Below are 71771 nucleotides of genomic sequence, written 5' to 3' on the forward strand. Positions count from 1 at the left end.
GGGAGAGAAAACACAAATAACTGCTATTAGGGCCAAAAGATTAAATGAGTTCCTTTCTGAACACAGACTTCACCTGTCTTGGAGAGAGGCCAGTGGCCAGGAGCCCACGTTCCCTTCCTCTCTGTCCCTGTCACTCTCTTCTCTCTCTGCCCCCTCCTCACCTAGCAAGGTGACATGTGGTCTCAGACTTTCCAGGCCACTACTCAGGGTTCAAGCTGAAAAGAAGAAACAGCTAATAGGGCTGGGGGGTGGGGGATTCATGCCTGAGCAACTCCCACCCCAGATAGGAAGCACGACATGCGTCCGAGCTGGTCCTGGCAAGGAGACCCTGGATTCCCATCTCCTCAGGGCTTTGGATGACCTTCTCCAGGACCAGATGGGGAGCTGCCCCATTTCAGAAACGGTTCATCTCTGCAGTGAGCCTGTGCCGAGTTCACATGTGAAATAAAAGTAATACATTCTACGATGTCAGGGACACCGGAAGAACTGGACCCCAAGGAAGTGGTAACACTAACGCATGGACAAATATTCCCGTATACCTAAGGAGTGAGTGAGGATGAGAAACAGAAAAGAAGGGAGATAGAAAGTTGATATAAAATAAGCATGATCTTATAAAGAGGGGGAACCAGGGAAAGGTTCCTGACCTGGCAGGCCTTTCCATGCTAAATCTGCAGGCACTAACAATACAAAAGGATACATGATTCTCCGTATTCAATACAACCCTCATTTAGACATTAACTGGTTGACTCTGGACTTTGGTCACCTCTAAGCAGTATGCTCGCTTCAACACACACCCGTGCCTTTAGAACAGCAGGCAATGCTGGTGGTCCCAGAGCTGTGGACCTGCCCTGAGATACTCCTCTTCCATCTCCTGCCTTTCTCCAACAACTATGCATGGCCCTGCCTCACGCACCCCTCTCTCTCTTTCTCGCACGCGCGCGCGCCCGTGCTCCTTCACGTCTCTGATGCCTATCAAAGATCCCTAGGGCTAGGAGGAACTGGGGGGGTGGGCGGGGGGAGTGATACAAATCAGGATTAGAGCAGCTCAGGGCTCTTTCCTGCCAGGGATAAGGGGCAACGTGCCTTTCTCCCTTTTTTATTTTCCAATATTATCAGTCCTATACGGTCAGTGGCAGGAGTTCTCTCTGCAAGGAGAAACAATGCTCATGTGTCCGTCCCCCCCACCCCCCGACCCCGCCCCAGGCTCAGGCGTGCCTCAGAGGCAGAAAGGAAAGATGAAGCCTGCGCCGGATCCTGACACCCACACTCATGCTGTTCTGGGGTGGCCTCAGAGTTCACAGACTCAGGCCCAAAAGCCCCTGTCCAGGACCTCCAGTCTCCCCCTCTCAGATAAAGAAGCCTCATCTTTCCTTGGGAACCCTCAGCAAAGGGGATGCCACAGTCCTTCCCAAAGTCTAGCCTAAGCCACCCTCCCTGCTACAGGTTCAGCCATCCTCTTTCCCAACCTCCAGGCAAACAGGGTCTGATATGACAAATCTTCATAGGTAAAGTTACTGAAGCCTGCATCCACCGAAACAATCCCCCGGTAGCTTCACCCTCACGGGGTTTCTCTACAAGCCGAGGCTGCATTCGGGGGATACACATGGACAAACGTCCAATCCCAGTCCTTCTTCAGGGAACACCCCGGGATAAAGCCTAAGCCACCGTGGCTAAATGTGTTGTAAATTAACACTTCTTTCCCCTTCAGAGAGGTTGTGGCCTATTTGAAGGAAGATCACACAGAGGGGCCTCATGGCCAAGAAGACGCGCAGCTCTCCTTCTAAAGGGTGAGGGCTGTGCTCAATGTTCAGAAAACACTGACCCCAAGAATTCTCTGACCACCTTCTCCGTGGGAAAGGGCTACTTCTTCAAGTCAATAGTGATTCACACAATCCGAGCTGAAGCCAGCGTGTCCAGTATCTTACTTAACCATGGTACCTCAGCCAATTCTTCCAGCAGGTGCTGTACACTAAAAGTAGCTAACAAACAGGTAACGTACACGCAGTGTGCATCCTGGGCAAAGCTCCGTGTGTACCTTATAAATCCGATGGGAAAATCTCAAAGGCCCCACAGTGAGGCCTCATTTCTAAGAAAGCTACTTAGCAGAAGCATGACCACAGGGACACACAGCAAGTGCCCTTACAGACATGTCAGCACTGTCTGAAGCACTGCACATTCCAGAAGCTTCCAAATGTAAGAAGCCTCACCAGAAACACATGACGCATGGCTGGCTTCCCAGCCAAGGAGTGCAAGCCAGTCTTCACAAGAGCTCCAAGAAGTTGAAAGAACGGAGAACGGGAGAACCCAGATATTCTGAGGTTTCCTGCCCCTTCAATATATAGAGAAGCGACCCCAAACCTAGAGAGATCAAGTCAACTGCCCAAGACCCACCCCGACCCCTGCCCCGCTCCATGGGTCCCACAACTGGAACCCGAGGAAATGACAACCAGAGTCAGCGGGCCTGGGTGGGTGTCCCAAATTAAGCGGATACAAGCAGTTAGACCCTGGCAGGATTCTCTCTGGTTCAGTGTCATCAACTACAGGGCTAATACCACCCACTTGCCCTCACAGGGCTGTGTGAGGCCAAAAGAGCTCGCAAACGTGAAAAGAACTGTGAAACATCGCACGGCACATGTGAGACAATGGTTACTAGTCAATTCCTCTCCTGCCTGCATCCTAGCCCAAATCCCTCTTCACACCACCCTCCTGGGAGCTGGGGAGGCTGGGCTCAGAGTTACGAATCCCAGGTAAGTGTCCTGCAGAGTGGCAAGCAGACAGCATCTTGGAGAAATGCAGCTATTTTTAATGCTCTGCATTCTGTCTAGCGGGTTGCACAATGTGTGCCTCCGCCTCAGGGTTCCTACCCACGCAGCCCAGGAAACATGGTGGACGTCAGGGACTGAGGCTGCCATGGAGAAGAGAAGTGAGGCCAGGACCTGGCCACTCCTGGCCACAGCCTGGTTTTGCACAAAAGCCCGGAAGGGCCTGGGACCCTGGGCTTTGCTGTATGTGTTTCATTTTTGCTGTCTTTTAAAGAATGACTCAAGACTAAAAAGCCAAAATGGAGCTGGTAGCTCTGAGATATTTCTGTTTTTGTTTTCTTTTCTCTTGTCTTTTTATCGTTTTTTTTTTTTTTTTTTAAATAGAAGGGCTTAAACAACCACATGAGAAAAGAAGGCTAAATATAAAGGGAAACTTTCTGACAGCAAAGGGGCACAGACCCTGAGGATAAGTCTCAGGGAATGCACAGGACACAAGGGCCCTGCAGTCCTATTTTCTCTCCAGGATTTAGGGCCAGAAAGGATGGTACATCTTTCCTGGGGCACGGCATGTCAAGTCACCCCCTGCAGCACAGCAAGCCCCCAGCAGCTCCCACACGGCCCATCTCGACAAGCCTCTTGGTGGGAGCCAGAGTCCACGTCCTCGGTCACCTGGAGGGTCCTCATCAGCCACCTTCGTGCCATCTTCACCCTTCGCACTTGCTTTTGAAGGTCTTTCAAAAACTGTCTCCACCCACCTGCCCTAATTCATGCCGACAGTGTCCCTTCAGAAAACACGATTACAGCTGCTCTCAGACGGGTCTTCAAGGTCCCACCCCTCTCTTGTGATGCAGATCCTGAGTTTCCGGCTAAGAAATACCTCCATGAACATCCAGGGAGCCCCCATATGGGCGTTGGCAGGAATCTCCAAAAAGATTCTGATTTAACCCTCTCATTTTACAGATAATGAAACCGAGGCCCAAAGAGGTGAAGGGGGTGAGTGAGTTTTTACCAAGGGAGCCAGAACCCAGGCCTGGAGACTCATCTACAGGCTCCCCGGGCCCCCACAACCACACGCCACCAAGACCCACACGGCCCCCTGGCAGCAGGTGGCAGTCTCCACGGTCAGGGTGGGCCAGGCGGCAAGGACCACGGCACCAAAGAGGGAGAATCTCGTGGCCCGGCTCACCCTGGGCCCAGCAGCCACTGCACTCCTACTACGTAGACAAGTCCTGAGCCCAGAGGTTGCACACAGGAAATGTCCCCTCCCCCGTCCCCAGCCACCGACCTCTCAAGACACAGAGCTCGTCCAAGCATCTGATACAAGGGGACTCCCCTCCCTCAGCCTCTGCCTGTCCCTTCCCTACTGCGAAATCTCGCAACCATGTGTTCTGGCAGGAGAGGCTCAGCTGAAGTCTGCCTCCTGCAGACATATGTTTTACCAGTGACTCAGCAAAGATTGAACCCGAGTGGCCCCCCGTGCTGCGTGGACCAGAGGTGGCCACGGTGACCAGGCTGAGGTGGAGATGCCAGCTGGCGCCTGGTGACGGTGGGAGACGGAAGGTCAGGAGCAGCCATGGCTAATGGAGAAAATCCTAGTCTGCTGGTGACCAAACTACAGGCTACGGCCACCTTGATTCCTGACTCACGCCAAGTTCCTGTGAGCTCTGTGGACCTTGGATGGATTTTCCCAGCTGTTAGGAAAAGAGAGGGGTTAGTCTGTGTATCAGTTCTCTTTGGAGGCTCAATCAATATGGCTTCCCCAGGTGGCCGAGGTCCTTCCGTCTCTCAAATTCCCTCCTTGACCAACATCTGGATGCCTCTTCTTATGTAGGAGTGTCCTTCTTTTCCATATATGTCTACTTTATTTTTAAATTCTATTTATTATTATTAATGATCTCTCCCCACGTTAGAATATACACTCCATAAGAGCATAAACTTGGTTTTGTGGAATTCTGCATCCCTAGAACCTAGCACAATGCCTGGCATAGATACAGCAGAGACTGAAGACATATTTGTAGAAGGAATGTATTTGCCTGCCTATCCACGGATACCAAAGGGTATCTGCCCCTGCCCTGCCTCCCTCAAAAGGGATGTGATGCAGCCCTCCCTGTGACAGCAGAGTCCCCTGGGTATCTGGCCTTTCACTCTGGGTCACATCATTTGCCTATCCCCTGAAGGTCTTAGCTCCCAAAAATGTCTGGCTTCAGCCTAAGAGGATGAAGAAAAAGTACAGGCTTTGGACTCAGAAGTGCCTGAGTTTAAATCTCAGTAGTGCCACCTACCAAGTGTGTGACCTTGGTTAAGTCACTGAACAATCACAGTTCTTTAACCATAAAAGGGAAGTAGCACCTACTGCATATGGTTGTTCTGAGCATGAAATGAAATAAGCAAAAGGGGGCCCTGACAAAGGTCAGTTTCCCTTTCCTTGGCCTGCATGCTGAGACCAAGAACTCTGATGCCTGTCTCTGGGCTCCATGCACACACGTGTTCACTCAGGCCACAGCAGGCAGCCCTGGCTGAAGGCTGGACACCTCCTCCAACCCCCTCCTGGCCTTGATCCTGTGGTCAGACACTGTACAACCATCTCCCCGCATGGCTCTCTCCATCCTTGTCCCCCTGCTACTCCCCTGCCCAGGCTCCACACTATTGCATCAGGCTCTGCAAAGGCCCGGGGCCTGGAGGCGTTCTCTGGCCTTATCAGCCCACGAGCAGCTCCTGCGGAAGGAGCTACCAAGGAACCAAACCCAGTCTCTGCTTTCCTCACAGACACTCCAAGTCCCAGAAAAGCAATACAAGATGAGGGCCTCCCACAGACAGCCGGCTAGTGGAAAAGGCACTCTCTCTCGCATATTTCAGAGGGAGGCAACATGCCCAAAAAAGTGACCAGCATGAGGTACAGATCCTCTCTAAAGCTGCAGCTGCAGCCTCCGGGGCACTCGTGCCAGGGGATAGAGCTAAGATATGCATTAAACAATTCACAGCCCTGACCAGACCAGGATTCAATGGAATAGGAAGGTGCTGACCAATCGGGTCCCCTGGCAGGGCCCCTCCCCCATGCCTCCTGGCCAAGCCACACCACCACGGCTCCAGCGCCACCAGCTCTGTTAACCGCTGCCGGACCCCAGCTGGAAAGGCCCCACGCTGCCTCCTGGCTCCCAGACTGCAGGGGTTCAAAGGTCGAAAAGGAGTGCCAGCTGCGCCTGGCCCCCCTCTCAGCGGATGCCAGCTATTCTGCCAGCCTGGCTTCTGCCACTTAACGTTCCAGGTCTGGAGAAGCCAGGCTGGTGAACAGGAAGGTAAGAACCAGGTGAGGGACAGAAGTAGGAAAATCAGCCGGCGAGCACCAACCCCAATTCTGGGAACACCAGAGGCCACAGAGGCTACTACATCTCAAGGAGCAAAACCAACTTCCCCACCCTGCTGAGGGCAGGGCTGTGAATGGAGGCAGCGGTCACCCGGAGCCAGGCCCGGGGACGCACTGCACACAGGACAGCGAAGGCTCCCGAGCATGGCCAGCAGCTCCATCTGGCTCCAGCCTGACAGCCAGTGCTGGCCAGACTCTAGCTGACACATCTTGAGGGACTTGGCTAGCTCCTCTTCATCTCCCCAGCTGCACCAAGGCTGATCTGTCTGCTTTATTCATGTTCCAGGTCCAACACCCCTAGCCATCCCTCCCTTCGTTACTGCTGGAGGGGCTGAGACTTGTCAAATTCCTTGAAGGAAGAGACGTCGGACTCTTCCAAACGGCCCTGGATTCCTCACTCAGCGAGGATCTCAGGCTGCTCACAGCCAACTCAGAGACTCATCTCAGATGGGAAGAGGAGAAGATGAAATGCTGGGAGGCAGGGTACATCAGACTTCCCTGGGTAGGGGTGGGCGGGGGGAGTGGGGAGGAAACAACAGCCGCATCCACGAGGCAACGGCAGAGAGTTGGCATCCCACAGGTGCCCCCTGACATTAGCCGAGAGCGTCATAAAATTACCCAGCACCATCCCTTTTATCTTTAGACCCCAGACAATCTGCTGTCAGCTCATTCCAACCAGGCCTATTGGCCCAGAATGTGGCAGGAATCTACTTGATAGGAGAAAGATTTCCTGGTAACGTTTGCCACATTGCCTCCGGTCTGCCTTCTGAACCATCTCTGTAATGTGACGGACCTCCCCAGTTCTGCAGGCCCTCACCGTTTTTAATCACGATCGCTATTACTGTGACCAGCAACAGGTGACGCAGAGAAAGAAACATTTCTACGTCAAACTGCCTGGAGATCTTTGCGATGGTTTACTGAGCCAGGATTTTTTTTTTAAGTAAAGGTAATGAGGGCCTAGAGGAAAGTAGTTATTCACTCAAGAAAACAAACAAAAAAAAAAAAACAAAAAAAAGAAAAACCCAAAGGAGGCGGAAAGAGCCCCAAAGTCCACTGCCCAGCCCACAGTCTATAAGCTCCAGACCACAGCACTGCACTAAGCGAGGCTAAAGGTGTCTAGGCGACACAGGAAGAGAAGGCCCAGTTCCCAGGCAGGCTCGCAGCCCCTCTGAGGGATCAGCATTCAGAATCTCGTGCTATTCGTAGGGGGTCAGGGAGAGCGGCTGGTCAGTTACTGCGGGAGGCCCAACTGTTCTGCCAACGACCACACCCCGCCATCTCCCACATGGCCAGTGCCTGATCGCTTAGGCTGGCCGCCCTGCCCCCGAGCCTTCGCTGGTTACTAACCCCATTCACAGAAAAGCCAGGAAGAGGAGAATGGAAAGAAGGGAGCAATTGTCTGGGAGATTCTGAATGGAGAAGTTTGAGGCTTCTCCACTGAATAAGGAAAACGCCCTCGTGGGAAGAGCAGCGGGTAGGGGAGGGCCTGGAACGGGTGGCCCACACCTGACTTACCTGGGAGGCAGGGAAGGAGGGCGTTGAATCCTATCTTCCTTGCTGCGCCTGGTTTCCAATAAGCAGGCTGGTGATGGTTCACCGACGAGACTGGGATGGCGTCACATCCACCAGCACTTGTGGTCACAGAACCACAGAAACTGGGGGCTCAACAGCACCTCTGGAAGGGAGGAGGCAAAGACCCAGCCCACTCTGCCCTATACCTCCCAGCATGACATGCTCGTTCACCACCAGCTCCTCGGAGGACAGCTGGCCCCTTGTGCCGGTCAAGCCAGACTTCCGGAAGCCCCAAACGAGGGTGAGGGCGGGGAACAGACAAGCTCCCGGATGCCCATAGCTGGGTCTGCCTCACATATCCCAAAGAAAATCCAAGAAAGGACGAGGGAGGGCTGGAGGAAGGCAGGGAAGGCAGCAGGTTCAAAAGAAGGAAGAGAGAGGTCAAAAGACATCCTCGGGCAAAGCAGGGCAAACCGGAAACCAGGAAGACACACCGGAGGCCACACTGTGCTTTCAGCCACATCACGTGCCCAGCCTCTCCTCCAAACCCAGGATCCAGGAACCTTCGAGAAGCACCAGCCCCTCCTGGCCCTCAGCCTACATCAGCGCCCTCCTCCACAAGATTCTGAATCTACTAGCATGTGAAATAGGGGGAAGGAGAGAAAGCTTGGCAGCCCTGAACCAGACACAGACACATATACACAGATACACATATGCACGCGTGTGTGCACGCGCGCACACACACACACCCTCCCCAGTATAAAAGGCCCCATGGAGATGGCTCACACTTTCCAGGTTCTGGTTCTCTGATAGAAGCGCTCCTCTCCCGCAGGGGAGGGCAGACACGTCTGATAAGAACTGCTTAGCACAACGCTATATATAGTCTAGGTTCCTAGCGGCCTAGAGATCTGGAGCTAGAACTTGGCAGAGAACCATGCTAGATGCTGGCAAGGCCCACCCCCCTCCCCCAGCTCCTCCAGCCAGCCAACGGAGAGCCTCATCTCCCTGCTGGGGGCAATGAGCGCAGGCAGGGCCCTTCCATTCAGCCCGTGAACACTCTGCTCTGAGGGACCCGGACTTTTGGCTCTCTGTTTTAGGGAGAATCGACACCTCCTGAATGTGAGGGGGATGCGCGGGGGCTGAACACTGAGTTCTAGCCTCTCTGCAGCTCTCCAGCAGCATGAGGAAATCGATCCAGTTCTCTCTTCTGGAGGACCAAGGGCGGCAGTGTGCAGGAAAGAATGCAGAAGGCACAGCAGCTGGCTAGGTTCAATAAACATCTATCCACTTCCGACGTTTGAAGGGATAAAAGAATGCAAAAAAATACTTACTGCAGAGAGCCAGGCTGCCAGGCAGCTCCTTTTTTTGTTCCAAATAAATGCAAACGGGCACACACTTATCCCACAGGATGACAACTGTCTTCTGCACACCAGCACCATCGTCAGCTGAGTCTCCAGGAGTTTGTCACCTACCCATGGAGCTGAACTCCTCTGAGTTCTCTGTGGGGAAGAAGCGAAAGGTGGGCTCAGTTCCCAGGGCCAACCAAGCAATGCACATGCAGGCCCCAATCAGGGTCCCTTCTGGGCCCCCGGACATGGCCCTCCGCTGCGGCTCACCGTCCACTGACAGAAGAAACACCACGCCGGGCCCAGCATCCTGGAGGAAGGCCAGTCCCAGCGGGCACGCGGTCTCATCAAGGACGGCCCATCCGTCACATCTTTCTGAAAACAAACCTGAAGGACAACAGTTCTCTGAAGTACAGAACCTAGCCTCTCATCACATGCACAGCTTCTGGACAAAGACACACAAAGGATCCAACACCCACATATATACAATTTTTTTAGGTCAAGTTGCTCTCTCCTCAGGCTGAAAAAGACATGACGCAAAGGGGCCGGGGCTGCCTTTGCGCTTGGGTGGGGTCGGCAAGCTCCCACCCCTCGCCCGTCTCACAGTCTGCTGTGACCTGGGCCGGGTCCCCCGTCCCCTCTGGCTCCCAAGGCCCCAGAGCCACTCTTTCCAGACCCCAAAAGAGTCGCGCGGGGAAGTCCTCGGGGAGAGGAGGTGCTCGGCGACAAATGTCAGTGCTGGCATCATCCATCCACAGGAAGCGTGAGGCTGAAAAACGGCACCCGAGGAAGGGAGGCAGAGAGCTCCAGGCCAGGCTGGCCCTCCATCTCCTCCCACAAGTTGTTTGCTCCTCCACCCCAGACGCCGGCCGAAAGCGGGGGAGGAGAGGAGGGAGGCCAGATGCTGGGGATGACGGTTTGGCTGAGATTCAGTGGTGATGGAGGCCCATGTTCTCTCTTGCTCCGAAGAAGGCCTGGTGGGGCGGGGCCGGGTGGGCGGGGCGGAGCGGGGGGTGTCACGCGCACAAAGCGCAATGCTGCAGATTCAAGAAAAGTCTAGAACCCTGAGCCGCCATGATGACACACACACAGCCGCAAAGGTCAAGGGCTTCAGGCCCACTACTGCGCCTAAGAAGGAAATGAGGAAGATGAAGGGCAGAAGGTAAGACTTTGATTTGAGATAATAAGGAAAGGAGAGGCTGAAGTGGGCTGCCCAAGGGCTGGTCTTCAGCTCAAGGCCTGTGATGTGGATCCACCACCTTCACGTGATGCCAGCAGAGGAAACCTACGACTCCATATCCCCTAATGGGCACTAGGACTGCCAGGCCCACCCCTGCCCCCTAGAAGGGACCTGCCCTCCATCCAAGGCAACAAGCCACAACCGAGAAATCCCAAAGGGTTTTCTGAACCTGGGAAGATGTCTCTCGTTGGGGACCAGTGAGAGGAGTGAAGTGATCCTGTTTGCCAAGCTCATCTAATAAAACACAAACAGCTGATTTTCTTTTCAGATTCTAAAATTCAAGGGTCCATAGGGTCCTATTGAGTTATCCGACGTCACCCCCAATCCCGTGCCTGGCGGTGGTCTTTCTTGTGCCAAGCCCTTCCTGAAAATGACCCCAGACCAGGGTCAGCGCTGAGCCCCGACAAACTGTTTTTGCTGCTTTCATGTTGACAGAACGTCCTGGCCACTCGGCTGAGCGCTCCATCTCCAGGCTCCCGACACACTGAGTCATCATCCGAAGAGGAAAAAAACAACAAAGCAGCCGTCACCAGGGTCCCCGCTGCCGTCGGCTGACGACTCACGGGCTGTCGTCACTCTCTGCTCTGCAGCCCCGGAACTGGTGACAGGGGGCTTCAGGGTGCCCGACTCCCCTCCCATGGGATGCAACAGCATCAGGAAGCAGGCAGCCACTGCTGCGTTTGGAAAGAAGGGAAACTAACCTGGCATCAAAAGGATCCCAGGAAGGCTCACTGTTTAACCCTCACTCCGCCACCACCAATGCTCATGGCGTTTCCATGGTGTTTTCCTGATGCAAAAGTTCCTAATGCAAAAGAGGGTATTTACTCCAGGTGGGGGAAAGGCACTACCTCACAGGCTTCAGGTGCAGACTGCCGGGTTACCTCCTCCCCTGCCCCTGCTTATGATACCACTGAATGCACGTAAGCTTCCTTCTCCCCCAGTTCTTCTCGAGCCACCTGCTATGTTCCTTTCTTAAATCCCCACTAGACAACTGGGCAGGGGGAAGGGAGCTGCATCACTCTCTCTCGGGAACCTATCTGCTTGGCAATATATTAGGCATTTCTGTGTAGTAGGGATAGAGGCTCCATCTCACTGACCGAGAACACTGAGACTTAGAAAAATCAAGTAACTTGTCTAAAACCACCCAGCTAAGATGAGGCAGAGTCAAGATGCAAACCTAGGTCTGCCCAAGCGCCATGTCTCTGCTTCTACGGTCTCCACTGACCTCTGGATTCCGGAGCTTATCCTGCTCTGAAGAGGCTACAAGCTATCCCACCTCTGCCTCCTCTTTCGAGAGGAAGGAGACCAGGAAAACTGAGGTTTGTTAGTCCACCAATTTCAGCTACAAAAAATCCCGATTGTCTTGGGTGAACCTAGCCTCAAAGAAAGAGGAGAAAGTTAATGAGGCAGCAGGGAGGGTGGCATGGAAGAGCCAAGTGACCCAGACCTTGGGCGCAGGAGGATGAGCCACCCAAACTCTCACAGAACATCAGGGACTCACAAAACTCCTTAAATAGACACATTTTGGGGATCTACCTCGTATGCGGCATTCTGCAGACACTGAAGACTGAGAGAAGAAAAATGCAAAGGCTTTGACAGACCAGGGTTCTAATCACGATCAACACACTTACCGGCCATGGGACTCTCCTTGCAGGGTTGAGGTGAGAAATAAACGAAATAACCGCCGTGAACCAGACGGATGTGGTACCTGGCAAACAGAAAGCACCACACAGGTACATGTTTCCCTTCTTTTCCCTAGCTTCCTGGGGCTCACAATCTAATAGGTGACATAAGACTTATACACGAAAAACCACAGCACATCTACAGTAGCACAAAAGAAGCATGGAGCGTATGGGAGTCTGGCCGGATGGGAGGAGGGCTGCTTCTTGTGAAGGTAATCAGGAGAGGTCCACGGAAGACGGTGGGACTGCCGCAGGTGGGTGCAGTGGAGAGGAGGCGTGGAGAGTATCACTAGTGAGAACAGAGAGACAGAAAAAGCAAGAAAAAGTAACTCGTCTGGTTTCTCTGGAATACGTGGTCCACCTAGGGAAACTCAGGGAGGTGAGACTGAGTGTAGGAAAGCTAAGACGAGACTAGTTTCAGACAGCCTCCAGCATACTGCTAGAGGGAAGGAATCTCCTTCTGGAAACCGTGAGAAACCATTTTAAATTTCTGAGCAAGAAAGACAAGATGGCCACTGCACGCAGAAGGGCCTGGAGAGGAGAGGGACGGGCAGCAGGGAGCCTCACTGGAGGACTACAGCTGGATCCATGGCACTGGCAGGGGGCGTGCGAAGGAACAGAGAGGAAGAAACGGGAAAAAGGCAGGGCCATCCAAACAAATCCTCAGAGCTGCCATGGACCCCACCCCCAGTCTCCATGGGGAGACTGCCAGAGACAGAACCTATTTGGGGAACACAAACCACAGGTCCGACACGTCTGAGATGAGCTGCCGTATCTCTGCCTCCACCCTCCCGCCCCAAACAAGGCTTTTCCCCGGACTGCTCTAAGCCTCAGGCCGATGAAGGCATGGGAGACCCAGGCCTTCGGGGAGCAATGCCCACGCTCTGGTAAAGCCAGGGCTGTGTCCGAGGGTGGGACTGGGCGGTCCTGCCCCTGGGGCCACCTTCACTGCGGCAGCCACCGCTGTGCCCGCCTCTGCTGCGCTTCTGCCCCCCCGCACCCCCCTCGCCGCCGCCGCCTCCGTCATAGCCCCCGCCCCCCGCCCACTCTGCGGAACTGGCACAGCAGGACCAGAAAAACCAACGCCACCATGTCGGAGACGAGCAGAAATGCCTCCAAAATGGCAGCCTTATGATAAAAAGGAGTCCAAAAATATTATCAACCCACCCAGGGAAAGGGAAAGCCAGAGACAAGGGGAGGGAACTGTCAACCACCTCCCAACTGCCCCCCCCAAACCCTTACTCTCACAATTGTCACATCTTTCCCTTCAGAAACTTCCTCTCAAAACGCAGAAAGCATAAGAGGGAAAGAAGGGCATCATCCCATCCTCCTGAGAGGTCCTGGGGGCCATAGGTGACACAGGGCATTCAGAAGGACATTCTGCGTTTCATATCCCAAGATGGGGGTCAGCAGTCCATTTCTGTCTTCAAACCCAGCCCCTATCGCTGACTGGACAAGAGCTAGCCCTCCAAGGGAGTGGAGCCTTTCACCGCTCACCCACCAGACCCTCCCCAGCTCTGTGGGCCCTGGGGAGCCAGGAGATAGGGTTGCAGGAAAGGGCCGAGAAGGCACAGCCGTGCCCTCCGTTATGTAATAAGAAGGGCGGTGCTGTCCTAGGCCAGAGACCCAGGGCGCATTGCGCTCCCAGATGCGCAGTCATGGGCGGGGGCCACTGCGCAAGGTGCAGGGCTCCGAAACCCCCTCCCCACAGACACGGGGGCTGCAACAAGGACCAGACGGGGAGCTGGGACCCTGATTTTTCCAAGTCCTCCTCCCCCAACCAGAGGCGAGCAGCCTGCTGCCCTAGTTTTGCTCTTACTCTCCTCACTCCCCAGAATGACAAACCCTTCTAACCTGGGACCTCCAAGCCTCCTGCGGCCCCGTGGCTTTCCGGAAATCCCACCAAATACGCAGTTTCTGAGCAGCGTCCTGGGGTCGGTTCCCGTCCTCACCTTTCCAAGCACCGGGGAGCAGCAGCTTCCAGAAGGCAGGTCCTTCCCATAATGGGCTCAGCTCTGGACAGCCTGGGACGTCAATGCAAATCTCCTGTCCCTGGGGAGGAGCCCGGAGTCAGCAGGAAGCCCAGGGTGGCGGCAACAGCAGCAGTAGCAGCTCTGCCCTACCTTGCCCATGCGTTTCCAGGGGAGCCAAGATTTATTTTGCCGCAACGCTGAGGTGTGGCTGATCGGAAAATTCCCACTAAAGAACGAGTATTTTCTTCCAGTTTGGTCAACCCTCTGCGTGCCCATCTTCCCAACCCCTGCCCCTCCAAAACAAAAGTTTGGGGAGCCCTCAGCTCCTCTCCCTTACAGTGCATGAAGTTAAAAAGGCACAGGAAGAGGCTTCAACTGGTCAGTCAGAAGCAGGCACAGACACAGGAGCATACGCACACCCCTAAACAGATTTTAGAAAGCTGCTGGGCTTCCCCCCCCTCCCCTTTAAGCAAGTGAAATGCAAATTCAGATTTGATACCCTTCCCTCAGCCAATCAAAAAAAGGTTTTCACCTGCCATTGGTCCACCCACCAATCAGAGGAAGTGTCTGGAGTGAGAGCCCTCCCCTGGCCAATGGAAGGCCAGCTCAGTCACTTAGTTAATGATGCAGCAGTACAAGGAAGGCCATCACATGTGAACTGGAAGGGTGCCAACATGGAGACACAGAGAGCACAAGGTAAACAACTTTCCAACGCCAAAAGGATGACATTTAATCTCTAAATGCTAGCTTCCCTTCTCAGCTCATCCTCAACCCCTCTCAGCTGGCTCTACAGATCCTGGGACCCTCACTACCTGTCCCCCCAGAGCCCCTAACAAGATCCAACAGTGACTGCGTCACCATTCCCCACTTTCCCCAACTACGCAGTGACAAACCTACCAGCTTTACCCCACTTCTCGCAGCCCACGCCCCATCCTGCCCACCTGCTCCCCAACAGCCCCAGATTCCCAGGGCCGAATGTTTCAACAAGGCAACCCCTAGAAAGCTGCCCCTCTCGCCTTCCTCTCAACACTTCTCCTCCTCACTCCGTACCTTCTACCTGAGAACCATACGGACGGACAGACACTGATACCCAAACAACTTGGAAAACCAGCCTGTCTGTCTGTCTGTCTGCCCGATAGAAGGAAATGGGGGTAGAGGCTGGGAGGTCAGGTGGGACGCCAGGGACGGCCTGCTCCTCTTTCCTCTACCTCGGTCAGGCTTGAGCAGCTGACACTAAGGGAAAAGAAATTAAAGTGGAAAAAACCCCTCCCTCAGAAAAAAAAAAAAAATAGCAAAAAGCAAGAAAGAAGGTGAGAAAGACAGAGCACCCACATACGCAGAGACATCGCCCCCGATCCCAGCAAATACGTACGTGGGGGAAGACGGGGGTTACGCCATCAAGTCCTGAAGCCCATCGGACCACCCATCGTCGCCTGCGCAGACCCAAATCTCGGTCGGCCGTAAGGTGCCGCAGTCCCGAATGTTCCAGAAACTGGTCCCATTAAACCTTCCACCATCGCCCCGAAACCTCTTGCTCCCACCCCTGCCCCCCACGGCCACCCTACCTCCTCCCCGCGGGAACCGCCCGTGCCACCTTGCGTGTCATCTCCTTAGCCTAGGCTACCCAGAGGCCTCCGGCCCCTGACAGATTTCTGAACGCTTGGCAAGTGAGCTGGCAGAACCTGGTGCCCGGTGTTGCTATGACTTGTTTCTTGATTTCTCTCTCTCTCTCTGCTGCAGCACGGCTGTTGCTAGCAGACCTATCGACGGAGCGCTCGCGCTCTCTCTCTCTCTCCCTCTCTCTCTCCCCTCTCTCCTCTCTCTCTCTCTGAGCTCTGTGACGCAGATCTAAATTCTCCAGTCTGCTCCTTGTGTTGCAAGAGCAGAACTGCAGCTTTTCCCCTGGAGAGCCAGAGGGCAGTGCCAAGGCTGGTCAAACAAGGCAAAAAAAAAGTTGGGCCTACACTCGGCTTTCCTGGCCACACTTCTCAGCCCCTCTTTTACCCCAGACCTCACTGCTCTGGGGCATAGAGGGCCTGGTCCCTGCAGGCTCAGGCCTTCCCTGAGGGCTCCCCAGCCATAAGACTAGCTTAACTCTTTGAGTGACAGCGCCCAGAACCCAGACAGGGCTGTCCCACACTAAATGTGGCGTCATCTTTTCTTGAACCATGTGAGCTTCTCCTGGACCCGAGAATATAATGGCCCCCACCCTGAGACCACCGTCCTGTTAACTCTTTCTGCCACAGACAAGTCCAGAATTACAGCCGTAGCTGATTTTCGTTGTTTTCTGCTTTTTTGGCCACAAACCAGGATCTTTTTTCTTCCTGGAATTTTCTAAGGACAAAAAGCATAATTAAAACATTGCCTGCTTACCCCATGAGTGAGCTCCTTCTATTGGGGCAGGAATTGGAGAGACCAAATTGAGTGGCAGCCTGAAGAATCTAGAGTAAAACCAGTCCGGATCTCCACTCTTCCGGGGCTCAGAATTTTAGGGCCTGTGCAGATAGGTCCAATCACTTCTCAAAAGGCACTTAGGCTACTCAGTCCCAGAGATTCAGGTTGCTGAGTCATTTGTTCCCAAGAAGATCCTCTGACAACATGAAAAGCAGCAAAACAGCGCGGCAGCCAAGCCTGGACCTGCAGTGGCCAACGACTGGCTTCCTCTCTCCAGGGCAGGTGGCCAAATGAGATGAGCACCCGCCAGCCCACCCCGCACTGCCCCTGCCATGGTAATACATGGGCATTCACACCTGGAAACTCTCACAGGGAGGCGGGGGGGTTCCCACCGATGCTCTGGAGACTGACTGGGCTTGTTTTTGGATACTGACAGGTCTCCACTGCAGCAAAGCACGTATCTCCCAACATTTTCCTGCCCCCAGACCCAGAAATAGTTCCAGAACAACTCAGATGCTAAACTCACTGGACCCCATATACCTAGACAGACTCAGGAAGTCTTGGGTTCCCACAACGCCACATCCAAAGAACGCAGACCCGCGAAGGTTTCTGGCGACCAGTTGTACCACAAGAGCCTAGCCCTGATCGGAAGTGAGAGATGTGTTCAGGTCCTGGGGCAGCTGACTCAAAGCATATCACACATCGAGATCATTGCAACTTCAAGACGGCTTGAGAATGAGAGGCCAGGCAGCAACCTTATCCTGTACCCCAACTCCCAAGCAGCCTTCTTCAAGCAACTACTCTGGGCCAAGGTTTCGCCCAGCAGAAAGAAGACCACCTGGAAGACAACCATGGTACTCCATGGCTTTAAAAGAAGTCCAGAGCATCTGTGCCAAGCTCTCAGCAGGGGAGAAAGTGCTTCAAATTCACACCTTCTGGGCTCCAGGGTAGAGCATGCCAATAACGAAGTCACCTACTGGTCTGATGACCAAAGGAATGTGGCCTTGATGGTACCAACGCAAGTCCCCCGGAATGGTCCTCTGCCTACTTAAATACCATTTGCCGTAGTTTCCTTTTCCATGGAAGAAAAACATGCCTAAGTTCATGTCAGGACATTCCTGATTTATCCAAGACGCCCAGGATCAAATAAACAAAGGGCTTTGAGCTCTGCCAGGGAGCCTCCTGCTTCAGGAGGGAGAACGAGAAGGAAGTAGGGCTCAGCACAGAGTTGGCCCATCACCCCGTGAACTTGGTGAATGACGTGGCTGCTCAATGCCATGGCGATGGAGATGTCACGGGTGGGTGGAAGTGAGAGAGAAGAGGCAAATAAGTCACGAGAGACGGAGCAAGAGCAAGTTAGGGTCAGGAGGGTCAGACGCAGCCACAAAACCTACAGACGGAGGCTGACTGTGGTTCAACCACAGCACAACGGAGCTTGAGCCCATGCAAAGGAAGGTCCCCGTCTCAGGGCTCGGCAGGAACCAACTCTGACTCGCAAAGCATTATGGCAGCACTATGTTTGGGAGGCTCTGTTTCATTTCATTTTTCATCTAAGTCTTTTCTCTTTCTTCCCACGACGCTGTTACTCTCCTTACAATTTACTAAGGTTGAAACTGTCATTTTAGGTGCCCCTGCCCAACGCTAGGTCTGCCTTCTATTAACCTGATTCTGCATGGCACCCAGAACAGAAAAAACCCACATGGGATGACCAGGAAGCAGAAATGGATTCAGTTCCAAAAACATGGGAGGATGTTTACTCAGCAAGCACGCTCAAGCCTACAAGGAAGCAGATTTACAGGGTGCTGCATGCGATGTTTGATTTCGGGGGGTAAAGATAACTTCGGAGTGAGGGGAAGGTGCTGGCTCCTTCCGTCCACGCTGTGAGGTCTGGGGAGGCTGGGCCAGGGCACACTTGAAAAGGCAGGGCTTCAACTCAAGCCCAGCAGGTCACTGGCTCGCTCCGGCTTCTCTGCAGCTCCAGGCCTCGGGAACTAAACACACTCTCCAGACATTGCGAGCTCTCCGTGGCCTCTGATCTGGGTCAAAACCTCGAAATGTCAGAGAGGAAGAATTTTTTTCTTTAAAGGGGATGAGCTGGACTTTTACCCAGCCCTCGCCCTGGGTTTGGAATGCAAGCACTCTGGAATTGCCACGAACTCCAGTTCCGCGGGCATCAGCCAACAGCGCAGGCTTAGTGCAGCCTCTCTGTCCTCCCATTTCCTCATTAGGGCCTCCTGAACACGGGCTGGATCTTTCATCAGGAAAGAAGTCATTTCTCTCAAGACAGGGAGCTCTGTACAGGGGACTGATCTCAAACTCCACACGAGTATCAAGGGCTCGAGTGGGTGTTCTAGATAAATCAGGCAGCGGTCTGGTCTCAGGCAGCACTGACAGGTTCAGGTCCACAGGGAGAAGGTGTTTCTGTTTACCGCCTGGAAGGGAGCAGACAAAGGGCACTCGATAACCCCAGGAGGTAAATCACTGATTAAGTACCTACTAGATGCTAAGGCCACATTCAGCACAGAAGAAGTACAAGACACAGGCCATCACCTCAAGACATACAGGTTCTGTGAGAGGACCCTACAAGCATTCCCAAATTAGCATCTCTGATGTTTCCAAAGTCTGCTCTTTAAAAGCCGGAACTCATTTTCTCACTGAAACAATATTAAACGTACTGGTTGGGTTCCCAGGCCAGCCCACAAGAGCCTATTTTACCCACTTCAGGAAGAGACAAACCCCAATGCCTTGGGGGACTCGGCAGGTAGCAAAGGATGCAAGCCACGGGGAGGGAGTGTGTCAGGAGCAGGGACAAGCCCCTCCCCTGCTCTGCCCGCTTGGGGCCATATGGGAGTAGAGACCCAGATCGTCCAATTTTTCAGGAGAAGGCAAAAATCTACATTTACTACATTAAACTCTTGAATTTTAAACATTGTCCCCCAATTTTTGAAGTCCAAACATACCTGCAGAGTTTCCATTGTGTTTTCTTTGTGGTAATGTGTCCAAAATATGCTATAGGAACAAGCACTGCCCGAGTGAGGATTTAAATAAAATAAAGAAACAAAGAAGAAGATAACCGAAAGGATTCACCTCACAGATGCTGCTAATGGAGGAAAAGAATGGCACAGAAGGAAATAAGGGAAATCCTGCCCTTCAGGTCAGTGGTTGTCAACCAGCCCCATGTTGAGGGCTGCAGGTGGAGGGGCACCTCGGAATTATTTTTAACTATGAATGAAACCATTAGAGTGCTAGTATTTGTGCCCCATCCTGACCCACCAGAAGGACAAAAGAATCATTCCAATACACAGGCCCTCTCTCCCAGATGAGAGTTGCTGCTCTGGGCATCCTCAAAGGCTCTATTTGGGGCTTTGTTGATAAGATTGGAAAGGATTATCATAATCCAGCTGCCCATCCAAGGCATAGGGCCCTCCATAAACAACACTAAGACCAAGGCACTGCCCAGCCTCTACTTCATTGAGTAACCATCGCCCCCCCACCCCGGCCCACCTTTGGAGGACTCAAGACAATGGAACATAACTGAGATGACATCACTCTCAAGGTAGCTAATTACCCGGCTTAAGTCTTCGCTCTGCCTCTGGAGCCCACGGTACGAGCCTACCCCCCCAAAGGCTTCCAGATATTTTAGGATAACCATTGCAACGACAAGTCTTTAGGCTAAACAAGGAGGGACAAAAAGGGAAACGAAAAAGGGGTGGGGTGGAGGCAGGAGGGATGGTAAGGGAGAAGAAGCCAGAGAGAAAGAGTCTTAAAATAGATGGTCAAAAGTTAACAAGCCAAAGGAAAAGAGGAAGAGACCGATGTATTGGGTATTCATGAGAAAGGAGGCACTTGTGGCAGAAAAACAGCTGAGTGACACAGGACATGCAAAATGAAGGGTCCACAGTCCAGACATAAAAGAAAATGTCAAGATGAGCCAGGGGATTAGACAGTTCCCAAGGCCAGCCACCAGGCTGTGCCAATGACCCAGGACAAATTGGTTAAAACCTAGAATTGGGAGAAGAAAACTGTATACAACTCAGTTTATAAGTATGGAATATTCTTTTGCCCATTTTTGTGGGGGAGAGGGGCTCTTTTTCTTACGTGTCTGTTGGATTATTTACGTACTCTGGATACGAATCCACTTGCCGGTTGTAGGTATTACATGTATCCTTTCCACTCTGCTTGCGTTTTCTCTCTCTTATTGATGTCTTTTGATGATGAGAAGTTCCTCATTTTAATGTCATCCAACTTATCAATCTTTTCCTTTATTTTTGGTGCTCTTGGTGTCTTCTTTAAAAAAATGTATGGCTACCTCAAGGTTATGAAGATACTCTATGTGACCTTGTAAATGAAGTTTTATTTTGTCTTAACTTTCACATTGAGATTGATGATCTCTCTGGAATTTATTTTTGTGCATGACGTGAGGTAGTGGTCAAGATTATTTCTTTCCTTGTGGACATCCAACTGACCCAGCACTGTTTATTATTAAAATGACCGTTCATTTCCTACTGCCCAGCAGTGCCCCCTTTGTCATAAATCAGGTGTCCAGATACACACGGGTCTATAACTAGGCTCTCTGTTCCATTCCTTTGGTCAGAAATAAGATAGACAAATAGGTCTACTCTTACAGTATGGAGCACCAATCTTAAATCAGGTGATGTTTTAACGTGAGGATATGTCTACAAGTTTAAGAAAATATAAATTGCATAACTAATTTTGCAACGTTCAGACATAGTCTGAGCGCAGCCTGGGCCTCTCAGAAAGAGTAGGATGAAAAGAAACAGACACAGAAAAAGCATCCCAAGCTAAGGAAGGGGGCAGCAAGAAGAAAGGGACAGAGGGAGAAATTAATCTTTTTTTTTTTTTGTAGACAATAACATAGTGATCAAGAGAACAGACTCACACTGTTCAAGAGATAACTGGCAGCTAAATCCCAACATATATACTCTTTAGCTGTGTGATCTTGAGCAACTTAACTCAGCCTTTCTGAGCCTCGGTTTCCTAATCTGCAGAACGGGGGAAATCGTCCTCACTGAGCTCTGCAGATTACATAGATTAACCTGATGCGTGTCACTTACATCACATTATTACAGAGCCTAGCAATCTAAGTATTCAAAAATATTGGGTGCTATCCTCATCATGGTTAGTGATACCTCAGAGGCCAGCCAGACTGTGGGAACAATCTTGCCATTCAACAAACATTTCGTGAGGACATACGACTAAACGAGGATAATGCAGATAGTGGTGAAAAACTCAGACTCTAAAGTGAGACAGGTTTGAATGTGCATCCTAATACAGCCTCTACTAGTTATACAGACTTGAACCACTTATTTGACCTTCCTAAGTTCCTATTTTCAGCTGCATCCATACTTCCTAGGGGTTTTCTTGGTGAGGATGGTATGAGATACAGGAGCGTTCAGCACAATGCCCAACACAGAGTTAATGTTCAACTGGTACCAGTATCACTATGATGATGATGGTGATGATGGACCATGATGTTTTTGTGGTTGGTACCATACCAGGCACTGGAAGAAAAGGCCTAGTAACACCTCAAGAGACCTATAGTACCTGGCAATCTCAGTCTTTCAACCAAGTACTAATCAGGCACGACCACACCTCGCTTCATACTGACAAGACCAAGAAGACAAGGTGGAGTATGTTGAGGTGATAGGCTGAAGACACAGGAGGGGCTTCGAGGAAAAAGCTTGAGTGCCAAGTAAAAGCCGAATTGCTGGGACAGTTAACTACCTGGTAAGGAAATTCTAATCTCAGGGAACTTTAAGAAGAAACAAAAACACAGAATCTATAAATATATATAATTAGAAAAAGTCTGAAAATGTGCTGAGTCGGGGGGGGGGGTGTCAGAAACGGTACTTGTAGATTAGACGTCTGATGTTATCCATGGGGAAAAGGTTCCTGAAAGAACCGTGCCGTTAATAGCTTCGATCAACAATAACGACCATGATGTGGTCCGTCTAACAGCCTTAAAGACCGCATCTCGTCAGTCTCCAGAAACAACTACCCCAGAACCAGAGGAGTTTTTCCCATCAAATTCCCAACCCAGAGGACCACGGCACTTCTGCCCAGGTTGCTGAGCTGAAGTGAAACAAGGCCCCAGCAGTGAAAACAAACACTCCAAGGACACAATGCTGCACCACGTGCCAAGTGAAAATCCGAGAGACAAGGGCTAGGGACAGCCTGTGCTGGAGGGTAGGTCCTGGCAGAGGTGAGATGCAGATGCAGACACGGAATGCCGCCACAGGCGGGGAGCTGGAACCAGGCAGCAGACAGTAAGTGGCCTGCCAGACGCTGGCCCTGAGAACACAGGACTCCCCTGACTACAGGGTGAAAGAAGATGAGTGAGGGCCAAGTCAGCTCCTTAACAAACAGAAGTGAGCCCCAGCACCAACAGAGACTCCCGTGTGGAATACGCCAAGGGCAGCGTAGTGACGGGGCACGTTTGTTTAGGGGGAAGGTCAGGCCTAGGGTGGGAGATATTGTGACTGGTATGCTCTATTCATAAGTAGACGCTTTCTTCTGGGCAGACTGAGTCAGTCTGCCTCTCAGGCCAAAAATCCAGGCTCCAAACTGACCTGCCCAAGCTGGCTCCCACCACCTCCCGGGAAAATGGAAAAGGCCAAAATGTCTGCCTTACCCTAGGCCACTGAACGTTAAATCTAAGCTACTGCCCCAGAGGGCTCACGGCTCAGCCTCAGGCAAAACGCAGGCTGGCAATGAGACGGGCACCTACTATTCTGACAGTGGGCTGGGGCTCAGTAAACATGGTCATTCCACTAGCCAAAGCCCCTGAACGAGGAGCTCCTAGGGTTGCCTGAAATGCAGGGGGCAAAGTCTTCTTGGGACTCAGGGAGTAACCCAATGCAACTCTTGGCTGGCTGTTCTTGAAATCCTGGCCGTCAACGGATGGAAATAATTTCCAGAGAGACGGAGTGTGGCCGGGCCACATGAGTCGGACTGAAAGGAGCTCTACCCCATCCCTACACGGCGGACCCTGCCGTCTGTGCCACCGGCCAGATGCGGCTGGGGAAATGAGGGGTCTTGGCCAGATGCCCTCCAGGCACAGGCTAGGACCCTTAGATGTTACTGCTGCCCCTGGGGTTCTTGATCAAAGAGGGAAGTGCTGAGCAGGAGCAGACATATCTAGGGTACGGAGAACCAGGGCAACTGATGATTCACGGGGCTGTACTGACCTCTGCATGACCACATGAGTGCCACGTGTCTCAAAAATGGCGTTTCTTTCCTGCCCCGGTACCAACTATTGCTTCACTCAGCTGAGTCAGAACTAGAGAGCAGTTGTCACAAACACAAGTAGGATGGGGGTTCCCCAAACAACTCTGACTTGCACTTTAACTTCCATACTGCCTTCTCCCCCACCCAGGGGGCATGCCCATGCCCATGACCTTGCCCACAGCCTGAGAGGGACAGGAAAGACCTCGGAGCCATCGTGCACGCCAGGGCACAGGTCTGGACTTTCAGCAAAGCGCCGGCCTTGTCAGGAGCTGGAGTGGGGACAAGGCTCTCATCTGACGAGCCTTGGGTGGGCGAGGGGTTGGGGCAGTCTAAAACATAATATTTAAAGTCATATTTGGGGGCGATATTGGGGATGCACTGTACATTATTTTCATAATATTAAGCCTTAACAAAAGTAAGGTCCCACAAAATTTTTGATGATGTGAGTACCTCCTATGCATACAGAGAGCTCAAGAGTAGGGAGGGGATGATGACCAGAACTGTGGGATAAAGGGCAGTCCTGTGAGTGTTTCATTTACAGAGGGAAGGTGTTGGAACAACACATGAAGGTTCAGCTCTCTGAAGGCCTCTGGGACTGGCGGGCAGCCGTTATTCTCAGGTTAGGATCTGGTTCAGGCCTGGAAGGCCAGTGTTCTTGCCCCCGAAGCAGAGAAACAGTAACAGCCTTAAAACACAAAGGATGACGCTGAGAAGCTTCTCCCAGTGCCATTGAATGTGGAGTGACAGGCGCGGCCCACCCTCCAACGCCCTCCCTCTAAAACCTCCAGAGTCCTCAGGGCCTAGGGTGAGCACTGAGAAGGCAGGTGAGTCCTAAACATTTGTTATTCCAAAAAAACATGCCTGGGGCTGACTATGTGTCAGGCTTGGTGTTGGGCCCTCTTCGGGGAACTCTGCCCATGGAAGCAAGGGCTTTCCCGGTTGCCAGAGCCTGGAGAACTAGGACAGTAGGAGGACAGCTGGCTCCTTAATCCCACTCTGGCCCCCCAAAACAAGGTAGGTCTTGGCCCCTGGACATCACTCTGTGCCCTTCTGCAGTGACAGAGCTAAGGGGGTGGGGGGACACCTGCAGGCTGAGTGCGCTGACGACACAGTCAAGAAGCTTCTGACACAAAAAAGGACCACTGGTGCTTCCGAGACCCCAGAGTCACCAGAGGGTTAGAGGACACCGGATGCAAGGAGCTGGGACGCTCAGATAAGCCTGGGGGCTCCCCAGCCACTTCCCCGGCAAGGCCAGTTCCTAACAGCCAACGGAATACCCCTGCTGACTTCCCAGTCCCAGTGAGGTCACCGGGAGAGCAGTAACCGCCACTCCTGCCCTGGACCCAAGAGAGCTGCCCAACCCCATCCACATGGCTGGGATGACCCACCAGATAGAGACTTAGAAACCTGGTGTTGTAAGACACCCTACAGGTCATCCGGCCTCACCTTTCACCAATACAAGGAGACTGGCCTTGGGCTGGAGGCCAATGTATGGGACCTTGGGTGGGTTACTTCATTTCTCAGGCTAAGTTTTCTCATCTATAAAGTAGGGCTAAGAAGCTACTCATACCCCTGCCCAGTGTTGTAGGAGATTAGGTGAGTCCATACAAGTAAAGCCCTGGGTCACACTGCCTGCTACACGACAAGCATTCAGGAAGTGGCAACTATTATGACTTTTTATTATTAGCATCCCTGCGTCATGGCCATTCAGCTTACCTGTAAACACCAAGAGCACCGCTGAAGGGGCTCACTATCTCAGAGGGCCACCCATCTTTCCTCCCTCGAGTCCTTCGCAGCTCAAAGGGAGGGACAATGACCCAGCTCCCTGCACCAACAGCGGCCTCCCTGTCACTGCCGCAGAGTAAGCCCGACACCCACATCACGTCACAGTCCTTTCAATACACAAAACTCTGCCCAGCAAACTCGTTCTGCTGAAATCTTCCCCTCTCTGGGGTATATATACCCGTGCTTTAACCATTCCTCATATGCCAGCAGCCCTCCTCTGCACTCATTCTACTTTGACATTTTCCTTCTCATTGGGATCTGAACAACCCTCCAAAAGTGGCCTGAGGAGGAGGGACAGCAGACTGACCTCCAGCAGAACCTTCTTCCCACAGGAGCTCTCCCTCCCTCCCTCCTGCTTTCTCCACCAGTGCAGCTGCCCCGCCCCTCCACTCCCACCCTCACCCCCTACACTGTTTTTAAACCTTGCTGTGATATCTTCCTTGGGACTCTCTCAGTCGTGATCTTAGGAATATATCAACAAACCTCTGCTGAATTATTTCTACACGAAAAACACTCAGCCAGATGCTTTCACGTATATTATGTCCACTCATCTGCGCAACTTTCCTTAGCTGGGAACAGAACCCTGTTCTCTGACCCCAGAGCTCCCTGCCCCGTCCTGACTGCTCCCTGTGTGCTGACACTGCTGATGTTGTCATTCTCCAGTCTTTCCCAGGCAGGATAGATGGCCATGATGGTCCTCCCTTCTCCAAATGCCAACAGCATGTGTAACCCTGTGTTACAGTCCGGGGCCTCATAATACACTGTCATGCCTTGTCACGTGTGCTCATCTATGCCTCCCACTAGAGTCTGAACTTTTCAAAGGCCTGTGCCAGGTTTAGAATTCTCTGTCATTCTCTCCAATGTGAAACTCCCAGAGGCACCCAATCTATGCTTGTTGATTGGCTGATCATGCTCCCTGTCAACATTACCACCCTAAGTCCCTGACAAACACACCGGAAACGCGTTCACTTGGTCCGAGTCCCTTCCCTGCACACACTGGTCCTGCGAGGCTCCTGCTTCTCTGTCCTTCCCTTGATCTAGACTTGTCAAACATGAATCTACTCCTCTTCCTCCAGCTTCTGGAAAGGATCCCCAAGCAAATGTCAAAGGGACACCCGACCTGTGCTTTCACAAACACCCTCTGGCCGGAAGATGCTAACGGTGGCTTGCCCTGGGCTGAAATCAGTGCAGTGTCAACTCTGGACCTTGGGATCAGTCATGAGGTTTTCTTTTCGGTGTGGCCCCACGCGATGCTGAGGACGGAGGAGACAGAATCCAGCTGTCCTCATCTCAGAGGTGGGAAGGCACTGTCAAACCCACCCTCTCCCAGAGAATCAAAGACCAGAGACTCTAACAGCTCCCCATGGCTACTCACTGTAGATCTGAGCAGAACGCCATCCTCACCAGATACAGGAACAAATGAAGAGAAAGAAGCAAAGGAGCGCCATCGCAGCCCTCAGAGGTAGGCAGAAAGATCTCAAGAGCCTCACCTACCTTCAGGCGCCCCCTGGGGTGGGCTGGAATTCCTACTATTATTATGAACACTCACCAACCAAAGAAAAGGGGAGCAATGCCCTCTGCCTTGATGCCCAGCTCCAGGCATCTCACAGATACTGGTGGGCTCCAGGGTCCTCTGCGACATGGAAGTGGTGACTGCACAGAGAAGGCCTAAAGTCCTTGGGAGGCCGTTCTAGGCAGCAGCTCTCGTTAGTTAACGCGTTCCTACCAAGTATCTCTGATTCTTCTAAATACTTCCAATACCTATGGTAACGCCAGGCACACAGTGTTTGTGGATGAGGCTACTGAATCCAGGACAGGAGGAGAAAGAGAATCAAAATTAAATATAAGATATGGTTCATAACCAAAGGAGTTCCTAAAATAGATTCCAGAGCTAACATGATTTGGGAACAGTTATAAAACAGCCTGACTGCAAGGAAGCTTCTTGTGGACCTGGACTGCCTCTCACAGCTCTTCACGCCACCACGGATGGCACACCCACTTCCAGTAACCGTCTGCTGGCCGAACAAACAAGTGAGCACAAGAGTGGAAACACAGTACAACTTCTTTGGGGCCTACTTCTAAATACCTGAAATATCCGTGTTTACCTCTCATTTTCTAAATCATAAAATGCCCAGATACTGACTGACCACTACGTACCTTTAGGCTATACCCAAAGTTACTACACCACCTTCATGCAAGAAAGAGATAAAGGGGCCTCAGCGGGTCACTTCCAACGTTAACCGCCCTCTCACCCCGACCCCAACTCTTACCCTCCCGTCTCCTTTCACTCTCTCACACACAGAACCAAGTAACAAGTTTAAAAATGGCAGGAACCCTTTGTGAATAAACTTTGTTCCTCGGCCAAGATGACAAAGCCAAGCTACACCGCGGAAGGCATCCCTCCTCCCTCTGATTTGTAACCTGCTCAGACCCAAGCTGGAACCCGGCCAGCGGACCTCTAGGACATGGCCATCTCCCCACCACCTGCAGGAGGACCGTGACCTCCTCCCCCACAGCTCTGACCCCCACTGACCCCAGCTTTGGGACATGAAGGGTAGGAGAAGTAGAGCCTCCATTTGCCTTAGAGCCCTTATCAAGGGTCTGGCCTCCTCCCAAGGTTGCTCTGGGGCCTAGGTCCTCATTCCCACCAGACATGTGTGCTCCCCATGCCCCTTCAAGAGAGCCTTCAAATAAGGCTAAGCCCCCAAACCAGGACGTCCCTTCCCCCTTACCTGTCCAAACAGCATCCGCCTCATCATGAACGTGGACCTCAATATCCACTAATCACTCACCACGCATCAGGCCTGGTGCCGGCCCCATGCGTGTATCACAGCTCAGTCGGTCCTCACGACGGCACTTGGAAGCTGGGATGGCCATCACCTCCACTGTACAGGTTAGGGGCTAAGGAGCCTGTGCAGGGTATGCGGCCAGTACCAGACTCCCAACCACTGTGCTAGGCAAGCTAGTGACATCCTCCTCTTAGGAGACTTCCTCCGAACTCTGTCCTTCCCTGATGAACTCCTCCCCATTTTCATGCTTGACAACTCCAGGGACAAAGGTGGGACCAACCACATTTCCTTAAAAAAAAAAAAAAAAAAAGGCACGTGAACATGTACCTTTTTCTGTAAGTAGTTTTAAGTTTTTACTATCGACTCATTTAATGAGGTGTAATGTATGTATAACTCCTCCTTGTGCACAAACAAGTTTTATGACAAACTATGCCATTTTATCCCCCCTCGAAGCCTTGTGAAGTATACATAGTTATTCCCATTTTACAGATGGGCAAATGAGAAAAGTGAGGGCAGCTGGCCAAGATCGTCCAGCCAGTAACGGAGAGGCAGAGCAAAAAACTGACCCTAGGTCTTCCCAACGACAAGTCCCGAGTTCTAGGTGCCCATCGCATGAGCATCAGGACTGACCACAGGGGCTCTGACTCAGGGAAACTTGAATTTACTGGCTGTGTGACCCAGGGCAAGTTAATTAACCTCCTCTTGTCTCAGTTGCTTCATCCAAAAAACAGTGCTAATAACAACTGCGACATGTGGTTATCCTCAGGGTTAAATGAGATAATGTATGCAGAGTGCTCAGTGCAATGGCCAACACATAGTAAACGCTCATTAAATGGCGGGCACTGTCACTGCACTCCACTGCCCAGGCAGGCCTGCGGTGTCCCCTGGCTTCCCAGGTGGCTGTTACAGCGGAGACCAGATATGCAGCAGATGCTTATTAAGACAGGTTGGCTACAAGCAACTTCCTTACACAAGCCAGCACCTCATAAGAGTGTGGCCCAGATTCAAGGGCACAGGTCGCAAGGATAAGCCAGTGTCCTTAATGGCCAAGACCTGTGCCCTCCCGCCGGCCAGGCTGGGACCCAGCCCTGCCATGGTGGCTCTGAACAGCAGTATCTGCCCTGATGGACCTGTTCCGGGACCAGCAAGCAGGCAGATACAGGCTCCCGCCACAGGATCAAACAGTCACTTTCTGGTCCAGACCCCCAGAGCACTCGGCCCTCCCTGGTGAATCCTCTGCACTCTGCCTGCATCTCCATCCTGGGCTCCAGGTCCTGCTCCTGGGATTGGGAAACATGCCTGTCCTTGGTTAGAAGAACAAATAAAAGCACATGGCCTATTTCCAGCAACCTCACTGTTTCTCACTTTAAGATTAAAACAATAAACACCGACATCCAGAGGCTGGAGAGTGAGGGGGACGCAAGTGGCATCGGAGCTGGGGCACGAGGACTTGCGCAGCACGGGCTGCCGTAACCTGGCAACCTGCGCAAGGTGTCAGAGAGAGGAGGCTGCAAATAGACAAGCACCAGGGATGGAACAGTCAGGGCTGGATGGCGAAGGTCACAACAGGCTGGCCTGGTTCCTCGTGGCGCCGGGGGCCAGGCGGGGCAGGGGAGCAGATAGCATGCCGCCTGCCCACATGCCTTGTTGACTCTCAGCCGTGTGTCCCCAGCACCTCCTAACCGGTCGCCCTGCTAGCTCCAGGCTCTCTCTTCTCCAGTGTAGTCTAGATTCTTCTACCAGGATCTTCCCTGAAATCCTGGACCTGCATGTCCCTCTCCTGTTCTGAAACCCTCCACAGTTCCCCAGTGCCTTGCCGTGGCTTTCTGCTAGCGTTCCAGGCCCCCTCGCATCTGGTCCCAATCCACCCCCCCAACCTGTTTCCACACTCTCCCATTCTGCAACCTCTGATCCTGCTTAATTGCCCTTCCATAGGCCTCCCTCCTGTGTGCCTCCACATATGCTGAGTCTGCCCTTCACCTTGGCCCAAATCCAGAGGTCACTGTTAACACGTTTGCTGAATGCCTACCATGTGCCAGGCACTGGGTGGGCTAGGCACTGAGACTACAGGAACACATAAGACGTGTCCTGCCCACAGGGAGCTCGTGGTCACAGAGCTAAGCAAACAAGCCCACCACCACTTCACAAACGTGGTGAGTAATCTAGGATTAACAGACATAGAGAGCACTTACCGTGAGCCAGGCTCTATTTTAAGCTCATTTATAGGCTCATTTAATCCTTTCAATAACTCCATGAGGTAGGTGTAATTATTACCAGTCCCATATCATAGATGAGGGAATTGAATCAAAGCAAAGGTCAAGTAAAACTTACTCAAAATCACCCTGCCCCTCGCAGAGAGGCTGGTGTGGGCTCTGAGGCCCAGCAGGGCAGTCAGAGGTGACCAGAGCCACGGGTAGAGCCAAATGCAGGGATGGCCACGGCCATGGCCCCCTCTCTCTACTTCCCAAAGAGATACCTTGGAAACGGGTACTTCCCACATGGAAAAGAGATGCATGGAGGGATAAAACATCACTCAAGGTTGCCCTCCCTCATCCTAGGAAGAAAGCAGGAAGGGATGTTATATATGAGCAATAGCCCATGGTCACAGCGTGAGGTGATGAGAAGCCCAAATCCACGGCAAATCCACTCAACCTCTACATTTACCCCAGGCCACTAGGTGGGGGAACTTGACCCCAGATCTGCTGAGGGCTCAGTGACTCCAGAGTCCTGCCTCTGGTACAAGCTGGGGAGGGGGATCTCTGGGGTCTGTCGAATGACCTCTTCTTTCAGTGGCCTTGCGTGGCCAGGAAGACTCCATGTGCCCCTGCCAGCCGGGCTGCCTCTGTGCCAGGTAAACCTTCACCAGCACATGGGAGGGCTGGGGCGGGGGAGGTGGCGCAGCTGTGAGGCACAGGGCTCTGGGGCTGCAGCCGAGACCGGGGTGCCTCCACCTGGTGCTGCCCCTCCTGCCCACTGCGGTTGTGTGAGGGGCTGGGAGTGGGCTTAGCCTCAGGGTCAGGCACGGGTTATGACTGGGGAGGGGGAAAGAGATATGCTGCCCCTTCAGGGCAACCCAGGTGGCCTTTCCTCCTCCTCCTCCTCTTTCACAGCAGATATCTCACCCTGGGAGTCCCTGTGCCCCATGCAGGCCACCAGAGCAGCCTCCATCCTGCTGCAGTCCCACCCAGGTTGTGGTTCCACCTCTGATCAATCAGCAGGGACCCTCTGCCTCCTCCTCTTCTCCCAGCAACTCTGGAGGGGGCGGGGGCTCTTCCTGAAACTGGCTGGAGTGTCAGCTCCATGAGAACAGGGGACTTCTGTCTGCTTTGTAAACTGCTAAATCCCTGGAGCCCAGAATAGTGCCTGCAATATAGAAGGCACTCAATAAATATTACTTGTGGAAGGCATGCATTACCATCCCCCACCTTATAAATAAGAAATATGCATATATATACATACATGCAAATGTGTATGCAAATGCACGATGTGTGCATACACAAATATGCAAATGTCATACACACATAAATTTTTTGAAGCCACCGCTAGGCAGTATTGGGGAGCCCAGTGATTAAAAGAGTTAATAAATGCAACAGGAACCTGGAGGGGGCAGGATTCACTGGAGGCAAAGAGGCTCCACGGAGGAGGCAGAAGCTAAAGGGGGCTCTGAAGAATCCAAAACTTTCAATAAAAATGGAAGGAGCAAAGGCAACCCAAGGGGCAAGGAATGATGTGCAGAAAAGCATGAAAACAGAACCAGTCAGGCTCAGCGACAGGACACCAGCAAATCTCACGCAGCGTGACGGGGAGCCAAGGAGGAGAGCTGCTGGCAGGGGCTGAGCACCAAGTGGGCCGGGCCTCGGGGCACCGACCTGTAAAACCAAGGGTCTCAGTCCCTCTCGGCACACGCCTACGTCCCAGGACGTAACCTGGGACGTTTGAGCCTCCGCAGCAGAGATCTCCCTCCTGCTGGAGAAGCTGCAGAGCTTTTTCTGCTGGAAGTCATGAGTTGTTTGTTGATTTTTTTCCTGCTTGGCTTGTTTTGACACGAGGAAGAGGCTAATCCTCCTGGCAAACTTGGGTAATACAACAGGGCAGTCCCGTCCCTGAAGCAGCGGGGGCAGCCGGCTCCAACAGGGAGAAACCGGATCTCGGAGTCTGACTGGTCAGCAGCTGACCTCTCTGCTCTGACCTCTGGTGGCTCCTACACATCCCACAGGGGCCGACTTCCCTGAGGAGCACAGGCTCTGGAGGCACACGGGTTCAATTTAGACCTCCACCTGTTACTAGCTGAGTGATTTCAGGAAAGAGACCATGCCTCTCTGTGACTCAGTTTCCTCATCTGTCAAACATAGCAATTGTCCCACAGAGTCACTATAAGGTTTAAATGAGCTGATACATAGAAAACAGAACCAGAATCTGGGCACAGTAAATTTAGCTATCATTATTATTTTATTGTTTATGTATATAAGGCTCCCTAAAACCCACGTCAGGCCAGACTAGGCTGGGTGCTAAGGGAACCTGCTATGGGGCTGGAGTAAGCAGCGGTGCCACAGGTAATGCAGGCCGAGCGTGCAGAGATCCGAAAACCTCCTTTAGGGTCCTGGTTTCCCTTTCAGCAACTCAGAGCTGGAGGCAGGTAGGGAGAATACTTCGTGCTTCCCAGCTCTGCCAGGAAAACTCTGGTACTCAGAAAGAGGTAAGGACTCTGGCCTCTCCTGCCTCAAGCCCTCTGCCTTGGCTCCTGCGCTGGGGGCGGGGGGCGGGGGTGGCATCTGACTGGTACCCTGTACAGAGGATATGTGTTCCCCCACACTTGGATCCTTCATTTATATCCTATGGGAATGCTCTAGGCATTTTCCTTGAGATAAATAGCTTCCAGGGATCCTGGATTTGGGGGAGTTAGCTGGATATTACCTTTAAAAAGCATTTCTAACTATTTCCTTGAGATCTGGGGCAACCTTTTGGGTGTACATAAGAATTTACCAAACTGCATTTTCAGAGGGGGCTCTGTATGAGAGTACAGGCTTTTGCCTGGCCCCAGGGTAGAGCAGTGGCAGCTCAGCACTTGTGTGGAACTGCTGAAGAGTGAGATGGTGGCAGATGTGGCATCTACTTTCTCAGCCTTCAGCTCAACATCTCCCCAGGCTCTGTGGAAAGGAAAGCCTTTAGGACTCAGGTTAAGTCTAGCAACAGTTCAGGCTCAAGTCTTACTTTTTAGATCTCAACCTTTTTGTCTTTACATCTGAGCATCTAGTATCAGGCACGGCCGTCAGCTGGAGCTTAGTGAACAGTAGTTACACGGAACGGAGGCTCTGATTCTCCAGTACACAACTCAGAAACAGCTACACTCATATTTGAGCCAGGTGTATCTGTCACATGCAACCAATTCTTTACAACTACCGGTGTCCATGATAAAATCTTCTATTACATTTACAGGGTAACGGGGTTGTCCTGGGGATTGGCGTCCAGTAATTGTAAGTGCGACTGCTAAGTTACGCTAGATGTAGTGTTTAGATGTAGATTACTCAAGCTTCCCAATGGCCATCTCTTAATTAACTTTAAAAGGGAGGAAAGGATAGAAGTGCCAACCATATTTCCCACGTTCCCCCACATATCCTCTGCCTCATCGATCTGGCTTCCTTGTTGTCCCCATGCACATCCCCATTCTTTCCACCAAGCTCTTTTTCTCATTGCTTATCTACTTGGCATGCCCTTCTCTCTCCTCTTTATTGCACAGAGGCCAACTCCAAGGCCACACTCAAGTTCAAGACTTCCGTGAAGCCTAAGAACGGTGTGTGCTTCATGCATCTTTCTCTGCTGCTGCTTCACCTGCTGCTAGTCCTGGTGCCTTTCCTAGTGCCCAGCATTTAATAGCTCTGGCTATTTCACACGTGTTTCCCCCTATCTCATGTTCTGGCCTGTACCTCCACCACCACGCTACAGAAACTTCGTTCCAAGGCCAACAAGGAGCCGAGTTCATCTCGGCTCCATCACTATTTGTCAGCTCTAGCGTTCCTTCCTCAGACCCCATCCTTCTTGACTCGGACGGTGCTCAGCACCCCCTTCTTAAAACCTCTCTCCTGTTTTAAAGTACAGGGCACTTCCCTGAGACCACCTTTCCTGCATCTTTCATTGCTCTGCTCCCACCTGTGCTGAGCCCAGGCCCCTGCTCCCATCTTAGCCCTGGTGCCCTGGGAGCACCTTCCCACCGCTGGCCTCATCTCTCACCTCACCTTTGGTCCTGAGTCATCTTGGAACACCTGTTGGACAGCCCACCTGGGTAGCCCACTGTCAGTTCACGTTCAACATAACTAAAATTCATTCAACAATTATTTGTTGAGCACATACTAAGGCCAGGATCTACTCCATTCATTGGTAAGCGGCCCATATAAAAGTTCTTGCCCCAAGTGTCCATCAACAGATGAATGGATAAATGAAATGTGGTATATCCACACAATGGGATATTATTCAGCCTTTAAAAGGAAGGAAATTCTGACACATGCCGTAGTACGGATAAGCCTAAAGACATTATGTTAAGTGAAATACGCCAGTCACAAAAAGGCAAATACTGTATGATTCCACTTTATAAGGTGCCTAGAGTAGTAGAAAGTAGATGGGTGTCTGCCGGGGGTTGGGGGGAGGGGGAATAGAGAGTTACTCTTTATCGGGTACAGTTTCAATTTTGCAAGATGAAAAGAATTCTGATGGTGGTGATGGTTGCACAAGAGTATGAATGTACTTGATACCAATGAACTGTACACTTAAAAATGGTTATGATGGTAAATTTTATATGTATTTTCCACAATAAAAAAAAAATAGAAAAAAAAAGGTCCTTGCTCTCTGTGTACTTTTCTGTATGTTATGCTTCAATAACAAAGCAAAAACCTCTGTCTTCCTGGAACTTACATTCTAGACTTGAGATCACAATCATCACCCAGCCAGCTTCCTTCCCACTTTCCCATCACTGGAACTGCAATTCGCCCAGGCTCTGTACTGTAGTCACTTGATCCCTCCTTCTCCCCCCATATCCAAGGACTCTCCATCTTTCTTCTTTAAGGCTTTCACCATGGTCCTTCTTCCTTCCACCTCTTAATTTTTGATGGAAAACATGAGGAAGCAGGAAACACTCTGCAGTGCCTGGTTCCAAGGCTGGCTCTCCCCCCGGCTCTGAGTAATCTCACACTTAGGCTTTAATTTCCTCGCCCGTTAAATGAAGAGTTTGACAAGACGCTCATGACAGCTCCTTCTGGCTCCGGCACAGGCTGGTCTCTGGGTCACCCCACCCGGCCCGGCCTGAGGTCTGATGTATTCCTCACAGGCCCTCAGTGGCCTGAGAAGAAAGGCCTCATTCAGGAGGAAATGGCTCCCTGCAATAAATACCTGTCGACCGGGGAAATGGCTCCCTGCAAGCACTCCTTGGCTCTCTTTCCTGCCTGCCTGAACTTTTACTGCTTGCAACCTGGTGACTCTAGATTACCTGACTTTGGAGCCTGCCAGCCCTGCACTGCTGCTGGGAACTCTTCTGACCCGACAGCCTGTAACTGGGACAGCCTTGCCTGCTGACACTGGACCCCATTCTGCTTCCACAAACTGGGCTACCCTGTGGCTGTACAACCAGGATGCTGCGAGCTGGACTCTGCATTCTCCCTGGGCCATGACCATGGCCCCTACTCATATGCCTGTCTTGGCCCTGGGCCCCTCCCTGCAGCGTCCTCTGAATGCACCCCTTCCGCTAAGCAGGGTTTACAACCTGTCTGAGATTGAGTCATTCACTCCACAAATGTCCGCTATGATGTCTACTTGTGACATCATCACGAGATGACACATCAGGATGGAAAACAACTGCTTCTCATACCAACATATCCCACTGCCAGAACAAACTTCCCTACTCAATGAAGACACCATCCAACTCACCACTGTCAAATCCTTTCACTCAACAGGTATTTACTGAGCACTTATTATGTGCCAGGCACTATGTCAGGCATTCTAATAAAACATCGATTTTAGGAACCGCAATTTTCTATGCAATACAATTGATTACAGAGCATGAGTTTTGCAGCCAAAATCGCAGTTATGTGACCTTCAGGAATTACAAAACCTCTCTGAGCCTCAGTTTCCTCACTTGAAAATGAGGCTAATAAGAGTGACAGCTGATAAGCATGTATGAGGAATAAGTGAGATTGTCCACGTAAAAGCTTAGAACAGTATATGGAGCACAGCAAGCACTTGGATATGAACAATTTTTATGTGATCTCAAAGGTGCCAACACCTACATACACCAAGAACTTCAAGAGTCCCTGTCCCATTCTACACAGCCAATACCGCAATAGTGCCTTTGTAGACAAGTACTGAAAGAATGCAGCCCTAACTTCAATATCACTAACAAAGAATAAAAGATCCCCATGCAAAGTATTACATATAATCCTACTGCTTTCATGTAGATTAACCTCAGGGATATCACTAAAGGTATGGACATCAAAAGCTATGGAAGGGAGAAAATATATGTGCAATGCATATATTCAACAATGTATGAACAGCTTCCTACAAACCAATAAGAAAAAGAGAGGCAATTCAATAGAAAAACGAGTAAAAGACCTGAACAGGCACTTCACAAAAGAGCATACCCAAATGGTCAGCATCACGGAAGGGCAAACTCAGACCCCAGTACAATATTACTTCATACCCACTAGAACGAGTACAATGAAGAAAGGAGATAATGCCAAATACTGGCAAGGGCATGGAGCAACCAGAACTTTGCTAGTGGAAGTATAACTGGCATCAATGTTTGGCACTATCTGCTAAAACTATGATCTAGCAGTTCCATTCCTAGGTACATACCCAACAGAAACATACACACATAAATTATGCATACATACACTCACATATGTGTGTCCGTGCATACATTCATTCACCAAAAGACATATTCAAACATTCACAGTAGCACTGTTTGAAACAGCCAAACTCTGCACACAGCCCAAACATGCGTCAACCATACAACATATAATAAACTGTGTTCTATTAATAAAACGGAATACTATACAGCCACAAGAATAGGAAACTAAAACGGCACACTGCAAGGATGAACGTCACAGATAAAATGATGAGTGAAAGAGGCCAAATACAAGAGAGAACACACTGTGTGATTCCATATATATATGAAGCTGAAAGGCAGGCAAAACTCATCTGTAATTTTAGCAGTCAAAATAGTGGTTACCCTCAGAAGCACGGTCAGCAGCTGGAAAGGAGCACAAGGCATATTCTGGAACGGGGTGTGGTACGTTCTGCTCCTTTGCTTGACGTGGGTGCGGGTTACAGGCTGGGGGCACTTTGTGTCTAACACTTAGGATGCGCTCACTTTTCTGTATGTGTGTTGCATGTCAATTAAAAATCTCCTTAAAAAATAGCTAATGAGAAAAAAAAATTAAGAACAATGGACTTTTATCCAAATGGGTGGTCACCCCAACACCAACGGATTTCAGTGCCTGCCATCTCTGCTCATGAAATCTAAAAGATACGTATACGTTTCTGATCACTTTCCTATTGCCTTTTAATACATGGCAGAAACGTTACTCTACAACACTTCAAAACCATACTAAATAAACACGTTTTCAAAATTCCAAATTAATTTGTCAAGCTTCATGTGCTGAGACTTGAGTCTGAAAATGCATTTGGGTTTTTCAGATGCATATTGAAATATGGAGTAATTTTTATGAGAAACGAGATTTTGTAATGAGACAGAAGTGGTGGAGGCCAGGGTTGACGGAGTGAAGACCAAGACGACTGAGGATTTTGATTTTGAGACTGATTTTTGGAGCTGGGCTCCAAATCAGCAACCCACGGCTTATGTGTCCAGTGGCTGCCAGAGCAATGAGGTAGCTCTGGGCCCAGGAGCCAGGAAGTCCACACAGAAGCCAGAGACTCAAAGCCATGCTCGGGACCTAGAGCAAGAGATGGTAACTCAGTTGAAAGGACGCTCAGGGACTGAGACCAAAGGAAGCTGGTAGGTGACGACAAGCCACCAAAGATGTTATGAAGAGAATGAAGTGCACGCCCTGACCCAGTGCAGGAAACGGTGGCTGGGTGTGGGCAGCCCTGGGTACATAAGGAAGTGACCTCAGCCCATCATGGAATAAAAGGATGTGACCCTGGGTGTGCTCAGACCTGCAGCTGGGATGAGCAAGCCGGGCTTACCCGGAGGTGCTTTCTCTACGGGGTGTGACCCTCTAAACATACACACAGTCATCCGTTCAATCCATTTCAAATGTTTACCATCGCTGAACAGGACTTCAGAGGCTTTTGGTTTCGACTGTCCTGGCTGCTGGATCAGACAGCAATAATCTAAAACATGGTTCCGGAGCCCACAATCATCATCTTAGTCCCTCACATGAGGATAAGGGAAGCCGTGAACGTGAACTCCACTCCGAGAACACTAGGATTTATCAGATAATCCATCCCCCAAGTGACTTCTATGAACAAAAGGAGACAGAAAACTCTAAACAAACAAAAAAACAACCACCAAAAGCAGGTAACTCCAACATCACTGGTATTTAGTCCACTAAGTAGCATTACTTTCCTCACTGTTTGGCTTGAGCCCGTCCAAAAATATGCTGGTCTCCCTCGAACTCATGGAAACTCAGGGACTGTGTCGGGGGCAGGGGAACAACACTGAGAAGCGACCTGGGGCAAGAATGTCAAATGCACTCAGGAGAGCATCTGTACATCTCCCTGGTTGCTTGGCCTTACCTTGGTTTCTGCCCTTCCCATCTCCTCCGCCACTTCTTCCCCCACATCATACCTTCACCCTCTGGCGTCACAACTAAAGAGTCCAGGCAGTGAAGTCACATGGGAAGAACCTTGAGGCTTGTCGTGAAATGTAAAAAGCCAGCGTATTCTAGAATACGCCCACAGCTGCCCTCCCTGCATCCTGTAGAGTGAGCTGAGGTCCTCACGTTGGGGGATGTCTCACTTCCCCGTTCTGGCCTTAAGGCAGCCCTGCCAGCTACAGGAGGATGGTGTTGGCAGATGAGCCATCACTGGGCTGCTGAGGTATCTGGCAACAGATTGGATGTTTTATCTGGGAAGCGACATCATGTTCTCCGGGGCAATGAGTATGTGTTTCTTGGATTTAAGAGAACTTTAGCAAGTGGAACTCGGTTCTGCAAGGCAGAGAGCGAAGGAGAGCAATAGAAGAGCGAAGGAAAACAGCTCCAGGATAGACTCCTATCACTCACACGGGACGTCTGCGTGGAACGGCTTCCCTGGTGTGCCTGAAGTTCATCTCAGAGCTCGTGCAAGCGCACCAAGGATACAGCTGCACCAAGCCTCCCAGATGACCACCTGCAGCACGTGGGTGCTTAACGGTGGGATTCTACGGGAAACTGGGCCATGACGTGGTTGAAGAGACCCCCTGGAAACAACCTCCTGAACACGATTGTTGGAGGGTACTGTACATGCTGAAGAGGGAGGGAGACGGGGGGCAAAGGGGCAAGGCAATGTCTACATAGCTCCTGGTCTCAAGTCATTTCCAATGGAAGCAGGGATCTGGATGATATGACCTCTTAGGGCCATTTGTAAGACTGTCCCCCACACCAGGGTTTTTCAGCCTCGGCCCTATCAACGTTTAGGACTGGATAATTCTTTGCTGTGGGGAGGGCTGCCCTGTACGTTATACAGTATTTCGTTGTATCCCTGGCCTCTGGACGCTGCCAAACGTCCCCTGGAGGCAAGACTGCCCCTGGCTGAGAACCGCCGCCTTATACTCACGAATCGTGTCACAAAGACAAGACCCCAGCCCTGGCCAAAGTGTAATGGTCCACCTTGGAAAGGGCTGAGAAAATGTAGCCTGCTCATTATTTCTCAGGACGTTAAGGCAACAGAGGCACCGCCAGGCAAGCCGCCACTGTCAGATCTGAGACGGGGGAGGAGGAGGCCCAGAAGGGGAAGATGTTCTGTCACCAGCAGACCTCCACTCCCCAATTCCGCAAAACCCACGTCCTCCCAGACGTAGTCCACAACAGGGCAGAAGACTGAGCCCAGCAAAGAGAGCCCCAAGCGTCAAAGAGCATCAAAGCCCACCCACAGTCACTCCACATCGTGACTCACTCTGGTGCCACGTACCTGACTGAGCTTCTGGGAGGAAGGAACATACATCTCAGTCCCTCACAACCTTGTTCAACTAACCAGCCCAGCTCTTTCCTTACCTCCACTCAACAACCGTGACCGAAAAGTGTCCTAAGATGCCAGATACCCTATGAAAAATTGACCGAAGCTCAGGTCCTGGTCTCCAGGGCCTTGGGAATGAAGGCTGACAACGCAGGCCAAGAGGCCTAGAAGAGCGTGTAGGCCAAGGCCAAGGTACTGGAGTGGAGCTTCCAGACACATGAGGGAGGGACGGATGGAAGACCGGTCCCAAGCGGGGTTGGGGGTGGACCAAGTCTCGCAGGGACAGAGCCTGGGATCCTGCAGGATGGCAGACAAGCTGCCGGGCCTTAGAAATGGAAAGATCCCCCCGTGTTCACCACAGACTTGCCCAAGCACAGACTACGCTGGCTGCATTGCCGACTATAAAATCTAGTCCACTTGGGGCTGGGTTTGGCTCACTACAGGCCGGCCACCCACCAGCTAGTTTTGCTAAATTTAGTGCTGTTCCCAGTCACCCAAAGGACTCTGCACTTCGTGTCCATTTCAGGTTCACCCGGGGACAGGCAGAGAGGAGCGAGACTTGTCGAGAAGCGACGTGCCCTCATGTGACCCTCTCCCTTCCCCGATGAACTCAGGGGCCCAGGGGAGCAGAAGGCGTGAGAAACCACGGTCGGAGGTCTCCAGGGCTCTGAAAGCAGTCTCTGCCCCAAGGCGGCACTCAGAGGGGGAAGGGGGCACTGATGCCAAGCGACCCATCCTCCCTCTGCCCACTCCAGCCCACCCAGGCTTCACTCTTGGGGAGTCCCAGATGCTGTGGGGTGACAGGGGTCCTGCTCCCTCAGACAAGAAGCTGGAGTTACTCCCTATGAAATGGTAGGTGATACAGGCCTGGGGGAAGGCCCCTCTGCCTTGAGTATAAAAATGTATTCAATCAAATACTCACAGGCCCTAAAACTCAGAGGTTAAGACAGTGGTTTCTAAACCTGGCACATTATAATCACCTGGGGAACTTCAAAAACTACTCATATCAGAGTTCCCCACCCCGCCCCCCAGACTGTGATGTAACTGGTCTGCATGTAACATAATTGGTTGGGGCTCTGGAAATTTTATAAGATTCCCTGGTGATTTCAATGTTCAGACAAGTTTGGGAACCAGCGGGTTAAGAGCATGGCCTCTGCTTTCAGGTTGCCTCAGGTGGACTTCTGACCCAACTTGCTATGTGACCGTGGGCAAGTCATTTAACCTTTCTATGCCTCAGTTTCATCAACTGTAAAATGCACATAATAATATGTAACAGTGATATCAGAGCACTGCTGGGAAGACTTAACGAGACAATCCACCTACAGCACACAGAACAGTGGTATGCAGTAAGCGCTCAATAAACTTCAGGAGTCATTACTGTTGTTATAATGATAAACAGGAGAAAAAAGAGGGAACCTGAGGTCTGTCTCTACTTTATTGAAGGAGTAAGTTTCTAGGACTGAAACTGGGACTATTTCAAGAAGCGGGAGGGGAGGAAGAGGCTCCAGCAGCCTGCGCTTAGAGGAAGACCACGCACTCTCCTGGCCTCTGTTCACACTGTTCCTCCCACCTTCAACGACCTCCCCTCTCCCCATCCTGCTAAATCCCACCGCTCAGGCCCAGCTCTCACTACCCCATAGCTCTCTCCCTTCCCAGGCCTCCCAAAGAACTTCCCCCCCATGCCTATTACTTTGGAACTTTATAATTTGCTACTGGGAACAGCTACCAGCCAAGTAAGTATGTGTCTGTGGGACAAATGAATGCTTTGATATGTACTAGTCGGGTCTCCTCAAGAAGACAAGGAGCGATTTGGGGGAGGCCCCAAGTCTCGTGTTTCTGTGTGCCCCTATGGCACCCAGCACCATACTGGACACACAGCTCTTGGTTACTAGGCATCCGTGGGATGGAAACACACACTGGGCCAGCAGAGCTAACTGCACATCGGCAAGGAGCCAGGCTCAGTGCCCAGAAGCAGCAGCACCGGCACCCAAGGCCCATGGAATTCTGGGCTTTCCACTCCGTCACTACAAGGACAGCCCACCACCCTGTCCCATAGCCAGAGATGGTACCCACCCACTCCCAGGGACTGTGTGAGTGCCAACAGCAAAAGGAGTGTTGGGCAAACAACTCTGCTTCCCTGGGACTCCTGCTGTTCCCAGGCCTCCATGAGTGAGGCCACACGTATGGTCACTCCTGCAAGGAAGCCACCGACCCCCATGATTCCCTCAACCCAACAACAGCCTGGCCAAGCCCAGCTCTGCCCACAGAGAAGTCCAGAGCAGCTGGCCACCCAACAGGCTGTAAGCCTCTTACAGATTAAAGGTCCTAATTTAAACCTCTATTTGAGGTACCACAAGTGGGTCAGCGCTCTGCAGGCCGGTCAGCACAGTTGATGGAAGAAGCAACTACGATCCAAGAAAGGCTCCTCTCCTCTGTGGGAAAGATGGAGCCAGAGAATTACCGAGCTAAGTGGTCATTCTGAGGGGGGAGCTGGCTCACTTCAGCCTACCAGGGATCCACCCCCCAGACAGTGTGAACTCTAACCTCCCCACCCAATGTCCCTGAGAAACAGAGAACAACGGGGCAAAGTAATAAGTCAGGATGGCCTTCCTCCCCCTGCCCTTGGTATGGAAATAGCTAATCAAGTCAAGAAGCCAGAGAAGAGGCAAGGGGCTGGAGATGCTGCACTCCAGGGGGTCACACCTGGTGACTTGGGAGAGGAGGCGACCTCTGCTCCCACCCCTGGTGAGGTCTGCCTGGCCTCTCTCCCCAGCTCGCCACAGCAGGAAACACCAGGCACAGGGAAGTGGGGGCAGGAGTGGGTAAGCAGCCGCAGACCAACCTCAGATCATGCTGTGACAGCCTGACTCTGCTGCTCTTAAAAAAAAAGTCTCCATAGAGATGGCCTCTGGGGAAGCGGCTGGAACCCATGCTCTACACTAAGAGCAAACAAATCCTTCCAGTGCTTGTTTCTCAAACTTTCTGGACCCTAACCCACAGTAAGAAAGAAAGTTTAGGGGCTTCCCTGGTGGCGCAGTGGTTGAGAATCTGCCTGCCAGTGCAGGGGACACGGGTTCGAGCCCTGGTCTGTAAAGATCCCACATGCCGCGGAGCAACTAGGCCCGTGAGCCACAACTACTGAGCCTGCGCGTCTGGAGCCTGTGCTCTGCAATAAGAGAGGCCGCGACAGTGAGAGGCCCACGCACCGCGATGAAGAATGGCCCCCGCTCGCCACAACTAGAGAAAGCCCTCGCACAGAAATGAAGACCCAACACAGCCAAAACTAAATAAATAAATAAAATTAAAAAAAAAAAAAAGTTTACAAGGTGGCCTGGTGGTCTGGCACTTACATACATGTGCACTTGTGTGTATACAGATACATATATCTGTAGATATACATATATATATATATATATATATATATATATGACTGAGACTTTCATGAAATCATACTCATCTTTACTACATACTATGCAATCTAATATTTTCTGTTACAGTCTTTTTTTTTTTTTTTCCACATTGGTCCCAACCCACTAAATTGATTGATTTCACCACCCATCAAGGTGTCTGGTCTTGCAGTCTGAACACCTCTCTGGGGAAAACAGGAGGGGTTCTTCTTTTCGAAAGAACTTTTAAAACTGTCACAGACTAACCTTCCCACAAAGCCAAATCCCATGAGGGGGGACGTCAGCAGAGGGGTGGAAGAGCCTGCACAGCAACCACCAAGCCCTTCCCCACCATATGCTTCGGACAATGCTACTCCTAAGACCCCCGAGTCTGTCCCCTGCTACACTCGGGTGCAGGAGCGCAAGGGCTCTCCCCTCCCACTCCAGCGGTGCCTTCCGGTGCTGGCCAGCATCTAACCCAGCCTGGCACAGGGCCAATGTTCAATCAACATTGTCCCCTGGGACAAGGCATGGCCTCACCACCCCCCAACCTCACCCCTCCATGAATGAACTTACCTATGACACACAAAGGCAGAAATGGCAACACTGTACTGCCCATACTGGGTTTTTTAACTCTCCAGACAGCCTATCTGTACAGCAGATACACTACAAACTCCCAGAGGACAGAAAGTTTGTTTTTTTAATTTATTTTTTAACTGAAGGTATACAGATACTCTATAGGAATTTTTATGACAACAGAAACAAAAACCATATAATTTTAAAATAAGCCCAGTCTTTCTGCTTTTCCAAGTGGCCCATGAAATCCTGCCACATTCCTCCTCCAAGCAGCCTTCCCTGATGGGTCAGAATTGCTAGAGTTCTCTGAACCCAATACCTTGGTGATATAAAACTCTAATAACTCCCTTCTACTCTCCCTGTTCCCAGAAATGCAACACACTGCCTCTCTGTGTCTGTAATTACTGCTTGGCTGGGTATCTGAGCTGGAAAACATGTCACAGAAAACAACTAGCATAAGCATTCCATATTCTGAATTAGTACGTTTAATTTTCTTTTATAATCTTAAATTTTTTTCTTTTTCTTTTTTTTTTTTTTTTTGCCGCACCATGCAGCGGCATATGGGATCTTAGTTCCCGGACCCGGGATAGAACCCATGCCCCCTGCATTGGAAGCACAGAGTCTTAACCACTGGACCACCAAAGAAGTCCCTGAATTAGTACGTTTTAAAAGTTAATTTTTTTCTATCTTCTCTCAGGTAAATTTTTTCATCCCCTGCTCAGTGGAGCAAACACTGGATCTCTCCATAACAGTGCACAGAGCCCGCCAACTGCCACCCCCCTCCAATTCTCCACTGCTTCCTTAAGCTCATCAGGGCCACTATTGTGGCTGTCACTTACCAATGACCTTAAAACCCAGAATACCTACACAGTATACACTCATCTGAGTCAATTCCCAAAGACTCCAGGAAAAACAAGTGTCTTATCCCTGTTTAAAGAGGTCAATAAGCACTGACGGCTCCCCAGCCTATGGCAGGGTTTTATACCTTGGGATCTGTGAGTCCTCAGATGGTATATGTCAAATCATGTGCTGTCATGATCTTATTTTTTTTCTTAGAGCAAGAGACTACAGTTTCCATGCAATTCCTAATGAGAACTGGCACAAAAAGAGGTTAAGAACCACCAAAATCAAATTCTTGGAAAAAGCTGGTCCAGGTGCCCTGCCCTGAGGCTGGCCCTCCCTGAACACAGCCCCTCTCCTGCCACACACACCCACTCAGGGCACATGACCACCTCCTCCCAACAAGACATTTCCTCCTTCGTCCCTGGGGGTGAAGCCCCATTCCTTCAACAGCCAGCTATTAACAAATACACATTTACTGAGCACCCGACAGGGATGGAGTACTGTGCTAGGCTCTGAGGATTCAGCCATGAACAGATGGATGAGATCTCCTTGCTCACGTTCACCACCTCTCCAATTCCCACTTCTGGCTAATACAACACTTTATCACACTCCATCCGTGTCCCTTTTACGCTTTGTCTTGTATTTAGCATGGGTGTCTATCTCCCTCATTAAGCATTAACTCCCTGAGGACAGAGACCAGGTCCCATTCACACTGGCACATTCCTTCCTTTCCTGTGCCCACCCCACTCCATCCAGAAACACAGAGGCTTTTCCACAGGAGGCCCTGTACAAATGTGTGGCAAGAAGAGAAGCTGATGGGTTGGCCGGTGGTCTAAGTAGCAAAGACTGGCCCACTGGAGACAAGCCTTGCTCATCGATGCCGGGTCCAGGGCACGCAGGAGATGATCTCTACTGCAGCAGAAAGTAATCAGGGCCTCTGTTCCCAGCCGGAGCTGCAGTTCTCAATCCAGCTGCTCATCTTTTAAATCACACTTCTGGTCACGGCAGTTGGAAAAACAAGTCCACGTGCACATATCCAGCTGACATACCTCCTGGACTGTCAAAATGGAAGGAAAGCATACTGCACAAGCATTTTCCATATATAGGTGAATGGACGGAAGACATGGCACAAGGCTTCAAAGGCATACCACCTCTCTCTCTAAGAAGATAGCTGGCCCTATTCACAATAGCCCAGGCATGGAAACAACCTAAATGTGCTCAACAGATGAATGGATAATGAAGACGTGGTACATATGTACAATGGAATACTACTCAGCCACAAAAAAGAAGGAAATAATACCATTTGCAGCCACATGGATGCAACCAGAGATTATCATACTAAGGGAAGTTAAGTCAGAAAGAGAAAGACAAATACCATATGATATTACTTATACATGGAATCTAAAATATGATGCAAATGAACCTATCTATAAAAAAGAAACAGACTCACAGACATAGAGAACAGACTTGTGGTTGCCAATGGGGAAAGGGGGTGTGGGAGGGATGGACTGGGAGTTTGGGACTAGCAGATGCAAACTATTACATATAGAATGGATAAACAACAAGGTCCTCCTGTGTAGCACAGGGAACTATATTCAATATCCTGGGATGAACCATAATGGAAAAGAATATAAAAAAGAATGTATGTATAACTGAATCACTTTGCTGTACAGCAGAAATTAACACAACACTGTAAATCAACTATACTTCAATTAAAAAAAAAAAAGAAGAAGACAGCCGGCTACCCTAGCTACCTTGGCCATCTCTTCCAGCAATCCCTGCTATGCTCACCTCCAGAGCAGCTTCTGAGCACAACCACCTACCTCCTAACTCACAACACGCTGGTGCCACCACCTTTGCATCCTGGGTCCAGGTAGGAGACACAAAACACCAAAGGATGGACAAGGGCAGCCCAGTTGTCTGCGTACCTGAGTGCGGTTTACATGTGCCCAGACAAGCAACTTTAAGGATATCCTCTTCAATACAATAAATGACTCCTTTGCAATGAGAGGGTGGGATCTGCAAAGCACTGGACCACACTGCCATGATCATCTCATGGTGGAAGACCTGAAAGAGTGGCTCAACTTAAACAGTAATTATATTTCTTTTTAAACTGGAAAACAAGGTTGCAAAATTTGCTGACTTCTTCTGTAATGAGTGCCTATCAGGAGAATGCCGATTAATGACTATTTTTTAAACAAACAAATGAGTATTTAATCTGTCCCTTTAAGTAAAGTGACATTTTAAAAATGGGTAAGAAAGCCTTTACTTTTTGAAAGAGACTTATGTCACGGAAAGAGCATTTCAAAAACTGGCATTTGGAAATCATTTCCACCATTACATGATGATATTACCAAATTTGACAGAAAGACGTTGTCTCTAAAACCTTGTATCTGTGGACACCCATAAGACAGGATACACTAACTTGTTTTCAAATCTCTCAATGAAGTGAACGAAATACAGTATTTCAGGGGTCTTAAACCCATTTAAATTATAAGTTGAAGCCACAATAACATCTTTATAGAGAGGACTCTTTCAAAACACCGTGACATGAACCAGACCTTCAAACTGCCACGTTGCAAAATATGACCCATGATATTCTGAAACAATAAAATACACTCAATTGCATGGTTCTTACTAAAAAAGAATCATTCTTAATAATACATTTCATTTAATTCCTCAGCAACATCAATCCACCTCTTAGATGTGCCAGGCGCTGTCCCATGCTCTGGAAATACAGCAGCGAACACAGACAAAAACCCCTGCCCTCATGGAGCTCACATTCCAGTGGGGAGAGAGAGAAAATCTATGAAGTAACGGAAGTGCACAGTTATGTTAAACGGTGATGGTGCTATGGAGAAAAAAACACTGCAGGGAAGAGACGCAGGAAATGCTAGCAAGCGCGTGTGGGTAGGCAGGACACTGAGAAGGTAGTATCTGAGCACAGACCCAAAGGAAGCGAGAGTCAGCTACGGGGCTCCCTGGGGGAAAGTATTCCAAACAGAGGGAACAGGAGGTGTAAAGGCCCTAACACCGGAAATGCCTGATTTATCTGAGGAACAGCAAGGAGGCCAGTGTGGCTGGAGCAGAGTGAAAGAAGCTAAGAGCAGTAGGAGGGAAGGACACAGAAGCCAAGTGGGGCCAGACTAGGTAGGCCTGCAACCCCAATAAGGCAGCCACTGGGCACATGAGGCTGCTGAGCGTATGAAATGTAGCTGGTCCAAACTGCCACGTGCTATGGGCGTGACGTAGTACAAAAAGAACAACGAAATACACATCAAAAATGAAAACAGTTTTGACATACTGGGTTAGATTATTAAAATTAATTTCACCTACTTCCTTTTCCTTTTAAATTTAGCTACCAGAAATTGTTAAATTACACATGTGGTGGTCCTGTGTAATTCATTATATTTCTATTGGACAGTGTTCACAGGCTGCAGGGTCTTTGCAGACCACTCCAACCATGGCTTTCACTGAGTGCGGAAAGAAGCCACAGCAGGGTTTTGAGCGTGGCAGGCATGATGTGACTTATGTCTCGTGGGATCTTTCTGACTACTGTGAGGACTACAGCCTGTAAGGGGCAAAGGAGAAGCAGGCGAGAGATGATGGTGGCTTGGACCGTGGTGATGGCAGTGGAAGCAGTTCTGACTAGTCATAGTCTACGTATATTTTGCAGGTAGAGTCAACAAGATTTTTTTGATGGACTGAATGAAGGACATAGAAGAGAGAAGTGAAGCATGACCATAGGCATTTTGGATGAGCAACGGGAAGGCTGGCATTCTCATAGCCAAGATGGGAGACTGAAGGAAGAAGATATTTGCATCGAAAAATCAGAAGTTCAGTTTTGGGCATGTTAAGTATGAAACGTCTATTAACATTCAAGTTGAAATGTTAAGTAGGCAGACAGACACATAGGACTGTACTTCAGGAGCTTGAGCTGGGCTTGAGAAAAATAACTGGGGGTCATCAGCATGTAGATTTTTTTCTAACTTTTCATTATGGAAAATTTCAAACATAAACACAACTAGAGAGAGCAGCAGAATAAACCCCCAGGTATCCACCAGCCAGCTTCAACCATTATCAACTCATGGTCAGTCTTGTTTATCTCGCGGGATTACTCTGAAGTGAATTCTAGACAACATCCATACAGGTGGTATGTAAAGTCATGAGTTGGGAGAGGATCACGAAGACAAAGAAGACGATAGACAGCAGGTGCCCCAGCCCTTCTAACATTCAGAAGTCAGGGAGACGAGATGCTGAGGAGGGACAGCCAATGAGACAGGTGGAAAACCAGAAATATATATCCTGGAAGTCAAGTGAAGAAAGAGCTTCAAGAAAAAGGGTATGACCAGCTGTGCCAATATCGCTGAAGCTACTTCGATGAAGACCAGGGAGGGACCACTAGACTTAGTAATATGGAGGTCACCGCTGGCCTTGGCAAGAGCGCTGATGTCCAGAGTGGCTGGGACTAGCCTGACTGGAGGGGTCTGACAGAGGAAGTGAAGGGAGCAAGGACTGGAAACTCTTTGGGGCAGAGAAACGGGCAGCAGCTAGAAGAGGTGAGGTCAAAGAAGGCCTTTTTTAAGATGAGACAAACAGCAGCATATGGAAATGATCCAGGAGAGAGGGGAGAAATGGTGATGCAAGAAGGAGAGGGAGGTGCTGGAGCGACGTCCTGAATACGTCTCAGGGTGAAATTTAGTGCAAACAAGAGGGGCTCCCACAGGACCATAAGTAGTGCAGACAGAAATACAATACATCCAGCTATTTTTAACTTTTTGTGTTTTGTAATGTATATAATGTATTAGCACGGCGATGCTGTATACATACACGCGCGCACACAAACACACAAGGAAACTTGTTCGAAAGTTTTAACCAACACCGGTGCATAATCAAAATAATTAAAGATTACGTAATTAGAAGAAAATAAAAACATAACACCGAACTCTAAACTATGTAGCCTTCAGTAACAGGACATGTATATCATGACATATTCATATATTCTGTATTATTATCTTAACTATATAATAAAAGACCTAGGAAAGGTGAAAGAATACTAGTCTTTGTATCTAGGAATATACTCATTTTTATTAACTAAGATTTTCTGTTAAAAGGCTCAGACACTATAATCCAGGAACTGCAATATAGCTGCATTTGCACTGGAAAAATACAATAAGAATCACGGACCACTCTCAAAATCAAAAGTCACAGTGTCCAAATAAGTCTGATTATTTATTCACAGAGAAATGCAAATCAGTGAAATGCCTTATTAACAAGACAGGCCTGAATTGTACCATTAGATTCTGCTACTGAGGCGGCAGTCACCCAGTACCGTACTGCTTGGCAAAAATACAGCAGTTCGAGAAAGCAGGCCTAATTAGGCAGGTAGCCTAATCATTATGGGCAAAAGCCCCAAAGCAACCGGAAGTCCACAAACACACAGAAACATCCGGCCTGCTCAAAGAACATGCCAGCACCATGGCATGCGCTGAGCTCTTTAACAGTTCTGAGCACCTTCCAGATGTTTTTACTCAACCCCTCTACAGTCTGCCAGTTAAGCAAGCTCTCCACGTGAACTCGCCTAGTTATAAAGGCTCAAGCCCAAGAGTGTCACATGGACACACGCAAAGTCACTTGGTGACACTGCTAGAATCCGTGGGCACACCTATGAAACAGGGACATGCCACAGAAACCACACCTGGCTTCGCCATCAGTACCGAGGACACCACTTATCAACCACATGAAAGGACAGCATGAGAACATGAATACCAAGCCCTAGGACGCGGCAAACGTGTCAGCACAGAAGTGATGGTCATGGTCACCCGACTTGGCTGGGATGAACATGGGGTGGGGGACAACAAGCAGACCCACAACAGCTCTCACGTGGTCAGACTGTAAGCTCCTTGAGAGCAGGGCCCAGCCTGTCTTTTCACGGCAGTATGCCCAGTGCCTGGTACAGTGCCTGACACATGGGAGGCTCCCGAGAAGTATTTATTGAAGGAAGGTAAAAACGACTAGTTACGTTAAACCACAAAGATGAGGAATAACGAAGAATGCTCAAAAATCGCCAAATGGTTCAACAAAACTCAGGAAAGCTTTGGATGGCAGCTGAGTGGAGACAGAGAGGCGGCAGCTAAGTAAATCTAAAAGGTAGAATTGCAAAGCATCATTCTTTTCAGAATGAGCATAATCTTTATTAACAGAGACGCTGAGATCAATCATGAACTAAATGAAACACGGGGATCTTGTTTGGAGGCTGATTCAAACAAAACCAACTATTTAAAAAAAAAAAATGGCAACAAGCAAGGGAAACGTAACTGAATGGATGACTGGTGACATTAAGAGTAACGGTGCTTTTGCAGGGGGTGATACTACTACTGGGATTGTGTTTTTTAAAATGTATTTCGTTTTTAGCGATTCATCATGAAGTATTTAGGGATGAAATATGATGTCTTGGATCTGCTGTAAAATAATCCAAGAAGGGAGTAAGGAATAAGGTCGATGAATGTACAAATGAAACAAAAGGGGCATGTGTTGATTACAAGATAAAACTGAGTGACGGGAACACTGAAGTTTCTTCTACTCTCTCTACCGTCATAGATATGTGAAAATTTCCATAGTAAGAATTTTAGAAAGGAGAATAGCCATAATCTCAAACTCCACTTAATTTCCTTGTGTCTGCCCCAGTGCAGGGAAATGTGGTATTCTGGGTCATACCTGGACATGGTCATTTCGGAGGAGACCTGCAGGACAGAGCTGACAGTCACTGTCATCATCTTCACCTGGGACTCACCTGCTTCAGCTCTGCTTCCACCCTGGGCCTGAGACGCCTCCAGGCTTCCTCTCATGCTGGTTTCTGCTCTCCCGACTCAATCTTACCTTCCCTGCCACTGGCTGGCTTCTTTCTTCCCCAGCCCCTGGCTTTATCCAGTGATGTGGGGCTGGTTACCCACCTCTTTGTACCAGGTCATTCTCCTCCTTTCTCATTGTCCTAAGGCCAACGGTGTCTCTCATTCCCACACGGTCAACCGTTCTACATCCTTTCTCCTTAACAGCACTCGCATAACCAGTCCGTCCAGGTATGTCCATCCTTTGCCCAGATTTGTCACACACGCTGCCGTGAGCTCCTCTCTTGCTCCACTTACCTCCTCAGATCCCTCCTGCACATTTCCAGGACACACACCAAACAGGGATGCGTCAGCCAGTTAAACATGTGTGTGCCTGCCATGTGCCGAGCACAGGACCCCACACGGGGCCACGGCGGTGAACACGACACACACAGATGTGCTCACCTGAAGCTTATGATCTAGCACAGGTTCTACTAAAATTGGTTCAACTGCCCATACACCTTCCAGACCACACTGTGAATCCTTTATTTACCTCTGTATCCTCCAAGCTTCACACAATGCCCAACCCAGAAGAGATCCGTAATAAATCTGTAGTAAACGAATGTTTCTCCAAGTCAGTGCACTTGTCTAAACATTCGTGTAAACCCGTGCAGTCTGGGGTCACCCTAAACTGAAAGGTATTTAGAAAGGATTTCTGATGAAGACCTTTTCACTTTTTTCTTTGATGAGGACAGTCACAGGCCCGGCCTCTGGGGAGAATGTGTGTAGGGGAGGTGAGAAGTAAGGCCCCTAGAGCCAGGCTTACCATTACCAGCTAAAAGCAGCTCTGGGTGTGCTTAGCTTCTGTCTCCTTTGCTATTCGGGGTCGTCTGCTCCCTCCTCTCGCTGCCAGCCTCCTCCCTTCCAGCTGCAATGGGAATAAACCTCAGTTACCAACCCCCTGCCCCCCTCCTGCATGGCTCTGAGCACGCGGTTTCCTCTTGCTACTTCCTACCTCAGCCCTGAGCAGAAGTGACCCAACTGCTCTTCTGCTACTGTTTTATAAAAGCGAGAGCTTGAAATTCATCCTGTTCCTACCCAGGAGTTTCACCGAGACTCCAGCATGAGGCCCAAGTCAAAAAAGGTAGAGACCAGGACACAAGGGGACTCTGTAAGGTTGGCTGTAAGAATCCTGAGTACTGATTCCAGCCCCAAGCCAACACAGACACACACCCCACAAACCCCAGGCTGCGGGGCCTTATTCCGACAGCGGATGAGTGCCAAGTTCAGGCAGACAAACCAGGCTGAGTTGCAGGCTCTCTCTGCAGATGCATCTCCAGGGCCTTGGAACTAAAGGGCATAGGTGAGGCCAGAGGTGACAAGGCAAAGGTATCAAGGGAAATATGCTGCAGGACTTGGCAGAACCAACGAGCCTCTCCTTCTCCTCACCAGACACTGGGTTTGGGTTGGTCCATTCTCCTCTGAATAGGCCTGGGAAATGAGAGGGAGGGTGGCTTGTCACACCAAGGCCACAAGCCTTCCCTGATGAGGAATGTAGGTCTCCGGGCTCAAAGAAGTATACGTGTGAGGGACTGCGGGGACAGGCACCCTCCAGGCTTCAGGAAGACAGATGAAAATGAAAGGGGTTTCCCAGATCCAGGCTCACTATCTTTGGGCTGACTCTAAGAATCTACCATCTCAATTGCCACGTCATCCTGTCATAGGATCACAAAGGAAGGCCCAAGGCAGAATCTTCAAGAACCCTAGGAATCTGGCCATAGTAAGCATCCCCAGTGGTGATCCAAGCACTTTTCTGGTGGTCTAGGACAGAGATTAGCAATTTTTTTTCCTGAAGGGCAAGACAGTAAAGACTTTAGCCTTGTAGTCATACAGCCTCTGTTGCAACTACCCAACTATATCAATGTAGCATGAAAGCAGCCATAGATGTAAACAGTGAACATGTCTGTGTTCCAATAAAACTTTATTTACAAAAGCAGGCATCAGCCCATGCATGGGCTGTAGTTTTCCAACTCCTGGTCACTGGGAAAACCAGCTCTTCTAGCACTCCCAAGCTCCCAAAAGGAACAGGGGCCACCCTCTACTTGGAGGGCTCCCGCCCCCTCTGGAGACAGGGGCCTGCTCTAGGAACCAGGCCTCCATTCCCCCTACTCCCTCCCACAAGACTCCAAAGAAATCTGGGCTGCTGGTTTCAAAAGCCTCACCTGCATCGGAAACCTGAGCAAAAGTGGAAAAAACTTTGGAAATCATATCTGAAGGCTTTAGATCTGGAAGAAACTAGACCCTTAGACTAGACGCTAAGGCCTGGAAAAGGAAGTGACTTGTCCAAGATCAGGTAGTTGGCAAAGGCCTCCTGACTCTGTCCAGGGCTCTTATTCCTCTAGAGTGATGACTGGAAAGGAACCAGAACAAACAGCCTTGCTGGCGGAGGCTAAGGACCTCTGGCACATCTCTTTAGCACATCCCAGGGCCTCTCAGTAATTTATAAGTGAATGGTATAGCAAAGGTCAAGGAGAGAGCTTGGAGAGGTAAATGTATATATCTATCTTTCCAGGACATATCCTCCTGGACATAGCTACTAGCGAGAAGAAAACTTAAACAGAAACCTGAACTTCAAAATGGGGTGTGGTTTGGTAGAAGACGTAGGCGTTCATCAGCAGAAACTGGTCCAGCAGTCTGGGCGGGCCCTGGGATAATAAACAAGTACAAGGCATACAGCCTCACCCAATTCTAGGCCGATGCCCCAGGCCCTGGGATCTCTCTCTACACTACCTTCTCAACAACCTCATACCTTCAAGGCTTCATAATACAATTTCCTCCTAACGTCTTCCCAGAACTGACTTCCATCGCAAATTTCATTTGTCCGAGCATAAACATTTCCATCAAGACACTCTGCCTCTGTCTTGGGCAATATGTCTAAAAGCAAATCAAACATGACTACCCCAAATAAGTATGAACCCTGATGTTTCTATTTCTGTCAATCATTAAGGCTCAAAACGTCAGCGCCTTCTCTTCGCCATGTTCTGTCCCCAAGCCAAAGGGGCTCTCTGAACTACCTCTTCCTCTGCATTCTCCATTCTCACACGCTCCACCCTAATCCATCACCTCCAGTCTGGAATATTGCCAATCTCCTGCCTGGAGTCCCAGATTCTGGGCTTGTAACAATGCCAGCTGATCTTCCCCCATATACCCATCCTCCTCTCATCTATCATGATCTCTTCAAGGTCAAAGCCCAGTCCTACTTACTTGTGTCTTCCCAGCTCCCAGAACCTTACCTAACATGGTAGGCACACAAAAAGTGCTGAATGAATGAGTTCTAACTTTCCTCAGGACCCACGACCACACCAGAAACCTCAGGGCCTTCCTATTTCCTACCACCACTGCAAGCCCAGACTGCCAGGTTCTGCAGGCCTTCCATCATCTCACCCACCCTTCCCACCCCAGGTCTTACCATCCCAGGAACAAGCCTCCATCCAGCTAATCAATGCCTGACCCTCCTCGTGTGCCAGTCATTCCTGTATCCACAGCTCTGCCCACGCTCTGCTCACCCTGCCCTGCAATGACGTCCATGCCCTTCCCCCTCCATCCAGTCCAACTCCTACGCAACTGCCAATTACTGAGCTCTGGGGGAGACAGGGGATGCAGGAAGGCGGAAGATGACAAAAAATGGGGAAGGGGGGTGCCTGATATGAACACGCTGGGGTCTCTGATCCCTAGAGCCATCACCCTCCCAATAGGTTGCAGACAATTAGAGAAGGAAGAGGCGGGAGGAGGAGCCAGATTTTTCCACTGAACGAAAGGCATGATTTTCATCACTGCTTCTGTTGCCCTGGCAACCAGGGACAGCCCAGTGGAGAGTACAGTAAAAGAACACCATGTTTATCTTTGCTGTCTGATCCACTTCCCTGTACACCCTTCCCTGACCATCCTCTAGCCCTTAGGCCTGCTCCAAATTTCTTAGAATGCCACCGCCATCCCATCCTTCTAGCCACTCTTGCCCAAAACCTCAAAGGCAGTTAATTTCTCACTCTCTTTATCCAACCTTATGTACCATGTATTCTTCCACTGCAACATTCTGGGGGTCATCTCACCACACCCATTTGCCGCGCCAGGGGACCTCAAGAACAAAAAACTGGCCTCAGAGCACAAGAATGGCATCCACTCCACCAGAAGGTGCACTGGGCAAGAACATGAGGAAGGCTGCCCAGCCAACCCCTCTTTCTCGGCCCCAGACAGCTGGGGTAGAGTGGGCCCCTGCTCTCCCATTTCCCCCTCCTGCAGTCGGAATCAGGAGAAGGAGCCAGGTTGAAGCTGAGGGCATAGAAGCGTCCACAGATCCTGACTTCCGCACGGACACAGTGTCTGTGTGACCTGAGAGTGGAGACACTGCACTCGCCCTGGGAGATTATATAAGCGTTATATAACATGGTGGCACCAATGAGCACATAGACGCAGTTGTTGAGTGCCAGGGACAGGCCGAGAGAACCAAACCCAAGGGGCCGGAGGTACAGCCCTCTCGCCACCGATGCCAAAGCAACGCCAGCCAGGCCCTGGCTGCCCCAGCCCTGTCTCTACCTGCTCTTTCCACCCCAGAGGACACAGAGGGAGACTTGCCTGGCTCTGCATTCTTCTTCCCACGCTGGGCAGCAGGGAGGGGCCACAGCACCATCACCACCCTGGCCCAAGGCAGCCTCTGTCCAGCTGCCCTTCTCACAGGGGAGCAGCAAGGGGGCCAAGGGCAGGGGAGGGGTGTGGGCCAGCAGCCCCCTGCTCTCTGTCCTTGCACCAGAATGTGTTTGTTTGGGGAACCAGTGCTGCAGCGGCTCCAGGATTGGCTGGGCCAGCCTTGCCTCTGCTCTGTCATTTGCCGTTCCTCTAAAAAACAAAACAAACAGAAAGGGAAAGAAAAAAAAAAAAATTAAGCACATTTGGCAAATGCCGAATCCCACATTTTGGTCTATGGCTACAAACAAAGCTGGAAGGAGGGGGTCCTAAGGACATCACCCTCTTTCCCTACCGCTCCCACCTCCCACCGTATCCTGTCCAACCCAGCACCTATGAACTTAGTCTGCAGGCCTGGAGACTCCCTTTCACCTCCGGACACCGCCCCTCCACCCCCAAGACCTTCTCCCAGCCCCTATCTCTGCAACTGTCTCTGCTGCTGAAGCTTCTGCAATTCGACGGCAGCCCCCACCCCCAACCTCTGCAGAGCGCTCAATGCAAGCGGCTCCCAGATATGCACGAGAGAGCCAGGCGGCAGGCCTGGGGCAGTTCAACAAACTCCCCCACCCGCACCTCCACACCCACTTTATTAATTTGGGGGGGGGACTGAACAGAGACATTGCCCAGTGGCATCTCCGGCTGCGCCTGCCTCGCCCGAGCTAAGCCTCTGGCCTTCCCGCCTCCTCCTCCACGCGCACCTCCGCGCCCCCTGAAGAAGGGGGCAGAAAGAAATACGCATTAATATCACGAGCCTCCGTGCACCATCGCTCGCCCCCTCAACCACCTGTCTCTGCGCTCTCCTCCCCCACTGCCTTCCTCAACTCCGGGCACCCCCTCTGCAGCACAGGGGCACCACGCCCACTGCGGAGCTGTGAAACGGAAGGTGAGGAGCGGGCAGGGGCTCCCGGGCCGGGCCCAGGGGGCTGCTCATCCACCTCCCCCGCCCTGCTGGCCCCGGCCCCAGAGCCCAGGGACCGGCCCGGGCTGCTCCCGGCCCGGATCCGCTCCCACCCACGCGGCGAGGGCAGCTGCGCGGGAAGGCCGCGCCGCAGCGGGGGTGGGGGACGACCCGAGCCCGGCGGGCCCGGGGCATCGTCCCCAGGGGGCCCACCCCTGCCCGGGGCTCTTGGAGACTTCCCGCAGGCCCGGCCGCGGCGCCCCCCCCAACACACACATACACACACCCGCCCGGGGCCCCGCTCTTACCTCCGGCGTCCGCATCCCTCCCAGGGGACCGCACAACCTCCTCGGCGCCCCCTGAGCGCCCCGCGGGAGGCGCGAGATGCGCAGCCGCTGCGGACTCCGGCTCTGCCGTGGCCGCTTCCCGGGTGTGTGAGCTCAGCCCGCCCGCGCGCCCGCGCTTCCCACGCTCGGCGCCCGGCGCCGCGCCACCCACCGGCCACGGCCGGCACCGCACGCTGACGTCCGGGAAGATCTGCCGCAGCACCGCCGACTGGTTTGGAAATTCCCAGAATTTGACCGTGGGTTTGCAGTGGGGCGGAGGACCCCGCAGGCCGTTCTGACCTCCGGCCTTAGGGCGGAAAGGCTCCCACCCACCCCATCTCTGAGGGAGATTCCAGAGTCTTTGCATAAGTCCCTGAGTTTCCCCTCTGCTTCTCTGACCTTGCCTCCCTTATTTCTCTCAGGGCAGTGGAGACTGGTGAGGGTGGTGACTACTCATAAAATGGAGGTGGTGGGATCAAGGGTGGGCAAAGGGAGGGAAGCCCTGTGAGCTAGCATTTCAAGGTCTCCTTGGGCCTGTCTAGAGATCCGAGGTGTGTGCACCGGACAGTTCTTGAAAGAAATAAAAAAATAAAATAAATAAAATAAACGACAGATGCCTCAACCCACCTGTAAATTCTAATTCGGGAGATTTGGAGTACTGTTTTTTAACATTTTCTCGGCCCTAGATCCTTCAGAGAATTGAAAGAGAGCTGGGCCCCTCTCCAGAAAAGTGCACATTCATGCATAAACATAATTTTGCACCGTCAGGGAATTCTCAGACTTCTCAAAGCTCCATGGACCCCAGCTTAAGGAATCCCTCTCTGCCGTACCCAAGATAGCAAGAGATGGAGCTGGTGATTCCCTGTGCCCGCTGCCATCTTTGCTCATGCTGTTTCTTCCTTCAGGAATACCTACTCCTACCACAGTCCCACATTTATGCCTATAGAAGTTCCACATCTCCTTTAAGACCAGCTTGAATACCACTTCCTCCCTGGTTTTCCCATTCAGAAGTGACCTTGGTCTTCTGGGAGCATGTTCTTTATGCCATTTATGGCTATTAACACTATTCATGTGGACCTGTAGTTATTTTTGTGGTTGGTTGTCCTATCGTTGCTTCTAGATTATAAACTCTTTTAAGACGAGTTTCCGCTCTGCAACTACGAAGCTGAGGTGGCTTACATGGTATGCCCTTGACAAATAGCTCTTAAATAATCAAAGGGAAGCTGGGATGAGGGAACAGGAGGCCCACTGGAGACCCAGGAAGATGAATGCCCTTGCTCCAGAGGAACCGGATGCCCCTCATACTAGATGTTTCACCATCAACATACATCCGCACCTTGGCACCTGGCAAGCAGAATTCTCAAGTTGGCAGGATCTTTTCATCCATTTCTTCTTCTCTGGGCAAGGCAAACATAATTTAGAGGTCCCTAGGTGAAATTGGGTTACAAGCTCATACAGGATACCCCTGACAAATAGCAGACATTCTACCCCAAGTGTCCCCTTGTTGAATAAGGGACATCACCACCCACCAGTTGCACATGCCAGAAACAAGCTAGCGTCATCCTTGACTCCTCCCCCCTCCCTTCCTTTCCTCCATACACATTCCCCATCGATCATCATGTCCTAAATTTATTTCAGAGATTGCCCTTCTCTCCATCCCCATGGCCCCATCCCAAGCTCAGACCACCATTATTTCTTGCTTGAATTTCTGCATCTGTCTCCATCCTAGCTGGCCTACCTGCCTCCAGTCTCACCAGGCTCTGATCCAGTCTCCACATCCCAGCCAGAAGGATCTTCCAAAAATATCAACCATTTCTCTGCTGAAAATGTGTAGGCAGCTCTGCTTTTACTAAGAATGAGGTCCCAACTCCTTCACCCAGCTCTCTCAGCCTCCAAGCTCTGGCCCTCAGCTAACCCTCTGGCCTCCTCTCTTGCCCCTTCCCTCTCACCCTTTGTGCTTCACTTGTACCAAACAACAAGCTCTTTCCCACTATGAGGTGAGAACCCCCTTCCCTGATTTGTGAGGCTATGCCCTACTCATTCTTCTGGTTTCCCTTCTGTCTCTGTCTCCACGTATGTCACCTTGCCCTTCCCCAGCTGTAACATTCATCACAGAGATTGTTCCTCACTTAGATGATGTCCACTTACCCCGCCACAATAGGAGCGCTGCAGTAGTATCCTCGATGCCGGGCACGATACCTGATAGGAACACAAATGTTTACTGCTTACGAGAGGAATGAAAGCTTTGAACATGACACACACAGGGACTCTGGGACAGATACTGTGGTGCTGCAGGATCTGAAAGTCAGATGTGCTGGGGCCAGGCCCACTGCTTTTGAATAATAGCACCACTCACTGTTCTCTAGTGAATTCCAATCTTTCTGGGTCTTCGATTTCCTCAACTGAAAAATGGGGATAATAATACTCAGGGTGCTCTGAGGGTTGCCAGAGGTATATGTGGAAGCACTTTGTAATTTTGAAGTTCTCTCTATATAATAATAGTATTGTATTAACTTCGCTTAATCCCCACAGTAACATTTTGAGGAAGGTGGCTGACATTTCCCATCTTGCATATGAGGAAACTGAAGGTGGACAATGGAAGTAATTTGCCTAAGGTCACCTAGCTAGTTACCGGGGAACAGAAGCTTGTCACTGGGTTCCAGGCCCAGGCTCTCTCCATCACATTACCACTGCCCCTCCATTCCATCCCCAAGTGGGAATGTTTGTACATGTTGACATACAGAGGCTCATGCAGCTAACAAATGTCACCACTTACTATTTCTAAAGGGTTTTTTTTTTGGGGAGGGGGCTAGCGGGGGGGTTGGAATGTGATGGGTTGTTGGTAGAAAGTAGATTATATAACAACAGGTGTCCAGCAGGGGAATTGGGTTCACGAGCAGTTGACCTTGGAGCTGACCCTATACTCCCCATCTCTGCCCCTTCTCCCACCCTAGAAGGGTGGCCTCAACAGACACTTCCCTTTTACCACATAGTCGGACCCCTGCAGGCCCCATAGTTCCCAGAAGCTGGAGATCTTCTCTTGCCTCCATATTTCCAATTCTGTCTGTCAGCATATATTTACTGAGCTCATTTAAATGTTTTGTCACTACCTGTGGAGTCCTAGACAAATGATTTACCCTCTCTGAGCCACGGTTTCCCTATTTTGTAAAATGGGGTTGCTAGTGGTCTGTCACACGGCTGTTGTGAGGGTTGTAATAACAAGGTAACCTAACCGCTGCTGGTGGTCTGATACTGGTGAAGACTCTGTGTCTGCTCGTCTTCATTCGAGTGCACCAGAGTGTGTATTTGGTAACCAGGGTGGAGAGGACAGAGGCCAGCGGAGGGGCTGGAAAAGAGAGGAAAGGAGTACAAAGGCCACAGTCCTCCCAGGAGCACGGAGAGAGATGTGGGGCTCGGAGTCTATTTGAACTGCTCAAGAATGACTTGTGAATTTCATGGCCCTATGAATTTGCATGACACAGTCAGCCACAGCGATGAGAGGCTTTCCCCAGCTCTTGGTGGGCAGGAGGCATGGACCACTGAGAGCCAGAACAGAAGGAGAAGAGCAGAGCAGCCATTCTTTGGTGACCACAGCTGTGAAGGCTCGTATGAGGCTCCTTTTGTGGGAATTCCCAGAAATAACTCGAGCGCACTCTAAGAATGTCGATGAAATCACCAAACACGATGTTACAGACATAAAGAATGGAGGTGGTGCCTGGCACATAGTAGGGACTCCATGTGTGTTAGTTCCCTAAGAAGTACACACGTCAGCATCAGGGCTTAGTCCCCGTGCTCCAGAGTCTTCTGATAATGCAGCGTTTGCCCTGAGCATGTTTGTTTCTCACTGTATCCAGTGCCCCAGGGAACACGCAGTGCATCTGCCCTTCACAGATCCATGTGTGTGGTTATGGGGGCTTTTCTCTTTAAAGATTAAATCATTTTTTCCCCTTTCTGTTCAACAAAGACAACAGCCTTTTGGTTTTTGATAAACGTTCCCTTCCTACTAGCAGGTAGATTTGCCCCAGGCACTAAGCGTTGTGCTTTTAAAACACACACATGCCCAGCTGTCTGAATCTGCTATGCACTCCAGTCTTACTTCTCTTATCTCCTGCCCCCCAGGGGGCTTGAGTTTTCTCTGCCTTGCAGGCTGATAACATGTGGAAGGAGGAGAACAGTTTTAATTAACAGACTAATTAAGTGGTATAAGCCTTTAAATGCTGATTATAGGAAAGTCGTTCCCCACCCCCCCAAGTGATTGATTTATTTATTGCCCTTGTGCTGCATTATGGCAAAATAGTCAGCTTCTAATTATCTATCGGTTAGTTCAACAGGTCTTTTCCTTCTCTCCCTTTTCTTGTTTCCCCTTGCTAATGGTGGGCACAGGTAGAATGGGAGACCTCAAACCAGGTGATGAGCAGCTCTGAGCAGATGTAAGTGTTGGGATGCTACTGCCACCCCCATCTTGACAGTGCGAGCTAGAATGGGAATGGGAGGTAGGAGGAAAAAGAAGGCAAGAAAATCCTAGCCATACTTGTAGGTTTACCTCCCCATGACCCCTCCCTCATGACCCCTCCCCCTCATAGGCCATAACTCACACACATGTCAGTTGCATTCAAAAACAGTGCGGTATGGAGTTTTAGAGAATGCTCTGAAATCCGACTGCCTGGGTTCAAACCTTGGCTCTCCCACTGGCTAGCTATGTGGTCTAGGCAAGTCGCTTAACCTCGCTGTGCCTCAGCCTCCTCGTTTATAAAGTGGGAAGATAATTGTTCCTCCCTAGGATTGTCACAAGGATTAAATGAAACAAGCCGGGTAAAGCACTTAGCCCACTACCTGGCACACGCTAAGCCCGCATACATGAAATATGATCATCACTCCTACTGCCTGAAATTATTCAAATTACCTGCTACATAGAAGGAGTTTGATAAATGTTTGTAGAATAAATGAATGACTATATCATAATTTTCAAATAGATTGTGAGTCCTTGAAGTTCAAAAGGGTGAAGAAAAGAGGAAATTGTCCATTAAATCATAATAAGAAGCTACCTTTAGTTTAGAGTGCTGATCACAGGTTGGGCTCTGAGCTAATTGCTTTCTGTACATTCTCTCATTTAATCCTTATGTAGGGCTTCCCTGGTGGTGCAGTGGTTGAGAGTCCACCTGCCGATGCAGGGTACACGGGTTCGTGCCCCGGTCTGGGAAGATCCCACGTGCCGCGGAGCGGCTGGGCCCGTGAGCCATGGCCGCTGAGCCTGCGCGTCCGGAGCCTGTGCTCCGCGACGGGAGAGGCCACAGCAGTGAGAGGCCCGCGTACCGCGGGGAAAAAAAAAAAAAAATCCTTATGTAACCTGATTTTTACCAGCCTTCTTAGAACATGTTTTCCTTAAACAGCCCAAGTCCCCGTACCAAATTCTGTGGGATGTCCCTGTTCCCCCCAAGGATTCTTGGGGGATGGGCTGACATTTTCATGTTCCCTTTTTCTTATGAATTCCTGCTCCAGCTGAATTCAAGGTCATTTTCCTGCCTCGTGATAGTGCATCCTCTCGTCCTATTATTCTCACAGCAAGTTAAACTCTTTCCTTCCTTCTGTCCTTAAAGCTCCCAGAACACAGGGTCATTTTGTGTGGAAGACTTTTACTGCAGGTCAGAGGCACGATAGGACAGTTATAGCACCACTTAGAGCAAGCAATAGCTGGGAATCACCACAGTAAAGCTCCTCAACTGCCCCGCCCTCCCTGTTGCCCCGCCCTCCGTCCTGGCTGTTTTGCTACCCAGAACCTTGCCTGCAGCCATTTTTCCTTCCTGAGAGCATTCTCCTCCATTTCTCTACCGTTCCCCACCTTCCCCTGAAAATATCAGCTTTCTATAACTTTATCACACGAAGAAATTTAGCTCTTTGTGAACAAATGTCTCCAATCTGGGCTATTCTCAATCTGGGGTCAAAGGAGGAGCTAAGGAGATGGGTGTGTATAGAGTTGCTCAGCTGGTTTTCTCAGCCGCAAAAGTTTATCCCAGTGTTCTCCCCAGCAAATGAGCCGAGCGCCTCTGAGGTGAATCCTGCCTCACTTAGAATGAAGAAATACGGCAGTAATATTTTTACGTAAAAATTGTTTCTTCCTGTTAAACTTGTGGTCATGCTATGAGGTAGATATGATTAAACCCCATTTTTTTTTTTTTTTTCCAGATAAGGAGGCTAGGAATGAAAGAGGTTAAAAAAAAAAAAAAAAAAACCCACTCAAAGTCACATACCTTGTATCAGGGCTGGACTCCCAGGTCAGGCCTATCTGATTCTAAAGCCAGGAGGTGGACCACGACACCGTGTGGTCACTTAATGTAGCTCAAGCAGGTCTGAAGTGGTTCTACTCCTAGGGCAAAGCTTTCCCAGGAAATCTTTCTGTGAGGGAGGCCGTGTGGGTCATGGGAAGGTGAATTGATTGACTGGAGGCCAAAGACATGAAAACAGATTTAGAGCTAGAAATAGCTACATATCTATAGGTTCATGTATGAGACCCAAGAGGAGTTGTTGCTATTAATCACCGCTGAATGATTACTATGATTGCCTCAATTTGTTGATGCTGCAGTTGCTGAATTTTGCTGTGCTTTATTCAACCTTGGGTAGGGGCTCTCACTCCAGGAAGATAAAGAAGATTTTCTTCTGCTGGTGGAGTGCTGACTCCATATGTAAAACATCACGTCGGTAGCCCATTCTTGTCTGAGAAGTCTGGCCGGTAGCTGAGGCTCTTACAAAGAGTTCAATAAATAGCTTTGAAATGAATGAAAGAATGGCTCTTCACTAACTTTAATTTGTCAGTTCTCTTCCCAAGGCGGGAGGGGTGAGTCAGGCAGAACCAGAGGAAGGAGCATCCGTCCCAGCTGGGCAGCGGGCTGGGACACCAAAATTGTAATGTTGCAAGAACATTGCTGGAAGTGAGGTGAGGTTACAAAATGGATTTATCGAACTCTTCCCAGAAAGAGTAACGAATGTAGTTAGAATTCTCTAACAAGCCACTGCAGGCTGGGGCGTACAGATTTTACCACATAGCAGCAATGTGACCCTGGCTTTCTCATCCCCAAAGTGGGGATTTGGTGTTTATCACAGGGATGTTCCCCCCAATTAAGTGTGATAATGGAAAAATTCTAGCTTTTATCCTTACTTATTCTTCAGTCTATTATAATCTGGTTTCTACCCTTCCACACTCCACTGATTGCTTTCACCAAGGTTACCAATCACCCCTTTGTTGAAAATTCCATTTCTCTACCACTTGGTAGCATTTGACACTGTATAACAGACCTTCCTCCATGAACTATTCTCTTCCCTGGTTCCTTATGATGCCAGTCTCAAAGTTTTCATGTCTCCTTGACCACCCTTCTAAGTCTCCATTTGAGACATCTGTATCAGTTATCTGTTGCTACATAACAAATTACCTCTAAATTTAGCAGCGTAAAACAGCATTGATTATCTTACATAGCTTCTTAGGGTCAGGAATTTGGGAGCAGTTTTGCTGAGTTGTTCTGGCTCAAGATTTCTCATGAGATTGCAGTCTCGTTCATTCATTCTTTCATTCATGAAGATTCTCTCCCCAGCTCTTCCAAGCTCACTTGCATGGCTATGGGCAGGAAGTTTCAGTCCTTCACACATGGACCTCTGCGCAGGGTTGCGCGTGACATGGAGATGGCTTCCCCAGAGTGATTGATCCAAGAAGAATAAGCACATGTGGCCAAGACCTCAGGAGTGCCATACCATCACTTGTCACACAGACCAATACGAGTCCAATGTCGGGGAGGACCACACACCTTATGAAGCTGAGGAGGCAGCACTGGGGGCCATCCTGGAGGCTGTCTACCATGGTAGCCCTCTTGGCTGACCCTAAAAAGTCAGTGCTCCCCAGGGTTCTGTCCTCACACCCCCCTCTTCTCAGTCTCCACATACACCCTTGACACCGTGGTCCTCTCCTTCAAGTACTATCTAGATTTTAAAGTCACCCAAGTCTGCATCTCTAGCCAAGTTCCCTCTCAGAAACTTCAGCTTGTACACTACCTATTGGATCCCAAAGGCACTGCTGAGCCCACAGATCCACACTGAACTCATCCTCGCCCCACGAGCCTGTTTCTCCTCCTGTGTTTCCATCTTGAGGATGACAACATGGTCCACTCTGTTGCCAAAAGAGAAACAGAAAATCATTCTTCACTGCCCTTTTCCCTATCTCTCATATCCATCCAATTGCTGCATTCTTTGTTTTTCATTATTTTCCCCATCTTTTGGCTTCGAAAAATGTCAACCCTCTAGAAAATTTAAGAGTAAAATGATCCCCTATTTACTAGATTACTTCATATAGGTTCACAATTGCTAATATTTCATGCCACGTTTGCTTTCTCTCCCCTCCTCCTCTCTCCATAGATATATATTTTTTCATAATAATACAAAGATGCTATTTGCCCTATCACTCTTATTCTCTCACAGATGTACTGTGTGTGTGTGTGTGTGTGTGTGTGCGTGTGTGTGTGTAAAGTTTCCATGTAAATACGGTGGATTTGAAAGTAAGTTGCAGGGAAAAGAATCTGAAAAAGAGTGTATATATGTATATGTATAACTGAATCACTTTGCTGTACACCTGAAACTAACACATCTTTATAAATCAACTATATGCCAATAAAAATTAAACTGAAAAAAGAAAAGTGTAGATAATAAAAGAAAGTTGCAGATATTATGACACTTCATCCCTAAAGAGTTCTGCATGCATCTCCTAAGAATAAGGACATTCATTTCCCTACATAACCACGATGCCAATATTACACCTAAGATTACATCCTCCCATTCTGTCTCCAGTTTAGCCACTTTCCTTCAGGCCACATGTTTCCCTTATCTTCACTAGTGCAGTCACCTCCTAACTAGTTCCTCCTTTGATCCATGCCCCATACTTCTGCCAAAGTGAGCTTTCTAAAATGCAAATCTGATTGAGTCACTTCCCTTCTTCAAACTTGTCAATAGTTCCACATTACCTTCAAAATAAAGAATAGACCTCACATGGCATATAAAGTTTTCATCATCTAGATCCATTTAGAGCAGTACTGCCCAGTAGAAATATGAGTTACATAAGTAACTTTAAATTTACATTTTAAAAGTAGCCACATTTTAAAAAGTTAAAAAAAAACAGGTGAAATGAATTTTAAAAATGCATTTGATTTAATCCAATATATTCAAAATCTTATCATAGCAACATAAACCCAATATAAAAAATTATTAATGAGATGTCTTACTTTAAGAGTTAAGGTGAAATGTATTCCTACAAAAATAACAAGATTATATTTAACAAAAAAAACTATATTGTTCCAGTCTTAAGATATGAATTAATTAAAATTAAATAAAGTGGAAAGTTCTGTTCCTCATTCACACTGGCCACACCTCAAGTGCTCAGTAACCACATAGGCTAGTGGCTCCTGAAAGAGTGAATTCTAAAGCAGCAGTGTCATCCAGGATCTCCTGGGGGTCCCCAAGACATTCCCAAGGGGTAACTAAGGTCAAAATTATTTTCATAATAATATTAAATGTTATTTGCCCTCTTTCACTTTCATTCTCCCACAAGTGTAGTACAGTGGAGTGTTCCAGAGGCCACAAGTCATGTAATATGACGACAGATTGAATAAAGAAACATATGAGAGTATCAGCAGTTTTCTATTAAGCCAGATATTGAAGAAATTTATCAAAATGTGAAACAATGCCTCATTTCTCCCTAATTGTTTTTTTTTTTTTTTTTTTGCGGTGCGCAGGCCTCTCACCGTTGTGGCCTCTCCCGTTGCGGAGCACAGGCTCCAGACACGCAGGCTCAGCGGCCATGGCTCACGGGCCCAGCCGCTCCGCGGCATGTGGGATCTTCCCAGACCGGGGCACAAACCCGTGTCCCCTGCATCGGCAGGCAGACTCTCAACCACTGCGCCACCAGCGAAGCCCCTAATTTTTTTTTTTTTTTTGGAAAATATAATTATTTTTCATTAAAATGGGTGACATACATTCACTTAAAGAGGTAATTCTTATTTTTAAATGAGTTAATGAATAATTTGAAATGGTCTCAGTTTTACTTTCTGATACAGTAATTATTGATAGATATAATTCTCAAAATCAAAAGTCTTTGAACTTTTGATTACACCTCTCGATGGTGTAAGAGGGCTTTGAGAACAACTGGTCTTGAGCAGGCCTAACTCTCCAGCCTCATGGCTAGTGATTTCCTCTCCTCCCTCATATTTCTTGCATGAATGTCCAGTTCCAGACAAGATGAAGCAGACACACTTCTCCCTATTCCTCTGGCTAAATACTTCTAAAACCAGTGAACATCATATATAAAATAAAAATCTGAAAGGTAAAGAGAAGAAGGTTAGGGACCTCAGGACTCAAGGAGTGACATGTCATCAAGGTAGTATCAGCAGAGACCTAGGGGGGATGCTGAACTTCCACTCTGGTCCAGCAATAATGAGGCACCCAGCACTCCACAAGTGTCAACAGTTGAATGGGGATCCTGGACTTTTACCCGCACCTGGTGGTAACCAGGAGGTACGTCCCACCCAGTGCAGTATGAAAGGGGCCCTGCTGAAACAGATCCAGAGTTTCATAACACAATACCCAAAGTGTCCAGGACACAATTTAAAATCACCCGTAATGCCAAGAACCAGGAAAATCTCAACTTGAATGAGAAAAAATAATTAGCAGATGCCAACACTGAGACGACAGAGATGTTGGAATTATCTGACAAGGATTTAAAAACAACGATTATAAACATGCTTCAATGAGCAATCATAATATGCTTAAAATAAAGGAACAAATAGAAAGTCTCAGTATAGAAATAAAGATACAAAGAAGAATCATATCCTTTGCTTGGGCCTTAAAAGAACCACTCACATTTCTGGAATGACCAGTCTCACTTTGTGCCTGGGCCAAGGTGCCTACCTCTCTCTGGAACATCCATATCTCCTCTTCTCCTTTTTAAATCCTGCTTGTCCCTCAGGGTCAGCTGAGATGTCACCTCCTCTGGGTAGCCTTGCATGACTTCCATGCCCTTCCTCCTCAAGGCTCCCTACACCACAGCACTCACACTCAACGCTAATTATTCTGTCATCTGTTCCTCCACACCCACCAAGTGTAAAGGCTTGACAGAGGGACTGTGTTTTATCCCAGGCCTTGCATAGTACCTGGCTTAAAATAAGCACTCAAAAAATTTTTGTTGAATAAATGAATAAATCAATGAATAAATGGAAACTCTGCAGTGGCCCTCTCTCTTCTAATGAATAAATCTAAACTCTGTGGTCTGGCATTAAATACTTTACACAAATAGTGATACATATCTTTCTGGTACCCAGCTTCCCTCCATATATCCTACTTTTCTGCCACACTGGAAAACACAGTGTTTTGAAAGTACTTTTTACATATCTGTATCCCTATCTCCACATACACATATGTATGTACTTCTGTCAGCCTCAAATATCCTCACCCATTTTTTTTTTTAAAGAAGATGTTGGGGGTAGGAGTTTATTAATTAATTAATTTATTTTTGCTGTGTTGGGTCTTCGTTTCTGTGCGAGGGCTTTCTCTAGTTGTGGCAAGCAGGGGAGACTCTTCATCGTGGTGCACGGGCCTCTCACTATCGCGGCCTCTCTTGTTGCGGAGCACAGGCTCCAGACGCACAGGTTCGGTAGTTGTGGCTCACGGGCCTAGTTGCTCCGCGGCATGTGGGATCCTCCCAGACCAGGGCTCGAACCCGTGTCCCCTGCATTAGCAGGCAGATTCTCAACCACTGCGCCACCAGGGAAGCCCTCCTCACCCATTTTTGCCATCAAATTCTTATCCATGTTTACAACCCCACTCAGATATCACCTCTCCGTGACCCAGCCCCTGATCTCCCCCACTAGAAGGGGTTCTGCCCACCTCTGGGTATTAGGCACCTCATTTAGTCTCTTGTGTTATTTCTCACTTTCTGCCTTGCATTCATTTTTGTTGGTTTGTTGGTTTCTTGGTTTGAATGCACTTGTAGTATTCTCTCCAAGATTTAAAAATCTGTGGGGTTGGGACTTCCCTGGCAATCCAGTGATTAAGACTTTCCTCTTCCACTGAGGTGTGGGTTTGATCTCTGGTGGGGAACTAGGATCCCGCGTGCGGCACAGCCAAAAAAAAAAAAAATCTGTGGGTTCAGGTGAACTCATATTTTGTTCATCTTTGCCTCTGCCACTGAGCCCCTAGCACAGTCCCCTGTTACTCTCTGAGTTTCCATTTCTTTTTCTGAGATCATGGTACCTACTTCATAGGATTTAATTTAATTTTTGATACAGCATCTCAATGTTGGTACAGTCAGTACTCAGTAAGGGTTAGCCATTATGATGATGATGATGATGATGATGATGATTTGAAGCAATAAATGATGGAGCAAGTCCTATTGGCTCTACCTTGAAAACATCTTTTGAATTCCACTTCATCTCCCCACTTCCACTATTATCGCCCTGATCCCAGCCATGACCATTCCTCTTGATACGATCACTATAGTCTACTTGGTCTCCCTGCTTCCCCTCTCTTGCCTGTCTACCTCTATTCTCTACTTAGCAGTCAGCACAATCCCTTTAAAATATAAATCAGATCATGTTACCTCTCTGCTCAAAATCCTCCAATGGTTTTCCCCATCTGCTAATAAAGCCCAAACTCCTGAGGCCTCAAAGGCCTGATGCGATTTGGCCTGTCACCACTCTTCCCCTCACTCCCTCTGACACAGCCTCAGCCGTCTTCTCGTCCTCCTTCACCTAGAGCTTCTTGCACTTGCCAGAGTTTGCATCACAGGCGCCTGCACTTGCCCTTCCCTCTGCATGGCCTGATCTCTCCCCCACTTCATTCTAATGAACTGTGTTTTCAATTCTTACCTCCTGGAGGGTAACAACCACATGTAGATATCAACCGTTACTCTCAATCTATTTTATACTTTCCATAGCTCTTAATACAACCTGAAAACATATGGATAGATTTGCTTAGATAAATGTGTTTGTTTCTCCTGCACTGGAATTGTAAGCTCCCTGAGGATTTGTTCACTGCTCTGTCCCCAGACTCTAGAATGGTATCTGGCACATGGTAAGTGTTCAGAAGACTTGCTGAATGACTGAATGCTGGCTGTGGGCTTCTTGGGTGTGGGCTGTAGGAATTAGAAGCAGCATCCCGTTGCATTAAATTGCTCAACTGCTACTGGATTTACGTGAAGAGGAAAGGAGGGATTGTTCCACTTAGAGGAGTTGATGGGGGAGGGGGTGGGGGCAGACCTTTCACAGACAGGAGCACAGTAGCAAACCCCATGGAAGTGGAATTTCCTAACCAAAAGACACTTGCTTGTTTGGTCTGTTTTCTGTAACTTTTGCTAAATACTTTATACGTTTTTAATGCTAAAAAGCTGTGTAAAAAGCTGTGTCTCCTCTAGCATTCCTCACCCCGGTATGAATGTGTTTACTCCACATAGCATATCCTCCCATCCTCTGGCTGCCTAGGTCAGTAAATAAAATCGATGTACTATAATTTATAAGTAACACTGTTGAAACTCTGATCCCTCTGGAGGCTGTAATCTGCCCTTCCCACCCTGTCCCCATTCTCAGCCCACCCCCGTAGTAGCATTTGTGTGTATTCGTGCCGGAAAATTAAATGTTTCAAAGGTTTAAATTTTAAAGGTGTTTGCTATATATAACTGTTCTGCATTATTATAAAGCATTTTCAGCAAAAAAAAAAAGGGCCACTCCATCACCGACCTTTTTATCCAGGCTTAGGGGATCCTCCTCTTTATCCATTAAATGAAAATCTAGCAGAAGATACATCTAGGTATGCTTTTCCATAATGAACTACGTAAGAGTCCAGGGTCAATTCTCCAGGGCTGACTTCAGGCACAGCAGAGTGAACTAAGGTCCTG

General features: G+C 49.7%; 1 protein-coding gene across 2 annotated transcripts; it reads right to left on the reverse strand.

The window, feature by feature from the left end:
- Nucleotides 1–22497: 22497 nt before the first annotated feature.
- On the reverse strand, nucleotides 22498–58909 carry LOC113607478 (uncharacterized). 2 transcript variants are annotated; one of them, XM_027082872.1, is made up of 3 exons: nucleotides 57836–58909; nucleotides 56522–56782; nucleotides 22498–28383 (listed from the first exon to the last, which is right to left on the reverse strand). In XM_027082872.1, the coding sequence occupies exons 1-3, from the start codon at nucleotides 58218–58220 to the stop codon at nucleotides 28286–28288; spliced, it is 744 nt and encodes a 247-aa protein (XP_026938673.1). In that variant the 5' UTR covers nucleotides 58221–58909; the 3' UTR covers nucleotides 22498–28285. The 2 variants fall into 2 exon arrangements, with proteins under 2 accessions (XP_026938673.1, XP_026938674.1); XM_027082873.1 differs by lacking the exon at nucleotides 22498–28383 and adding an exon at nucleotides 46720–52817 and having other exon boundaries at nucleotides 57836–58907.
- Between the last annotated feature and the right edge of the window lie 12862 nt (nucleotides 58910–71771).

Source organism: Aethalodelphis obliquidens, unplaced genomic scaffold (genome assembly GCF_003676395.1).
Source record: "Aethalodelphis obliquidens isolate GAN/ISIS:26980383/991018 unplaced genomic scaffold, ASM367639v1 scaffold48, whole genome shotgun sequence".
Lineage (NCBI taxonomy): Eukaryota > Metazoa > Chordata > Mammalia > Artiodactyla > Delphinidae > Aethalodelphis > Aethalodelphis obliquidens.

What these genes read in the sequence shown, in the direction of transcription:
- LOC113607478 (XM_027082872.1), bottom strand. Translation starts at nt 58,220, where the DNA reads ATGCAAAGACTCTGGAATCTCCCTCAGAGATGGGGTGGGTGGGAGCCT. An exon ending in GAGGGATGCGGACGCCGGAG is followed by an intron (nt 56,783 to 57,835) that starts GTAAGAGCGGGG and finishes TTTGTTTTTTAG; the next exon opens with AGGAACGGCAAATGACAGAG. An exon ending in GAAGAAGAATGCAGAGCCAG is followed by an intron (nt 28,384 to 56,521) that starts GCAAGTCTCCCT and finishes TTTTTTTTTAAG; the next exon opens with GAAATGTGGTTGGTCCCACC.